Here is a 72,089-nt window from a genome sequence, read left to right as displayed (position 1 = left end):
AAGTTCCCGGATAAATATTTCCAAAACTTTTGTTGCTCGCCGCTTTACCACTTCAGCAAAACTATGATTATCGGTAAAGACAATTTAAAAATTCTTAGAGTGGTATAGGTTCAAGTGAATATACTCTTTATGGGGAAGTATGATTGTCGCTGAAGACGATGAAAATTAATGTATTATTTTTAATCAAGGTGGAGATTGTTGGGGTTGGTTGAAAATATAAGTCTTGAAGAAGTCTCACGTCGCTTAGTTTTGTGAAGGAAGAGGAAGTCCAAGGTTATATATAGGATTAAAGTTTTTCAAAGTCTCATGTCTCTTAGTTGAGTGATGGGAGAGAGAATCTAAGGCTATATATAGGATTCATTTTTTTCTTTACAAGGTGCACCAGTCAAAAAGCACTTTAAGCTTGTATTTGACTTTCTTTGCTCTCATATGCTCTTGTATTAGAGTGTTGTGAGATGTAGTTAAATATTTTTTTTGAAGGTTTGGGTGTACTGGGGGCCTAGGTTAATTGAGGGTATATTATGTGTTGTAATAATTTTTCACCTAGTATTATTCTCTGGTTGTCTATTCAAAACAGTCGTGGTTTTTTCTCCTATTTTTGGAGTTTCCACATTATGTTCTTGTGTTGTGATTGTGTTCCTCTTTTTTCTCTGTGCTATGTTTTTTTTTTCCCAACAAAAATATTGGTCCATAATTGATCTTTCAATTCACTGTTAATTTCGTGTCAATTATCTATCAAAATGTTGACTTTGCTTCTACCTTATACGGATACGTAACCCCTAAAACTATCAGTATGTTCACCATAACCCTGCCCAGTTATTGGACCAAAAATCAACTGGGAAGGGAACACCATTTTTTTGGGCTTTTTGTCACCTTGATCAACATTGTGGCTCCTCTAATTTTTCTTTTACTTTTAATATTAGCAGAGGTTGTAGCAAAGGTTGTATGAGAGGTGTTGGTCAAATCGCTCTTCTTTATGTAAACCAAGAACTTTATTATTCAAATCAACAAATCTATGATAATGCACCTAATGCATATGAATTATATTATACTAATGGTACAATCTCTAAGAACAAACATTTAACATATTCTCAAACTAAAACTATTCAAGAAAAACAACATTTTAAGAAAAGTAATATTCCTATGAACATTTCAGTGGTCAGTATGTCACACTATTTACTCAAACTAAGATTATTCAAGAAAAATAACATTTTTATCAATATTTCAGTGGTCAGTGACACCATGTTCTCAAACTAACACTATTCAAGAAAAACAACATTTATATCAATATCCGAGTGATCATGACAATATTTTCTCAAACTAACACTAGATAAAGTGAGTTACGTTCTAAAAACATGATGATGAAGCTTCTACGACTTAGGTTGGAAGATTTTATGTTCAAGTTTATTTTGAAAGAGATGGTGGAATCTGAGTTTTGATGAAGATGGAAATCGCCTAGTTTTTTTTAAGAAAATGACGATGAGACGAAAAGTATTGATAGGTAAATGAAAAGTTAGAGTTTAGTTCTATAAAATATTCGTGCAAAATAAATTTCACACCAGGGTTTGGAAAAAACAAGTGAATGGATTAATTAAAAAAAGTGCCATATTCTGAGAAATTCTTACAAATAATATTACCCCTCGGTTGGGCAAAGTAGCCAAGGGATAACACAAATTTAAAAGTAAAAATTAATAGAAAAATAAAGTCATTGGATACTGAATATGGTTCTCACATTTATACTAATGTGCATGGTCTAAAAGGGAGTATATAGTTGAAAAAAGGTGAAGTTGATCTACGAGTTAGAAATGGAGCAAAGGTTGTTCTTTATCCGTAGGAACTTACTTCCTCCGTCCTAAAATATAAGAGAGAAAAATACATTTTTCTTGTACCAAAATATAAGAGAAAAAACCATCTTTCATTTCTTTCAAGGTACTCTCTCATCATTTCTATAATCAACAACCAATTAGAATTTTTTTTTACATCTTCCAAAGCACTTTATTTCAAGAAAACCATAAGTCAAATAATTGTGTTTTTACTTTTCTTAATAAGCGTGATTTTGCTTTTTTCTCTTATAATTTGAGACGGAGGGAGTATTATTAACGTTACTTGGTTGTTTAATAATTTAATTAGAGAACTGCTATTAATGTATCTTCAATTAACATGAATATTATTTCTATTTCTTGTTTTGACAAGTTTCGATTTTAATTTATAGTAAAGAAAAATTGTTGCTCTGTTCATTTGTGTTGTGAAAAACGATGTCAGGAACAAAATATAATAGGAATTAGGGAAGATAAGAAGAACACAAGAATTGGTTATAACTGTTATTCTTTTACTTTCTCTTAAAACAAGATTACAAGTTTACAAGAATAACAAATAACCTCTCTCACCCTAAATTATGATTTGCAGTTTTGCAATGATGAGAGAGTAGTATGCTATTTATAATAAAACCTAACATACTAACTAATGGGCTTTTTCCACAAGACCCATTACACAAGCCAACTTAATAAACAAGCTAACTAACAAATTAGGGTTTAAACATTAAAACCTAATTTAACATGCTAACAACCCTTGCATCTTCGACACAAGCATGTGAACAACCTTCGATTCATGCTTAATCCTGTCGAACCAAGAAGCTACCCTTCGACCATACTAGAGTTCGATCCAATATCTCACAAATCTCCACATTGGACCTAACTCTACAACGTCAAGGGAACAAACTAGCTTTCTTCATGCAGCTTTATCAACTGCATACAGTGGAAAAACTTACAACTCGGCAATGTCTTGGTGATCATATCAGCAGCATTGTCTCCAGTCGAAATCTTCAGCACTTGGACTTCTCCACGCTCGATTACTCCTCTGACGAAATGCAGCCTCACATCAATGTGCTTAGTTCGCTCATGATAGGCTGAATTCTTCAACAGGTGTATTGCACTCAGACTATCACATTTAACAGTGATACCTCGACCTTGAAGTTTCAGCTCCTTCGCAAAACCTTCAAGCCACAATGCTTCTTTCACAGCTTCAGTTAGGGCAATATACTCCGCTTCAGTGGTTGATAGAGCAACAAACTTCTGAAGTGTTGCTTTCCAACTAATTGCAGTGCCAAACATAGTGAAAACATATCCGGAAATAGATTTTCTGGAATTCATACAACCTGCATAATCAGAGTCGACATATCCTTCAATTTCTGCTTTACTATCTTCACCCAAGGTTCCACCATAAATTAGGACTCTGTTTAGAGACCCATTTATGTACCTTAAAATCCACTTCAATGCTTTCCAGTGAGCATTTCCAGGATTCGCCATGTACCTTATTACAAGACTTACTGCATATGCTATGTCGGGTCTAGTACAGACCATAGCATACATCAAAGAACCAACTATATTAGCATATTGGATGCTATTCATATACGCTCTTTTGACATCAGTACTGGGACACTGATCAATACTCAACTTGAATTGAGGGTTTGTTGGAGTCACAACTAGCTTCGAATTCGACATACCAAACTTTTCGAGAATCTTCCGTAGATATGCCTCTTGAGATAAGCATAACTTCGACTTCTTTCTATCTCTTCGAATTGTGGTGTCGTTTTTTTTACCTCCCCGTTTCACTTGGGAGGACGGCACGCTAGACCCTTCACGCGAAATTTGGAAGGAGAATGCGCCCGTGGTGGGATGAATTTTATTTCAGTTCTTCCTACGATATCACACGAACTTTCTTATTTGTCCTACGAGTAGGAAAGGGGAAAAAAGATCTCAACTAAACCCTAGGAGTTTGCTAAGTGTGGGGATTCACCTAGACTAGAAATTCTGGAGTCCGGGAGGTCGGTTATACATAGGGAAGAGTTTAAGCACCCTACATATCTGTAGTACTCTACAGGAACCTTCTTTGTGTCTAAATGTGTTTGTGCTGCTAATGATTATTGGGAAAGTTTCTCCTTTGTATTAGGAGAAGGAATTGAATTGAATAAAAGAAAGACAGACAGACTGACTGACTGACTATTTTTGGTATTTTATTAGCTCGCTGAGATTCCTTGTGAACCTCATGCCTACATATCCCTAATGGAAGTCAGAGCTTAATGTAGTTCGGGGAACTAATTAATTATTAATTATTTTTGGGTGCCTTGCTTGAAGCTCAAGGTTGAAGCTTTGAATTAAATCTCTGTTTACAGTAAAGAGACATGAAGTCATCTTTATAGAGAGGTATTTCTACTATTCCACCACAAACATTTTAAAAGAGTGACATAATGATTGAATTCATTTCATTAAGAGAGTGACCTTACTTGTGTGTTTGCAAGTATGCTAGTATCTCTTAAATGAAAGAAAGATGCTCGTCCAAATTAGGGAAAGGGTACAAGTCTGGGTTTGTTTGCCTCAGAGCATGCCTTTCAGAGTCCTAAATGGGAGACTTTGATTGAAATTGAAATGTGTAATGTTTGTTTGTTTGTTTGAATGTGGTGAGATAGAAGAAAGATCTCTCTATAGAGATAAGCTATGTCTATCTATTGTATAAAATATTTGACTTTTTAGCTGGCTTGAATGAGGCCCAAGCTTAAGGCTTTTGATTGATGTATTATTTATTGACTCTAGGAGATAACTTTACTGGGGAGAATTTAAACTAAGGAGTTTTTGTGTTCTGTACAAAGCCCAGAATTGAGGCTGACTCTACTTAGGGAAACTCTATTTGTGTGCCTTGTATGAAGCCCAAGGTTGTGGCTAACTGCTGAGGATAACTGAGTTTTTTAAGACTATAGATGACTCTATTTTGTGTGCCTTGTACAAAGCCCAAGGTTGTGGCTGACTCTTACTGAGGATGGTTATTAATTTGTGCCTTGTATGAAGCCCAAGGTTGTGGCTACTCTAACTAGGGGGAATATTATTTTCTGCCTTGTACAAAGCCCAAGGTTGTGACGGACTTTCAAAGAAACTGAGTATGGAAGACTCTATGGGGAAAAGATACTAGAGATTAGGAATTTTTAACACAGGGGAATATGGTTTATCCGCCTTGTACAAAGCCCAAGGTTGTGGCTACAAAAAAGAAGGACTCAATGGGGGAGTTTTATTCTGCTAGAGGATAAACTAATTTATTATTTTTTATGTTCTTTGGAAGCTAACCCTTTCTAGGGATTTTGACTCAGCTGGAGAAGTAGTCTATTAAAAGACTGGATTTTTATCATGTTTTTTTTGGAGGCTTACCCTTTCCAGGGGTTTTGACTCTTTTGGGGAATTATCTCTTTAAGAGAATGAATCTTTGGAATTGAAGGAGTGATTTTGGAGGCTGACCCTTTCCAGGGGTTTTTGTTAAAATGAAAGAATGATTTGGAGGATAACCCTTTCCAGGGGTTTTGACTGATGGCAGAAAGATTATCTAATGAGACTTCTTGTTTAGACCCCAAGATGAAGGCTGACACTGACTGAGGATAAACAAAACATGGATCCTAGACTCTGCTAAGGAAGATTAATGAAGATAAGGGTGACAGAGACTGTCCATGCCTCTCATTCCAAAAAGTGTGCTCAATATGAAATTGAGACAATCTTAGCTTGTTTAAAGTCTGGTTTAAAGAATGGAAGAAACTCACCAGGGTATGTTAAAAGGTGACTAAAGACCTGTTCCTATGTTTATAAGAAACCTGATGGGTCCTTGTATACAAGCTCAAGAGGAAGCTGGAAATGCTTTTAAGAAGCCTCTGGGTCCTTGTACAAAGCCCAAGAGGAGGCTAATCGAGGGTCATCGAGGGTCCTTGTTATAGCACAAGAGAAAGCTATGTGGTTTTGAACTTATTTTGGCTTTAAGCAAATGGGTAAGAGGTTTCACCGGGAATAATTCCTCTTTGGGTGGATGTGTCCTATTTTTTGGATTCTAAGGTTTTTGCCAAGATGTTTCACTGGGAATAATTCATCTTGGGGGTTTGAACTACATATCTCTAATTAGGAAAGAGCCTTCACCGGGAAGACATTCTCAATCCTAGGTCATATTCCTATAATATATATATATATATATATAGTTTAACTGTCCTAGGGTTTACACTCAAACGTAATTCTAAACAATATAAACAGTTCTATATTTGACAGTAATTTAAATAAAGACTGTAAATTGAAAGCTTGTAAAGCCTAACCTGGATGGAGTGGAGGCCTTTGAAGAAGTATGTACAAAGCCTCAACAGCAATTTTTGTTGTTTTGTTGATAACAGTTGAATATTTATTATAAACAGTTAAGGGTTTTTGAAAACAGAAGAAGTGAAGATGGACAAAGGTCACATAGGTATCTGAAGAGTTTCACCGGGAATAATGCCCTTCAAATACCATAAGAATGTTTTGAAAACAGAAAGGAGATTTTGAAAATACAGTTTTTGAAAACAAACTATGAAAAGAAAGAAGGTGTTGGGACTTACACTCTATTAGAGGCCCACTTAAAAATGATTTACTGTTTATGAAAACAGTTGAAAAGATACGAGGTTCTGTTGTTTGAAAACCTCGATCGTCTGTTTACTTTGAAGTTTGAACATAATTTGAATTTTGACAAAAGTCAACTTAATTGAAGTACAGACAAAATCTATACCTAATTAAGACCTAAATGATTAGGGTTTTTAACACTAAAACACTTATGAAATATTAGGTTTTGAAATTTTAATGAAAACATATATTGAAATATATTTTAAAATACTTAAAACAACACCATTTTTAACCTAATAAAAATATATAAAATAAATAATATTTTTATGATTTTTTTGATTATTTATAAAATATATATATTAATCAATAAGTGCATAAAAAATGAATTAAAAAGGAGTTAATTTGATAGGTTAACTAATTGGTTAAAGTTGTGAAGAAATTAAGTGGAAAAGGTGATAAAAAAATGGTTTTGTCACCTAGAGGGCTTGAACTCGCGCCCTCCAAGTCATTGGCCAAAACTCCCACCATCTGGGCTACGCGCGTAGTTTGTTATTCACACGCATCCAACATAATATATTTTAAAACAAGCCAGAAGATTCAAATTTTGCGCGCGCCATGTTCATCTTCTTCCTCGAGCTCGAAGATTTTCAAATTTCTAACTCTCTGGTTTCTCAACCAAATGGCATGATGTAAACATCAATCTTGTGCCAAATTCCCTCACGAATTCAAATATGTAACTAACATTTATTTATATTAGCTATAACTATCTAATTTCTCAGAGAACACTAAGAACACATGAACCCTAAATTTGAAATTAAATGACAAGCAAGATGAATAAATGAATGATGATAGAGGGTTTTCAATCCTCTGATGATGCTGAACAAGATAGAATCGAGCTTTATCACAAAGAGTACTTAAATTAAAGAGATGGAGTTCAAAAACTTACCTCTGAAACTGAAGGTCGTACGAGTGATGGAGAACTTCTGGGCTTGTGTGAATGATCCTAAAAGCTTCCTTGGGACTCAGTGATGCTAACTGGATGTTTATTGTGGCCTGAATCCTTCTGAATTTCTCTACTCGACTCCTTCGATTTGAGCTTCAAGTGAACATGGAGGATGATGAATCTGCAGTTACAGATGAGCTGCGACCATCTGGATAGCTTCACTACCTCCTATGGAACGTGTCTGGATGACTGGATTTGCTTGAAACCTCCTGAATTACTATGTGGACCTCCAACTGCAAATGCTCCAAAGTGAAAGCAACAATGGCATTCCTCCACTTACAGAAGTGATCCAGGTGCTTGGATCACCTCAAATGAACCCCCTTGAGATGTTAGAATGCTTACTTTCCAAAGAAGAGCTTTGGTTTGAAGAAAACGATTCTTCTTGCCAAAGAACTTTGAAAAACCATAAGCATGAGAAGAGAAAGAGAAAGCAAGGATTATAGTTGCTTTGGTGTGTTTTCTGAATGAGAAAGAGGCCTCTATTTATAGGCAATTGATTCAGAGCAATTGTGTATAGTGAGCTTGCTTAGTGAAGTGAGTTTGGTTTCTTAGCCATGAAGAAAATTTGAAAATATCCCAAATGCAATGATGCATTTTCGGGCTAGCTTCCCCAACCATTGATCTTGCATGATCTTAGGGAACATTTCTGATTCAGAGGAGGGTTCTAATTGGCTTAGAGCAAGATTCCTTGATGATTCACCATTTGCCATAAATTCAAAAATGCAGTCATTACATAATCACATGCCTTTGTTTTTGGGAATCTTCTCTAATCCTTATGCAATGATGAATTTGGATGTATGGCATGTTTTGAGATGCATTAGAGGTCGGGTAGCATCATTTAGAGAAGTTACTTGCACAAAATTGCAAAGTTCAAAAATGATGCATGACCTATAATTTTACTTCATGAGGCCAACTTTGAACAAGCATAACTCTTATCTCAAAATGAATTTGGGGAAGGTTGAGCACAATTTGGAAAGCCCTAAACATCTACTTCAAATCATTAGTTTATGGTTTCTTCAGAATCATTTGGGAAAATTGTGAAAAATGAGCCCAAAGTTGGATGAAAACTAGGTTAAAACCCTTAGAAAAATTTCTAAGTTTTTATGACCTAAAGCTTCAAAATTCCAAATCTCTTAAATGGTTGATCTTTTGAAAAAAGTTCCTATGTAAGATGTTGTTTTATTTTGCAAGATCTACAACTTTCATGTTGGAAGTTTTTTGAGTTGTGTAGGTGAAATTTTGAGTTCCCACAATGCCCTCAAAAACCCTAATTCCCGACTTTTTGCTCCTTGATGATTTTTCTTGAATTTCTTTGGTCAAATGACTTTAATATCCATATATTGATGATATTGATCTTTGAAAGTCATGGTTTGACCAAAAATCTTAAAAGTCAAAGGTGATCCCATACAGTTGACTTTTTCCAAATAAGGTGAGATTTTGGACTTTTGTGTGGAATTAAGATCTTCTCCTCAAATGAGTGATGTAAATGGGTTATATTGAGGTAGTACAGGTTATTGAATCATTTCTTGAGTTTTGGATCCATGCCCTGATTAAAAGTCAACTATCCAGATGAATTAGGTTAAAAGCCCTAATTGTCGACCAGATGAAATTGGTGACTGTGGATCTTGAATTGAGGTGTCATGTCCAGTGGATCTTATTGTATGGATCATTTGAAGATGATTGAAGTCTTTAATAGATGTCCTGGAGCTTTTTAAGGTTTCCCAAAGGTGATCCCTGATTTCAGTCCTTGATAGGCTCAAAAACCCTAGTCTGGTGACCTGAGTAAACCTGTATTCAGATGACTGGGTGTCTAATCAATCATAGGTGAATATAAAAGTGAAGCTTTTGAGTCCTATGATTGTGTTAGAGACCAATCCTTCTATTGATTGATCTTTTGCCTGAGTTTTCTTGTCTTTGAACATCCTTGATTAAATGCCAGATGAAGAAGTGACTGCTCTGGGTACTTGCTTTGACCTGATGAAAATCCTGAAGATATGTCATCTCAGGAGGGTCAAAAATTAGGGTATGACACGAATGTCAATTCCAAGAATCCTAGAAGCAACTCCCAGATCCTTCATATCGAACTCCTTATTGAGTTCAGCCTTCACCCTCATCACATCTTCGACTTTGTTGCTTGCAATGAGAATATCATCCACATAAAGCAACAAAATAACAAATGAATTACCAGGTCGAAATCGAAAGTAAACACAGTGGTCAAACTGACTTCTAATGAAACTTATGCGTGCCATGAACTTGTCGAATCTCCTATTCCACTGTCGAGGAGATTGTTTTAGCCCGTATAAAGATCTCTTCAGTTTGCACACATATTCTTCCTTCCCCTTTTCAACATACCCTTCAGGTTGCCTCATCAGAATTATTTCATCTAGATCACCATACAAGAACGTAGTCTTCATATCCATCTGTTCCAGTTCAAGGTCGAACTGTGCCACCATGGCAAGCAACATTCGAATGGACCTATGCTTCGCAACAGGAGAAAACACATCATTGAAGTCGACACCTTCTTTCTGAGTGAAACCCCTTGCAACTAACCTTGCCTTGTATCTTTTCGACGTCACTCCTTCGATTCCTTCCTTAACTTTGAAAATCCATTTACAGCTGACTAACTTTGCCCCAGCAGGTTTCTTGATCAGTTCCCATGTATGATTATCATGAAGAGATTTCATCTCATCATTCATGGCCTTCAGCCATTCGGTCTTATTTCGACTCCTCATAACTTCCTTGTAGTCTCTAGCTTCTTCGTCTAGAACCTCACTTGCAGAGATTAAGGCATAAGCTATAAGATCTGCATATCCAAGTCTCTGAGGTGGCTTGATGACCTATCTCTTGACAATAGGTAGTCATCGATAGTTTCCTCAATTTCTTCTGCTTCTTCTTTGACTTCATCAAGGATATGCAATTCAGCATCAACATGCTCCACCTCAACAGGAATCTCTACTTGTTCCAGCTCTTCTACACTTCGACCATCATCATCAGTTTTCTTAAAATCCATTTCAGCTTCATTGAAAACTACATCTCGATTGGTGATACACCTCATGTGACCTGGCTCTAGGCACCATAGCCTATAAGCTTTGACTCCTTCAGGGTATCCCATGAACATGCATTTCAGAGTTCTAGGTTCGACCTTGTCTTGCCTAATGTGAGCATAGGCAACGCAGCCAAATACTCTCAGTTTGTCGAGATTTGGTAGATTCCCCGACCAAACTTCTTCAGGTGTCTTCATATCTAACGCTGTCGAAGGACATCTATTTATCAAATATGTTGTTGTCGAAACAGCCTCAACTCAGAACACCTTCTTTAAACTCGCACTAGTCAACATGCATCTGACTCTCTCCAAAATAGTTTGATTAAACCTTTCAGCCAAACCATTTTTCTGTGGAGTGCCTGCAGTAGTTTTGTGCCTTGCAATACCAGAGTCAGCACAAAAACTGTCGAACGCTTCATTGCAAAATTCAAGGCCATTATCGGTTCTCAACCTCTTGACCTTCCTGCCAGTCTGATTTTCGACCAGAGTCTTCCAACTTTTGAAATTCTCAAAAGTTTCATCCTTAGTCTTCTGGATGAATACCCATAATTTTCTAGAATAATCATCTACTATGGATAGGAAATACCTCGCCCCAAAATGTGATACACACCTTGCAGGTCCCCAAAGATCAGCATGGATGTAGTCAAGGGATCCATGTGTTCTTTGTTTGCCTTTGTTGAACTTCACTCTGCAAGATTTTCCAAGTACACAGGGTTCATAAAACTTTAGCTTTTCGACTTTGTCTCCATCAAGAAGATTTTGTTTCCCTAATTCGACTAGACCCCTTTCACTAACATGGCCCAATCTCATGTGCCAGATTTCTGTCTTCCACAATGGTTTCGTGGATGCAACATTTGTCGAACCACTTACAACTTCAGCCTCAAGGGTATACAAGCCTTTTTTCTTCATGCCTCTCAAGACTTCCTTCGACCCCTTCATGACTTTTAAGATACTTTTCTCTCCTTGGAAAACATATCCTTTCTTGCCGAATTCACCAAGAGAAAGCAGATTTCTCTTCAAATCAGGAACATACCTGACTTCAGTCAATAACCTTATTGACTCATCATGGAGCTTGAACCTCACAAATCCAACACCTGCAATCTTTCAAGCCTTGTTGTTTCCCAGCAATACTGATCCACCATCTTGATCACATAATTCCTCGAACAAGTCTTTGTTTGGAGTCATGTGCCAAGTGCAACCTGAATCCATAATCAACTTCTTCCTAGAGTCACTGCTTGAAACCACAAGAACATCGGATGTTTCGAAATCATCTTGAACAACGGCAGCGTTGCCGTTATCCTTACCTCCATGATCTTTCAGGCGTTCAGGGCACAACTTTCTTGTGTGACCTTCCTTCTTACAATGATAGCATCGAATTCCAGATGCTTCGCCACTGTAGGACTTCGAATGGCTTTTGCCCTTCTTCTTGTCAAACTTACCATCCTTTCGTAAGAGTTTTCCTTTAACAACAAAACCTTCACCAATAGTCGAAGGTTTATGCTCCTTTCGTTCGTTCAGGTCCTTTGAATATAGGGCTGATTGAACTTCTTCAAAGGTCAGGGACTCCCTTCCATACAAGAGAGTTTCTTTGAAGTGAGCATGTGATCGAGGCAAAGCGCACAATAGTAACAGCGCTTGATCTTCATCATCGATCTTCACATCAATATTTTCAAGATCAAGAATCAGCTTGTTGAACATATCCAACTGCTCAGCCAACACTTTGTCTTCAATCATCTTGAATGAATACAAAGCCTACTTTAGGTAGAGTCGATTTACCAGCGATTTTGTCATATACAAACTTTCAAGTTAAGCCCATAACCCTGATGTCGTCGTCTCCTTTGATACCTGTCGTAGAACCTTATCACCAAGACTCAACAGAATTGCGCTGTGTGCTTTCTCGATCATAGTTGTCTTCTCCGATGCCGTTAATGCAGCATTCATGACTGCCTCTCCCTTCAACGCTTCCAAACAACTCTGCTGAACCAGTAAGGCTTTCATCTTCAAGCGCCACAGACCGAAATCATTCACTCCGGTGAACTTTTCAATCCCATACTTTGTTGAATGCATCTTCTCCATGCTCACCGCACCAATTTGTTGTGAAAAACGATGTCAGGAACAAAATATAATAGGAATTAGGGAAGATAAGAAGAATACAAGAATTGGTTATAACTGCTATTCTTTTACTTTCTCTTAAAACAAGATTACAAGTTTACAAGAATAACAAATAACCTCTCTCACCCTAAATTATGATTTGCAGTTTTGCAATGATGAGAGACTAGTATGCTATTTATAATAAAACCTAACATACTAACTAATGGACTTTTTTCACAAGGCCCATTACACAAGTCAACTTAATAAACAAGCTAACTTAACAAATTAGGGTTTAAACACTAAAACCTAATTTAACATGCTAACAATCCTAGCATCTTCGACACAAGCATGTGAACAACCTTCAACTTCATGCTTAATCATGTCTAACCAAGAAGCTACCCTTCGACCATACTAGAATTCGATCCAATATCTCACAATTTGAATGATGTATTCTCTGTTACTAAACAAATGAATAATGGGCTATATATTAAAAGGATGAAACCTAATGAGTTAAATCTAGCATACCTTGGGTATTGTCTCTTAGGCCACATAAATGAGAAACACATTTTCAGACTCTATAAAGAAGGACTTTTTTACTCTTTGTGATTTTTTTATATAATATTATTAAGAACTTTTTATCAAGATCATGTTTTTCTTTTGCACTGAACAATTTAAATCAATTTTGAGATATAAATTTCAGTTTTCTTTTTCAAGTTGAGTTATGTTTTCTTTTTCGGAGAGTTTTTTCAAAGTATCTTCTAAATTATTTTTGAATTGTGTCTATTGTTTTAATAAGATTTTTAATTTGGGTTTACCTCTTTCAACTCTGGAATTATATTTTGTGTTGTTTAATTAATCCCTTGAGTCAGAGAAATATAATTAATGTATGTTTGGTTTGACTTTTGGAATGACCAAAAGCAATTCTAAAAGTGTAAAAATATAATTGATTCTGCCTCCATAATTGATTCTATTTTAAGCTAGAATTTGTAACTTCTGCCTCCAGAATTGATTATGGATGAGTTTTACATTGTAATTTATTATTAAACTCATTTTTACATAAATGTTTTCAAACATAAATCAATTATACTAAACTCAATTCTAATAAAATTAATTCTATCAAACTCAATTATGCTAGGAAGAGTGCTAACAAAATTCTCTTTTCAACACTCTCCCCGATACTCACTTTTTTATTGGTTAAAACATGTGTGGGTCTCTCACTTTGAAAATGGATCTCACATAAAGCGGTGGAACCCACACATGTTTCAACCAATAAAAAAGTAAATGTTAAATAGAGTGTTGAAAAGAGAGTGTTATTAACATTTCTCTTCTGCTAGAATCAATAATTCTGTCCACCATCAACTCAAACACACCCTTATTGTTCTTTAATCACTTTTGGACAAGAGAATTATGATTTCAATTTTGTTTTAAGAATTATTGTGGAATATGTTTTAACTTTTCAAAGATTTAGAGTGTGTTTGGTAAAGCCATAAAAAGAACTTTTAGCTTTTAGCTTTTTAGCTCATATAAATAAAAAATTATGTTTGGTAACTGTTTTTAGCTTTTAGCTTTTTTACTAACTTTTATCTTCTTTTTTTTAAAAAGCTATTTGAAGTAGCTTATGAGCTTGTGACTTTTTCTTTCATTTATATTATTTTAACACAAATCTATTTTTATCCTTCGATATATATTATGATTCAATGTTTAATGTTTTTTTAAATCTTTAATGGTTTTAGTAACATCTAAAGTATACATAAATTTTGAAATAGTGTTGATAATTCTCAAGTTAGTGAAACATAATCAAAGAATCGATGAGATTAACCGAGACGAAGAAAATTAAAATTTTTGTTATATTTTTATGGTATAATATTATATAATAAACTTATTTTTATCATTAATTTTGATTAATTTAACTGAATTCAAATTTCATGTATTTCGTTAAATTTATAAACAAATTTAAAATATTTTGATGTTTTTTAAATTTTTTAAATTTTTTACATATTAAAATTGCTTAAGTTTGTATTAATATATTTATTTTTATCAAATATAAATTAATTTAATAATATAATATGATAAGATCAATAAATCACAAATTTCTTAATAAGAATGCTTTTTTGTGTTATTTTGTATTTATTACCAAACACTCAAATTAACGCCTTATTGTATAACATATTTTGGAAAAAGCTTGTGTTATCCAAGGCTAACAATGAATGATTTGGCCAAAATTAATAATTACGTTATAAATTTCCATTTATTATGACATAGTATCTTAAATTTGAAAATGAAGTGTCCCTCTAAGAATAAATTTGTACCAAAATATTTTATCAAAAAAAATTTGTACCAAAATAAACTTGAGTCATGATCCTCTCCATTTCTCAAAAGAAATGGAGAAATTTCCATTTATTATGACATAGTATCTTAAATTTGAAAATGAAGTGTCCCTCTAAGAATAAATTTGTACCAAAATATCTTATCAAAAAAAATTTGTACCAAAATAAACTTGAGTCATGATCCTCTCCATTTCTCAAAAGAAATGGAGAACTCCATTACTAAAGTTTTCATGATACAAAAGTTAAATTATACAAATACATGTCACACTTTTCAAAAATATAAATGCATTGTGCACCAAAACTTAAGTAATGGAACTCTCTATTTCTCAAAAGAAATAGAGAGGATCTTAACTCAATAAACTTACTACCATTATTACATTATTTCAGCTCATTAATTAAGAATATCTATATATACAAAGATCTTCATTAATACAACTTTAATTAATAAATATCTAATTAATGTGACGAGTTATAGAAAAAACTCAAAAAAGTACTTTAATTATATTACTTCATTGAGTTCATTCCAAAATAATCTTGTCCTAGATTTTTCAGAGACTAAAAAACTATAAATATATCTAACAAAGTTGAAATTTTATAAAATCTTATTAATTATTGATTGTTAGTCATGGTTAGAAACATGGTAAAATATAATGATGCTCCTTGCGGTGCAACATAACACACAAAAAACACTACACATCATATAATATTGAATCCTAATTTAAATTGTTGCCCAATTTCCATCTGTGTTTTTTTTTTTTGTTGGTAATCACTTCTCAAAAGAGGAGAAAAAACATCATTTGGTGGAAAGAATATGTGAATGAAAACAAAAAATACATCAAAAACTGATAACTTACAACTATTTTTAAGGTTTGCATGAGGGAACTCTAAAACCAAGTCACTTGACATGAATACCTGAATAGCTATTTCTTAAAATACAAACTAATACAAATGAGAGATTATCTCCCGGAACAGAAACATCCCATATCCAAGCTGATCACCTGAGAATCTCAATCGCACAAAAGGATGGATGCTAACCTTTCTGCCTTAGGAAAAAAGGCAATATGTATCATTTCCCTTTCTTTTTCTTCGGCAATATGTATCATTTCCCTTTCTTTTTCTTCGTTTTCTTGCCTGTTTCAACTTTCGGTGGGGTTGGGTCGTTAGGGGTCAACACTGCTTCAGATGCGTGCGGCTCAGACAATTGCTTCCTTTTCCTAGACGCTGGGGTTCTTGATTTATCTCCAATAGTCTTCTGTGAAACTAATACAGGTTCCTTCTCTTCTTTATTTTCTGCTCCATTGTCAGTAACCTGCTGTGAAGCATTACCCATCTTTCCTTTCTTTTCAGCTCCGCTGTCAGTGGCCTGCTGCTTCCTTTTCTTAGAACGCAGGATTCTTGATTTTTCTCCAATAGTCTCCTGGGAAACTAATTCACGTTCCTTTTCTCCTTTATTTTCGGCTCCATTGTCAGTGACCTGCTGTGAAGCATTACCCATCTCTCCTTTCTTTTCAGCTCCACTGTCAGTGTCCTGCTGCTTCCTTTTCTTAGATCTCGGGGTTCTTGATTTTTCTCCAATAGTCTCCTGGGAAACTAATCCACGTTCCTTCTCTCCTTTATTTTCTGCTCCATTGTCAGTGACCTGCTGCGAAGCATTACCCATCTCTCCTTTCTTTTTAGCTTTGCTGTCAGTGGCCTGCTGCGAAGCATTACTACCTGGACTTGCTTTCATATGTGTTGAATGTCGGAAGCTCCATCGAGAATTTCCAAACCATTTGTCAACCTATAAGTGAAAAAAGAATGGTAAACTCGGAGTTGTTTGAGGAAGATTGGCTCGAAAGTATGGTAAAGGAAATTACTTGATGAAATGTGAGTCCAATTTCTTGCGCCAAGCTTTCTTTTGTGGCTCGATCTGGATATTGATTTTCTTTGAAAGATTTGTAAAGCCTCTGAAAAATAAATACAAGAATAGTAATTCTTAAGGTAAATCCGAAGCAGAATGAGGTGTGTTTTATGTCTTTCTTCTTTTGAATGGAAAGATAGAAAAATATACAAGAATTAACAGTAGATCATATGGCGTTATCCAATCTGTGGGTTGTGTTTTTGTGTGTGAATGTGTTTGTGAACATGCTTCATCGAGAAGATAAGGTTGATTATGAAGGGGTTTGAATAGTGTGCTAACCCCTTCATAAGTAACTCTAACCCAAGATATGTAAAGTGAGCACTAACCCAACTTAGATGCAACTTTATACAATCAGCACCATTAGTAATTCTCTAATCTCAAAGTAGTCAAATTTACTGTTTTTTTGAAAATAGGTATATTAAAAACTATATAGATTTAGATGAAACTTATATTCTCAAAACCTAACTTCTTTGTTCAGTGATTTAATGGTTTATAGTCTTACATGCTGTCCAAATATATATGAAACTACTAATCTGACAATTATATAATTCAAAGGACTCAATGAAGCTTTAATTCAAAAAACTTTAAGCAAAACAAATGTCATCACTGTTGTTTGAAACAAATTAACTTTATTTATTGAATGTATCATGATATATGTAGATAACATGTACAAATTTAATAGTTCATTAAATAATAGAAATGTAAAACAATAAATATAACCTATGCGGCAAACCAGGAAAGATATCTAAAATTCCCATAAAAGGACCAGTTATTAAGTGTAGTAGTAAAAGTAAAAAAACAAAGTATTTTGTTATTAACTAGTATAATTTCAATGTATTTTCTGTATTCCAGAAAATTCTTAACCTTCTACCTAATAAACTACAAGTAGTCCGATAAAAAGATAAACCCTCCCCCCCAAAATAAAAAGATCCTTTTTGCAATTCAATTTTGCATATAGGTCCTTGAGCATATCTAAAGGGCACAAATTGAGTGAAATACAGAGGATGAACAAGAATGCAAATTAGAATCTTGATTGAAAGATATCCTGAACAGAAAACAAACTTCAAAACCAAATTCAAACAATAATTGACAATCACCTGAACAGCAGCTTCTCCAAGTTTTTTGTGCGGAGATCCGCGCTTTTTACCCCTGGAACCAGATTCCGTGCATCCTTCAAGTGTTTTGGTGGGAGAATTATTTGTGTTATCAACTTTATGCCGATGGGTGTTCCTCTTAGCAGAACGTTTGGAATTATTTGAGGCACTTCCATTTGGTGACACTGGAGTAATTTGGCCAGTTAGTTTTTTTTTTCTACTTCGAGTAGCGGTAGCAGCCCAATCTTCATCCTCACTAGTGGCACTATGGTATGCCTCCTACAATAGGAATATAGCAGTCTAAAATATTTGGAGAGGAAAAATAACAAAAGGAACAATAAGTATATTTAACTCCGCACCCCTTCTAGAAGTCTTCGGTTTGTGCGGTTAGAAAAATAGCTGAATTTTGTTTTCTTTTACAGCTAACAAGATTATTAGAGTTCTTTCATACTTAGCAGAACTCAGCAGGAAAATAGTAATGAAACCAGTCAGTCTAAGGGTACTATTCTGATACTGCTAGAATATAATAAATTACCTTATAAGATATTGATGATATTTTATTATATTCCGACACATACAAGAACCGTATATCATGTGTCAAATTGTGTAATGCATACCCTTCTTCAAATAAGAAAAGAAGACCTTGCATGTAGAATCATAGTATAATATTTTAAACCTCATACTACAAAGAAGGACTTACTTCATACAGCTTTTGGTAGTCCAACCTTTCCACATTTCTTTTCCCAGAAACCGGAGTGAAATCTTCTTCACCGAGATCTGGCTCTACCAAAGATGACAGTTCTTCAGCTATAGATGGCTTCTTGCGATTTTGTTTATTAGAACCTTTGTTCTTAACACTATCCAAGGATGCAGATGTGACGCCACCATCTTGTTCAACAGACATGTTATCCTTAATTGTAGCAGCAAGATCCTCAGAGTCAGATGTGAAATCAGAGCTTGAACTTTCCTCGGTGGCTTTAACATCGAGATTTGGAGCATCAGGATCATAATCATCATCTTCTGAATCTTCAGAAGGAAGACCCATGTATTGATCCTCGTGATGCGTCTCCTCCAAATTCTCAGAAGCAGAAGCATACTCAGATTCGTCAGAACTAGATTCACCTCCTTTAACCTCCACATCCTCTGGACCATTAGGATTATAATCATCATCATCAGAATCGTCTGAAGGAAGTCCCAAGTTATTATCCAAGATACTTCCAGCAGCTGTAGCTGCTTCAGGAAAAACCCTCTGAACAAGGATCAGTCACATAATCAGGAGGGCAAAGATCCAATTATGTTGATTTATTTTTTAGTTTTTTAACTGTTATATAAAATAGTTATGAAAACCTGTTTTTAAAACAAGTATTATTTGTTTTGATTTTAGTTTCAAAAACAAGAAAATCAAAAATTTGTTTCATAAAACATTTTAACAAAACATGTTAACCAAACAAGGTTTTCAGTTTTTAAAATTTAAAAAAAAAAAACCTAAAAACCAGGTTTTAAGAAGGGATCAAATAGGCCCCGAATTTTACAACTGACCTCCCAAGTGTCAGTAAGAGAGAGACTTGTCCCTAACAAGTCATTAACAATATCGATGCAGTCATCTTTGCAATCACATCCTGGGCATAACCAACCCTCGTCGCCAGGTGGAACTGTAAGCCACATAAGAAAATACATAAATGATAAATAACTTCAAAGCATAAAGTGATCAATTAATCAGGTGGACCAGATATTACTGTCTTCAGTTAACAATGGAGGATCCAAACAGAGCTGGTGATATCCACGGTCACAAGCACCATCACAAAGAATTATATCATTATTAGTGCCCAACACTTTGGTCTGGCATTTTGCACAGAATATCTGCAACAACAAAATTGAAACTGTCACAACTCCAAAATCCTGGGAAACTGGAAGCTTCATTAAAGAATGAATATAAAGGAATAACCTACATCCTCACTATCAATCTCTCCCTCGGAATCAAACAATGATTCAGGAAGCTTTCCTTCAGCACACAATGAATCCAAATTTTGAAATAGATCCCTAATTTTTAATTTACGTCGAAGAATTTCAGACTTAGCCCGTTGAATCTCCTTCTCGGGCTTTAATTTTTCCAAACTGCAAAATTACCACAATCATCAATAGAAATAAATTATCCACCACAAAAACAAACAAAAATGAAACAAGCTTTGAAATTGGCTATCATAAAATAACTGGCAAAGAAAGAATGATCAAATATCATTGAATTCATCAGTTTTAAACAAAGAATATGCTCAAAAACGACAATAAAACAGAGGGAAATATTGGATCATTATATCAGTACTGAAATAGAAAACTTTCTAATGCTTAAATGCAGCATAGAAACTGCAGATGGATCAATGCATGTATATAGTTTCCAAAATTTTAGAGTAAAACAAATTAGTTGAATGACACAAATAAAATCCGCCACAAAAACTGCATGTGGATCAAAGGCTGATGTACATGATTTCTAAAATATCAGACTGAAAAGAATTAGTTGAAAAAGCGACACAAATAAGATGTGGAATACATGGGATAAGCTTGGAACAACTGATGTGCTAAGTCAATTGTTCAAATCCTGTAGTACAGCCAGGGTACTACTACTACAGAGCAAATTTCCCCTTAAGCCAATTAGGTAAAACGGGCCTTGCTCAAATCTAAACCAAACTGTCTCTGAATTTAGTAACAGAAAGGTAAGAGGGTAATATAGCAGGGGACCAAATTAAATGAACCCCAAGAAAATGGATCATTAAAGATAAATTGAATTGAATTCTATAAAGTTCCATTTGGTGATGTACATTTGTAATTTTACTTTTACACAACTAAGGTAAAATTCAAATGGTCAATAAAGGTAAATCCAAACATGGGTTGATGCATTCTTCAGCAGGATACTGAAGACAAGTAAAGGGAAAGTAAGGTATCTGTACTATAAGTTTCTTATGTTTATATTTGGAAAGGATTTAATGATCAAAATAACATAAAATAATCTGATACCATATCAAATCCAAATGCCTAAGATCACATTGAACCTTTTTTTTTATCTGGGGGCAATAAATAAAAGTTCCTGTACATGTTGAGAACATGGTAAGCATACTGTTCCAGAACTCAATATATTCCAAAACATACAGTTATGGACTTGAAATTATTCAACTTGTAAAAGGCAATATATAGGATAAGGATTCTTATGATGGCATCTTAAAACCAGAACACAAAAGCCCCGGGGGAGGGGGCAGAAAATTGCAGATGTAGTTCCATTTCAATTGCCCCGCAATTAATCAGTATAAATAATGTTGTCATTATCATATTGAAGCTAAGATCAAACATAAATTAGAATGCAAATCCAAATAAAGATTACAAGTAAATCAAATCACATGGTAATGATACAATTAACACACCTGCCTCCTTTCCAGCCCTCACCAGAATAAGCATCAATCAAGTTCTGTTCGTATCCCATTCGGTTTAAATAGTATCTCAATTGAGCTCTGATTCTAGAAAATTGATCATTAATTCCCTCTTTTCTTGGCTTTTTCTTTTTCTTCTTCTCTTTTTTTGTCTTTGTTTCATCACTGTTAACATCAGCAACATTATTAATTGGTTCAGGAGCTTTAGGTTTATTATCTCTTGGCCGCAGAGCCCTGTCATTGTTTCCCAACGACCTCAATATATACTTCTTCTTCGGTAATTTTGAGTTACTTTTACCCCCTTGTCTCGATCTTGAAAGAGCTAAGCTTTTAGACTTTCTTTCTGAACAATCAGAGCTAACATTTTTAGCAACATCTCCAGAAGGTGGATCCCATAGCTTGTTCAAAGAATCTGTATTCACTTGAGCAGGAATGGACTGTGTGTGGTCTTCAACAAGGCCGGCTACTGCGTTGCTTGTTTCACCAGGCTCATTTGGAAGACTAATATCTTTCACGCCATCTCCAGAAGGTGGATCCGATGGCTTATTCGCAGAACGTGTGTTTACTTGAGCAGGAACGGGTTGTGTTAGTTCTTCAATAACAAGGGAAGTTACTGTATCACTCATTTCACCAGGCTCATTTGGAAGACTAATATCTTTCACGCCATCTACAGAAGGTGGATCCGATGGCTTATTCACAGAATGTAGGTTCACTTGAGCAGGAACGGGTTGTGTTTGTTCTTCAATAACAAGGGAAGTTACCGTATCACTCATTTCACCAGGCTCATTTGGAAGACTAATATCTTTCACACCATCTCCAGAAGGTGGATCCGATGGCTTATTCGCAGAATGTGTGTTCACTTGAGCAGGAATGGGTTGTGTTTGTTCTTCAACAACGAGGGAAGTTACTGCATCACTCATTTCACCGGGCTCATTTGGAAGACTAATATCTTTCACATCATCTCCAGAAGGTGGATCTGATGGCTTATTCGCAGAATCCGATTTGACTTGAGCAGGAACGGGTTGCGTTTGTTCTTCAACAACAAGGGAAGTTACTGCATCACTCATTTCACCATGCTCGTTTGGAAGACTAATATCTTCCACACCATCTCCAGAAGGTGGATCTGATGGCTTATTCGCAGATTCCGAGTTCACTTGAGCAGGAACAGGTTGTGTTTGTTCTTCAACAACAAGGGAAGTTACTGCATCACTCATTTCACCATGCTCGTTTGGAAGGCTAGTATCATTCACGCCATCTCCAGAAGGTGGATCAGATGGCTTATTCGCAGAATCCGAGTTCACTTGTGCAAGAACGGATTGTGTTGGTTCTTCAACAACAACGGAAGCAACTGCATCACTCGTTTCCCCGTGTTTATTTTGAACATCTTGAAGACATTTGTTTTCCGATTTATCATCTGATAAGCAAATAGGGACATGTTCAGAGGGTACAGGCAGTTGACTAACAAAGTTCTCAGTCACATTCCCCAAAACTTGATTTGATTTTTCATCAATAACAGAATTGGTTGCCACAGTACCAAGTACTCTCTGTTCGTTGTTTAAACATTCAGAGCCGATCTTAGCTGTTTCTTCATCAGTAACAGAATTGGTTGCCACAGTACCAAGTACTCTGCTTTCGTCGTCTAAACCCTCAGAACCAACATGAGCTGTTTTTTCATCAATAACAGAATCAGTTACCTCATTACCAAGTACTCTTTGTTCGCTGTCTAAACATTCAGCGCCGATCTTGGCTGTTTTTTCAGACAAATCACATTGTTGAGTTCCCATCTTGTCAGTAGTTTGAACCACAGAAATCTTTTCAAATTTCACCTACAAATCACAATCATTATGCCTAGTCAAATTTCTAGTTCAACTAGTCATTGGTAAGAGGAAAAACACATCACCACAGCATCCACCACCACCATAGCCAAAAAAACAAGTCTAAAAACTATAAAGAAGACAAGCAACCTCTCTCAAGTCTCAACTTTTACAATTTCATACATACACATACATATGCATACATATACATAGACATACATACATATGTATACATATGCACATTAATACATACATATCTCTCTCTTAACTAAAAAACTTTACAAAAATTCTCCTTAACCCAATTAAATTAAACTAACTACAGTGAAGTGCTGAAGAAAGATGAGAATGTGAAGAATAAAGCTCACCAGGTGCAACTACCTTTAACCACTAAGGACTTGGCTCTCTCAAACTCCACTGCAGATTTACGCCAATGAAGCAAACTGTTACTTGGATTTACCTAAAAAATGAACAAAGAAACATCCAATAAATAAAGAACTTGACAGTTGAAACACCAAACTAACAAACAAGTTGCAGTTACAGATATCATTCGAAATTCCCATTCTTAAGACGCTAAGTTAATTCTCATACTTGCATAGCAACACCAAGTAACCAACAAGAGCAAAGAGATAAAACATTTAAGACAAACTAAATGAAACTAAGAAATTAGATACAGAAAAAGAGAAGCAGAAACGGTAGATTTGAACGAGAAGGAAAAGCTTACGGTGTGGTAGTGAGTGACATAGAAATTTCCGCGGGAAACGAGAAAGAGGGGGCGAGGAAGACGAAGATGGAGGAAAAGGGGGGAAAGTTCGATCTAATGTGAAACGGAGAGAGAGAGAGGGGATGAGTTGTGTTTACGTTTGTGAGAGTTCCCTTTTCGGAATCTCAGCGCCAATGTGAGAAAAAAGCGGTGCTTCTATACTGCTCCTGCAAATCTGGGCCACCGTTCTTGTACAATATAGGGCTTGCGTTGCATTCAGATTCTGTAATGGCTAATTAGGTTACAAACCTCTTATCCGCACCCCATATATTTTTGGGTCTAGACACTTCCTTTGTTATATATTTATATTTATTTATATTTATTTATAAGAGAATATTTTTTAATAAATTTTAATTTCATGTTCAAGGTTAACTAACTACCTCAACTGAGGGTTAAATTTTAACGATTTATTTTTAAACTAGTTTTCATAATATAACATATTTTTATTTAAAAAAATTAATATCTAAATATGAAAATTTGTTAAAGGTTTTCTTCTTAAAGAAGTCATGCACTTTTACATTGTCAACCTCACAACCTTACACCCCACTTTTATTTTAAGAAATTTTTAATGACATGACATTTTGTTGATTTTTTATTGGTTGATTGTATAAAATAACTTTAAACCGAATGTATGAATATTATTCTCTTTCAAAGAATTATAGTTTTACAAAAAATTTAGGAAAAAGGGGTATGCACCGGTGTAAAACCTTTTTATACTAATTTATTCAAAATGCTTAGAACTTATTTCAAATTTATTTGTTATGAGTTAAAAAAAATATTTTTGATATTGATTAACATAGATATTCTTTTCTTTTTAACAATAAAGGTAAATATTTATTGCTAGATATTTTAACATTATAAAATTACAGTTTTGTTAGAAGATATTTTTTTTCAAAGGAATTTTAAGGAAAACTTATTAAAAATACACTTTTATTATTTTTTGAAAATTTATACCCAAAATTAATCGTAACAAAAAAAATAAAATATTTAATACTTTTTTATGAAAAAAATATTTAAACCAGAGTCTTATTCAAGCCATTTTTTTATTAAAGACTCACTTTTAAATTTTTATAAAAAATATGTAACGATAAAAAAAATTATTTTTTTTAAATGTAACGACAAATATTATTTTTTGAAAATACCTTTTTATTTTTGAAAAAATTATTTCTATTTATTTTTAAATGTAACAAACAAAAAATTAAATGAATTCTCATAAAAAAATCATTTTCAATATTTCATCTTTTTATTATGACTTATATTATATGATATAATATTTATATAATCATTAAATTAATAGAATCTGATCGTACCTGATCAAAAGAATCGTCGCTGGCTGCTCAAAATTGGATCTTCGAGAAATGAGGAGGGGGGTGTACCTGCAAGGTACTCCGATGCCAAAGTGAGAAGACGAGCAAAGGAGCGCAAGTACAAGCTAAAGTGAGTAAGAAGTGAATCCCTGACCCTCTAGTAAAAGAGGGTATTTATAGCCCCCAGCGCTGGGTCATGATCTCGCTTTTGGGTTGGACTTTCAAGCCCAACTAGGAGACTGCCAGGTTTTCTGAGCGGAAATATCGGAGGAGCGTGAGTGCCCTCTGTCCTGGTTAACCGCTCCGAAGTTTAAGGGAGACGCGGTCTTTTAGGGACCACGTGGACTCCGCATTATTCGGGGGGTTGGATATGAAGGAGCCTTACGAGGAGAAAGGTCTTCGGCGAGGGTGATGCTCGCGTGGAGCAGAGTCCTCGACTCGGATAAGATGTTACCGGTGGACCTCCTTGCCGGGCGCTTGGTGGCCCGAGGAGCGTTACGCCGAGGATGGTGGAGATGAGCACTCCAAGTCCTGTTGGAGAGCGCAGGGTGGTTTGGACCTCTGAGGCTAAGTGGGCCGAAGCTGCCTTGGGCCTAATCTTGACCCAGTCCAGAACAGAATCTATTTCAAATTTATTTGTTATGAATTAAAAAAATAGTTTTCATATTCAATAACATAGATATTCTTTTTTATAATAAAATTTATCTTCTGTTGCTACATGTTTTAACATGACAAAATCATTATTTTTGAATGATAAATATTTATTGTTAGGAATTATATTGAATGATATATTTTTAAAAAAAATTAAATGAGAAACTATTTTAAATAAATTTATAAAATCATTTAAAAATAATTTTTCAATATATAACTTTTATTATCTTAAAATTTATAATAATAAATTATTTTAATTTATAACAAATAAATTTTGTACATCCCGAAAATCTTAGTGTGTGAGGTGATGAATTCGGAAGTGTGTGAAGGACTTTAACCGGAAAACCGACTTGGCATCTGTATACCATGGTCTGGTAGGATCCGTACATCTTCCTATGGTGGAGATCGGACGTGGAGGTCCCAGACACATATTCGTGTAGCCGCCAGGATATTCGGGTTGATAGCCGAAATGTAACGGTTCAGAGGTAGTCTCAGGGTTGTAAGGGGGTTATGAATTTCATGAAGGAATTATGGATCATTATTGTCGATAATTATAGCGACGACCTACGTTATTTTAAGTCTTTAAGTGTGGAAAACAAAAAGGCGGTTCATTATGGCCAGAGGGTTGAAGCTTAGAGTATATAAAAGACACTCAAACGAAACGAACATGAAGGTATCCAAGATACATAACACAACTACAGTAGTATAGAACATAATTCTTTAACAATTGCGACCTCTTCTTGTAACACCCCTTACTAACCCCGCGGCAATTTAATTAAATTCATTCAGAGTACATGAAAATAAGGGTGCCACAATTCATAAATAAAATAAACATCATTCAGTCATGTCATGCATTCACTGAGGCAATCATCATCGATTAAGACATTTCATGTTAACACAGCGGAAATTAAATCAAACGGACTAAGTTCAACATCTTTAAAACTTATCCTTCAAAACATCAAACATAACTAGAGTTATAAAACATAAACTCTAAGCATCGCGTCCCCAGTACTACAAATATCAGAGCATGACACTTGACGCTAACTAAATAACTGACTCATGAGCTAATCCTCACCGAGTCAAACAGCCGCTATCCTCAATCTCAAAATGACAACATGTAAGGGTGAGTCTCATCATAATTAACAAATGTTATAAGGTTATAAAGCAATAACACATCATAGTTGCATCGTTCACCCAATTGTTTCATAAACAAACATTCAGACAAGCTTCATCATCACAAACAATCCACCAACACATCATCAATATTTACAACACTGGAATATATCCAATCATGTTATAAAAATATGCATATGTATGAACTGACACTATCCATGTGGTACCAACATCGTCAAATGGGAATAACCCATGACCGATCCAACATCATCAAGATACGGCCCTGCCAGCACAGATTCCACACAATGGGAATCATGCCCTTCACTGATCCAACACATCATCATGGATACAACATCATCAATGAATATGAATGAATGCAACATACATGAACATACTTATACCATCGTCAAGTCTAATGAGTAACATCATCAAAATACTCATTTCATCATACCTACCATCATCATCAAGCATGTTTATATATATATATATATATATATATATATATATATATATATATATATATATATGTGCATCATTCAATCACAATCACATCATTAATCATCAAATAGATTATTTTATAAGGTTCGTTTAGCTCGAAACGACACATCAAACGGACCAACGGTTAAAAAGTTATGCATCTTTGAACTTTTTAAAATGTCTAAAAAATCCTTGGCTCTCTGCCAAGCAGCTCGCGGCGCAAACATATGCTCGCGGCGCGAAACGAGAAAAAGGTACGCTTTCGCGGCGCCAACACTGGGACGCGGCGCGAACTGAGCGTGTCAAAACTTCCTGGCTTTCTGCCCAGCCGTTCGCGGCGCCAACCCTGGGACGCGGCGCCAACCGGTAATTTCAGAACCCCAAATCGCAGAAAACAACAATCTACACATCCCAATTGCCCTCAAATCATACCAGCACGAATTTCAGGAAATGAATCATACATACAACACAAAATGCACATCAGAATACACTAATTAAGCATCAATTAAGACCATAACATCACACACATCATAGATTCAACAAAGGGATTAAACATCACACAATTGTCTCAATCCCTAAACCTATCATATGACTCAATTGATACGAATCCCACATCTATTCTATGCTATTAATCCCTAACCCGATAATAGATGCTAATCAGATAAGTCCCCCCTTACCTTAGCCAAATTCTTGAATTCTTCCTCTTTCTCTGCTTCTGCACTTTCAGGTTCTTGCTCTCTTCTCCTCTTTTGCTCTTTTCTCGTTCTATTTCCAATTTTCCTCTTTTCCTTCTTTTTATGAAAACAACATAATTTTAGTAAAAGTCCTCCTGACTAACACCCCTCCTTTTACTAAACACTACCTCGGCTCAATTCTATTATTTTCCATAATTTTCAGAGAAATGCCAAATAATTCCAATAAAATAATTTAAATTCTAATTAAATTAATTTAAGGAAAATTACGGATGTTACAACTTCTGACTAGCATCAAGAAGGTTAACCAGAAGGTGTTTTTAGCATGAACAAATTTGAAAATAGTTTAACGATTTGTTCATTATTGGAACTATAATCAACCACAAGGAGGGAATTCAGAGTCTATTAAGGTGGTTCGCGGTTTCCGAGACAGTGAAGAGGAGACTTACCTGCAAGGTTGTCACTCTAACTTTTAAATTAGTAAGAGAGTATTAAGTGAAGTTTGATTGGAAAGGATTTGAATACTCGTGAGGTGACACATTTTCCTTTTAAATACAGGGAAACGATTGATAACTCCAAGCGTGTGAGATGGAATACCATGGTATTCTCGTGAGGGATGCTTTGCGACACAGGGAAAAGGGTATACATATCCTTTGTGCTATAGTTTGCTGCTTTGTAATTAGGCCTTTGTCTACTAGGCCTTTGGACGATCCGAAATATTTGTCCCTCAAGCCATTGTAACTGCTTTGTAGGGCGAGGGTTTGTGATACACTTTATTATCCAGCTAAGGAATTCATGGATGTGGAAGTCCTGAATGGGACATTTTCGTTTCTTAAGAATAGGAGCATTAAATGCCTTTTTATGAAGTCGTAATGTGACAATCTCTTAAACGGTTTTGATTTAAAGTTTGTCTAAATTTACGTTCAAATTTGGGGCATACCTTCAAGTTTCAACTAAACAAATAAGAAGGAAAGATGGATCCAAGCTAATAGTGTTAAATGATTTTGAGATCTTTGAATACTTTAACAAAGTGTCTTTGTCGAGATTAAGGTGATCCTTAACATAACCAAAACCCTAAAGCATAACATGCACACGAGCAACCATAAATATACTTTTCTTTGAATTGATTTTATAGTTGAAATGATACATGTTATCGGTCTAGTGACAAGGCCCAAATAAGTGATGACTAACCCAATACAAGGTTCTCTGAAATCCCAAACCCTCTAAAAGGAGAACATACTATCAAATTAACTACTAAATAATGATGTTAGGTCGAGGACATCACATTTCCATACAAGGTCCATATGAATGACTTGGACCACATAACTAGTGAGGAACATACCATATAATTACACTTGATTAAGGCATGTGAATAAATCACATTGATCTGATCATAAAATGAATAAGCTTTTGACATATGTCCCTTCTGACACATATCCCACATATAATGTTTTAGGTTTGTGAAATCTAATGAATTTTCTATAAAAGTATATGTAAAATATCACGTAATGCAATCACATTCTAACCCTAAAAATACCTCTCACCATTGACGGACAATGGCTTGGGAGTCAAAGTGTTTGAAGGTACCCCATTTCTCCCGCGCCGAACCCAAACTTTGAGATATCAACGAACTCCTAGAAATCACCTCCAGATATAACTCAAGCCTCACTCGTGAGAGCTTCATTGGTCTTTCCCGATCATTTGCGTCATATGTGAATTCAACCTTGGGCCGAACAATTGAGAAAATATAGGGAATGAGTTACTCGTTTCTAAGTCGCAAGGGAGTTCTTTAATATTGTACTATGTATAAGAGAGCTCGTCATAAATTTTCTCATATAACGAGTGGCTTACTCGAATCATTGTGATATTTCATCTTCAAATGGACCATGGAGGCCGCGACATCTAATGTCGCCATTAATGACCTTCTTAGGATTTCGTTGTAGACTATTTTTGCAAGGGTTAACGGGGAATCTTATCTTCATGGATCTGCTGTTTCTGCCTTCTCCAAACTAGACCAATAGATCTATGGTTCCACATTAACGATTCAAGGAGCCAGTGAATGCTAGGAGGCTATAGACTTAGCACAATTTAAAATATTTCACGTGTAATCTTAATATTGTGAAGGCTAAGAAGAACATCAGGTCACACGAGCTTCAGTTATTGATGAAGATCTCTAATATTGAGAGGTTGCCTCACTACTACGAAAAAGTCATATATACCATAATGGTTTGAAAAAGGATACTACAATGACTGACCAACTGTTGTAAGGTAAGGGGTGGTTGTATGTCTGGTGCTTTCCACCACGATCGCGAGACCGTGATAATAAGGCATGACAGGCGCTACCAATCATAACTATTACGATTAATAACCGTTGTGATATATATTTAGGTAATGGGTTCGAAACGCAACCGTAACAATTTATTTGGAATATAATTAACATTTTAGCACGGTTATAATAGATAACTGTTGTGGAAAGTAACTTGAGTTTATGATATAATATGTAGATTGATTGTTTTCCATACACCTCACTAAACAAATTCAACCATTCAAATTGATGAAGAAGTATATAATCTGAAAATTAAACTATTCTTGAAAAACAACTTAAACAAGTAACTATTTTTCGAATTGCATGTATGTCATAACTCATATTCTGCTCTTTAACAAATAGGATATAGTTCAATGGTCCAAGTACTTCATGATATCAATTCCTTCGCTTCTAGTTTATTTTGAATAACATCAACTTATTGGTTAAGTCTGCCTCATCATTGTCACTATCATGATGATTGTGACGATGACTTATCATCATAACAATCACGATGGTAAGTGACAATAATGAGGTAGACTTATTCAATAAAGTGATGTTGGTAAAAATAAACTATAAGAGAAGGAATCAATGTCATTAAGAACTTAGGTCATTGAACCACGTTCTATATGTTAAAGAGCGTTAGATAAATTATGAGACGAATGCAATTCAAAAAACATTGATTGATCTAAATTGGTTTTCAAATACAACTTAATTTTCATATTATAGATTTTTGAATCAATTTAAAAGAATGCATTTTCAACGAAGGGTTAGTGAAACAAATAATCTACATACAATATAATAAATTCAACTTGATCTTCTGTCAATCTGCATAAGAAATTAAAGAACAGAACACTGCTAAGTCACACGAAGAAAACTTCATATGACTTAGCAATGTTTTGTTCTTGTTCTAAGAACATTAATCAACAACAAAAACATACAACAACATTTATCTATGACACAACAACGACATACCTTTTAGCAACAAAACACTGACAACATACAACAGTATACAACAACATACAATAACACAATATATTATAAAATATTTCACGAGCGTACCTTTTATAAAAAGAATCGTGAAATTAATGATGAAGTTCATCTACTTTATGTTACAAAAACAGTGATAATAAGTTACACATATTTACAAAGGTTTCAATAATTAAACGTGGTGATAAATAATTTTATTCTAATATATTCATAAGATTAAACTGACAGCTCATTTTTGTAACGAAAAGAAGAAAAATGTTGGTGCTGGGAATTGAAGCAAGTAAACTTCAATATACCACAAGGGTTAGGTTATAAGACCGTAATTAAATGAATTTTAATAAATAATTAAAAAATGCAGGAGCACGTAAATGAGATATTACCACGATTAACATGAAGGGCATTTTAATAACGTTACAAAATGTCTTTTTGTAGTAGTGGCTATGACAACAGTTACAACTAGTGGAAGTGTCACAATAGGAGTTTCACTCACCTTTATGTGGTCTCGAAACCTTAATATATGTTTGTCTTTCCATTGCATTTGGACTGGTGCTAACAATTTGAATGAGCTTCGTGGTGGAACATTTTTCTTGCCAGGAATTTTGATACCAACAGATCAATGACGAAGGTAATAGCGATCTGGATGCTAGAACATCTAAGTTTTTTTTTGCGGTTGGATCAAAAGTCATATTTTTCGTTCGAGCATAATCATTGTGGTTTGTAAATTTGGATCAAAAGAAATCTAATTGTGGAATTTTACTAGAATCAAAATTCGATTCCCAAAGCCTACGCCACTGTTTTGCTAAGGAACCAAAAATGCTTGGTAAAATGATGAAGAAAACCTAGTACGACGATACCCATGCTTGGTAAAATGCTTATTGGTTAAGTCAATAAGAGAATTACGAGTAAAATGAGTTACGAGTTAGAGAAAGAAAACCTAAAGTCTCGCATGAGATGTTATATATATATATATATATATATATATATATATATATATATATATATATATATATATATATATATATATATATATATATATATATATATATGATGGTAGTTACAAAATTTCCTTACCATTTCGGCATGTAATATAGGGAACCGTCCGATGACATCTAATAGTAGGCAACATTCTCTAACGTGGATTTAATGTGGAAGTCTAGAGCAAAGTTACATTATATCATCGGCACTTAGGCTATGTTTGAATTAATGGACTAGAACGGAGCGGAACGGAGTGGAACATGATGGAATGGAGTGGAGCGAAGCGGAATGATATTGAGATTCCATTATATTGTTTGTGTATATTTTATAGTTTGACGGAGCATAATAGAATATTTTAGTTCGTTCCATTGCATAGACTCCAAATTGGATGAAATGAAAATTGAAGGATACAATTGAATAAGATGCAATGGATTCCATCCTATTCCATTCTATCCATTATTTATAAATCCAAACAATGAAATCTAATTAAATACCACTCCACTCCATTCCATTCCATCACATTCCATCAATCCAAATATACCCTTAGTGAAGCGATTTAAACTAGTATTCAACATCCTCCGTTTGAATTCATAGCCGACCTTGAACAATTATATAAATGAATTAAAATATTCAGATTAAAACAAATTTTAACTTCGCTCACAAAATCCTTAGACATTGAAGTCATACTTTAACATGCCACATCACATAAAATTCATAATAAGCAAAAGAAATCCTATTTTTTAAATAATAATTCACGTAAGAGCTTAAATATCTTGATTTATTTATGCAAAAATTTAAACTAAATATTTTTTTTAATTTTAATTTAGATTTTGTTAGAATCTTGTTGGCTAACTTGGCTGTCATGTAGATTTGCAGATTACCAAACCGTCCAGCTTATACAATTTGGACTAATCCCGAACGACATATCCACCGTGCGTTTCACATTCATATCACCCACACGCTCACAATTCATTATTGTGGCCGCAACTACAAAACACACTGAAAACAGAAAAAAATTAAAAAAAGAGAGTGGTGTGGGTTTTGCGGTTGGTTCATCGTCGACTCTCACCTCGACATGGCAACCCTTCCCTCCACCATCCTCTCCATCTCCTCCTCTCTCCCTCTCCACCGCCTCCGTCGTTCCCTCCCACTCTCTTTCCCCTCTCTCCGTTTCTCCACAAAACCTCGTTCCCCCTTTCTCGTTCTCGCTTCTTCATCACACGACGACTTCACCTCCAAGGTAATTTCTAAATCTAATTGGTTTGTGTATTTCAATTGAAGTTCGATTTTGATAATTGAGTTGTTGTTGTTTGTAGAAATCAGCTCTTTCTGAATTGATACACGAAATTGAACCTCTTGATGTGAGTTATATTCAGAAAGATGTGCCGCTAACGACGGCTGATGCTATGAAAAGGACTATTTCTGGTATGCTGGGTTTGCTTCCGTCTGATCAGTTTAATGTAGTTGTTGAGGCCTTGTGGGAGCCGCTTTCCAAGTTGTTGATTTCTTCTATGATGACTGGGTTAGTACTTCAGTTTCTATCACTGTGGTTAACAGTTATATGTTCTTGTTCTCTTTATGGAGCTCATAGAATTGTTATTTAGCTTATACATAGGAGCAATGTTTTAAAATAACGGTGGCTGCTTTTGCCATTTCCATTTCGGTCGGTACAGCCTACAGGTGTTCCGACAGCAATCCAATATTGTTTTGTCGCGGCAGTTTTCCCCTATGAAGCACAGACACCAGATATACGACACCGGCACTTTGACATCAGTAATAATTTGAAAAAATAAATTAATTAAACTAAACGTAATCATAAGTGTCGGCTTCGGACACCGACATTGACACGCCTTTTTTAAGAGGTGTTGGTGCTACAGAGGTTTTCCCGGGAACAAATCGTTTTAAAACGTTGCTTTCGAGGAAGAGATATGCTCTTTTAACGATGGTAGTTAGTTTTTCGAATAAACCACCTAATTAGTTTGACTCAAGCTCTGGAATAGGTCCATGAGACTCTAGTAAATTGACAAGTTGGTCCTCATATTTAACCACTTATACCTATGAGTTTATGAATAAGGTCACTGACTCTAGTAAACTGTCAAGTTGGTCCTCATATTTAACCACTTTATATTCAGTAGGTCCCTATATTTAGTCACCTACTATCAATTTAGTTCCTGAAATTATTACTATTGGATTTGGTCCTTCTGACTCTCGGAAGGATTACTATGAGGAAAATTTGACAGACTCAGATTCTTTTTTGAAATATTCATAATCCCGGGGACCTGTTTTGGGAATTGGGAGAGCCCTACGAAGTACGGGATGGATTTGGTGGTTTACTCTCATTTTTTCCCTTTTCAGAGTTATGATAATCCATTTGGAGAAGGGAGAGAATGTTGCATATCTTAACTATATAGTTTGTGAGAATATATGTTGATACTTGATAAATGTCCCTGGATTTTGAAGTTTCTAAAGAATACTAATTTTATCATGCATTGCAATTAGAGATATTCTATAGGTTATCTAACTAATAACAGCTACTAGAGCTGGTTGTCTTGTAAGGAAGAAACACGCTATAGCAGGTCATTGTAGGTGAACTGTTTTGCACCTATGTGCGAAAGAGATACACCTTTGTAAGTAACTTTTCCATAATGAAATTCTAGTTATAACAGAAAATGCAAACTTTATCTACACTTCTTATAAATTGCCAAGTAATGTTTATCCAAATGGGGGGAATATGAGAAGCTTTCTTCATGTATTTACAGGTATACACTACGCAATGCTGAATATAGGCTTTGTCTGGAGAAAACTCTTGACACGTGCGAAAGAGATCTTGAGAAGCCAAAGACAGAAAGTACGAAGTTCGACTTACAAGACTTCCTACGTGACAGCGTAAATATTGACTTTGGTAGAAAGAATAATTTGTCTTCCAAAGTTGAAAAGTCTCACGAGGATGTCGATATTGAAGACCTTGGCAAATTATCCGCCGAAGCTCAAGAATTTATTTCCAGTTTGCAATCTCGTTTGTCCTCTATGAAAAAGGTATGCTGTAGAATTTAAGATCATTCCTTGACATTTGATGGGTTTTATGCATTGGATTCATGCTTCATTGAACTGTCTATGGATTTTATTTTGCATTGGAAATTGTTAGTTATTGATTGCCACTTATCTCAATTGCAATTAGGCTACCATTACAACAAACTTGTTTTTTCCTTTTTATTTATTTTCCTTGTTTTTCGGAAAATTTATCCAGGAGCTACGTGAAGTGAAGAGGAAAAGTGCTGCTCTTCAAATGCAACAGTTTGTTGGAGAAGAAAAGAATGATTTACTGGATTACTTGAGATCGCTTCAACCTGAACAGGTTTTGTCATTTGTGAAAATTCTTTATTTGTGTTTTCATTATTAGCCACGTCTTTTTGTGTATATGTTGTATAATTTCCATGCATTACCGCGATGCAATTATATCTTTCTTTTGAATGATATCTGGCCTTGGTTTTTTATCTTGTATTTGTTTTCATGCATTACTTAAAACCAATATCAAGAATGTCTATCTGTAATTGCTGTTGCATTTGTTTATTTTAAAATAACTCTTTCACATGAGAAAGACCATAAGGTTTTTTGTTTGGGAGTTTGGAGGGGAGGGTTTTGAAAAAAGGGAAGGATTGAGTGAAAAGAATAGAAGAATTTAGGTGGGGAGGGTTTTGGGAGATTTATTTTTATTCAAAAGCCAAAAACCCCTAATTTGGGGAACTAAAAAATTGTATTGGAAGAGGGGTTTGGAGGGCTTAGACAAATTGTTTCGATATAATTTATATTGTTATAATATTTCAAAAATTAAAAATATGTAAATGATAAACACTCTATTATCATTCCAAACAAAATATTTTTTTCAAAAAATGTTAAAGATTTCTCTATATTTTTTTAAAAAGTCGTTTTTCGAAGCCCTCCCTCTCCCTCCCCTTCAAACTCCCAAACAAGGCCTAAGAGAATTTAATAAAAAAGATATCGAGATTAACGATTTGGATAAAATCATGGTTGTGGATAGAACATTATGGCGAAAGTTGATCCATGTAGTCGACCTCACTTAGCGGGATAAGGCTTGGTTTGTTATTATTGATGTTCATATGATTTATTAAAGCCGTTTAATCCTTATAACCAACCTTTCTTGGTTGGAAAAAACTTCTGATTGTTTCCGCTTTGTGAAACTTGCATACTCTTCCAATTTCCATCATTAGGATGAAAACTCCAAAGATGTAAAAACTCCAAATATCCATTCAAACATTAAAATACACGTTCTTTTGTATTCCTAAATGTTAACTGTGAGTTTGTGACCTTACTAGCTTGTGAAGACCTATTTTATATCATTATATCTTATTTTCAATTTATGTCAGTGTTTTAGTTGGGTGTGTATTTCACTAATGAACAGGTAGCGCAGCTGTCAGAATTTACATCCCCTGAGCTTAGGGACATCATCCTCTCTGTTGTGCACGGTCTTTTGGCCACCCTTTCTCCTAAGATGCATTCCAAACCTTCAACTACGTCGGAGAATGCAACAGTTGGAACAGCAAATGAAGGGAGTGAGGATTGTGCCGAGGTTGTTGAGAATTCTTCACTTCAATTTCAGCCATTTATTTCATTAACTCGGGACTATCTTGCCCGCCTGCTCTTTTGGTTAGTATTTTTTTATTGCCATTGGCTTATATGTTTTTTTTTCTTCCATTTATGTATTTTATTTGTTTATGAAAGATGATTTGGAATGTTTAAGGCTATGTACCAGTGCGGAGCTCATTTCTGGACTAAACTAATTTTTCTCACTGTCCTCCCCCTGTAGGTGCATGCTGTTGGGACACTATCTTAGAGGTCTCGAGTACCGAATGGACTTGACAGAACTGTTATCCTTGACAAATGATGGTGAGAACGATGTTTCTGGGAATGAACAAATTGTTTGAACGCTGTTCAAATTTTGGGGTACAATCTGTTTATAGAGGTGTGGTCTCAACACAAACATATTATGATCCACATCAAGTGCTAGTCACTTCTGCTGAGGGTTATCATTGCTTACAGAAGAATAAATCTTGCTTTCTTGAAACGGTAACAATTCTCAGTCTCTTCTAATGTCCGACCATCAGAAGAATTGAAGGTGGTTGGCATTTTTGTTGATGGTTGATTGCTTATTTTATAGTCTACACAGAGAATATGAAAATGTGACGCACTATGCAGCTTGAGATGCAAAATGAAGTTGGTTATTTATCTGTTTATATTTGAATAAAACAGTTTACTTAGATGTATCATTGTGTCCATACTACTATGAGTGAGATGTTAAGTTTTCTGTAAATTATTATTATTTTGTTAAGTTAGATGACCTTATTGTGAAGAATGAATTTGCCAGACACATTTATTGTTTTTTTGTGTGTGTGTTGCTGGATTGGAGTTAGCATTGAGGTGATTCTTCACGCTGTCTGTGTCCTATAACACTGGCGTTCCCTCCCAAAAGATCAGGAAGTGTATACATTCAAAATGGCTGTCCTGTATATTCTTGAATCTTTTCCAGGTAGTAACGGTAGACCAACAAATCACTACCAAAGCACATTACAATTCTTTGATGATTGGTTCATGATCAAATGTTATAGTTGTAAATATTATCCGGGTTATAATTCTATCATTTAATTTACCAAACCAACCTTTTAAGTACTTGGTTTTTAGGGGTTAATTTTCACCTCCACATTTTTAAAAACATGTTCTTGAAAATGTACTTTAGATGATACGTACACAATAAGATGTGTCATACATTGTTATACTTTTATTGTTTGTGTGCAATAAATATACTTATTGTTTGTGTGCAATAAATGGATTTGTTCAAATTAAAGATTCTAAGAATAGATGCAATAAAGGAATCTGTTGAGTTAACTAACCGATGTGATATACCGATGTGATATCCATTGTAATGCAGTTGTCCCTAAGGAGACCAAAACCTCGTTTCTAATGCTAGTCCCAATGCTAGAGAATCCCTAAGAATCAAATGAATATAGACCAATCTGGGTAGTTCATCAAGATTGATTAGAGTGATGGGAAATTTAATAATCGGTGCCAATAAACATTTGTCCGAAGTAGCAAGATCGTTTGACTCTCTAATTTTTACATTATTATACCTATGTTTGATTTTTTTTGGCTACACCACAACTATATCTACTAATTAAATGAAAATATTACACGAAAAATTATAAAAGAGCTATGAATATTAATTCTTTATTAAAAATAGCAATGTTTGATTTTTTTAACTAACACTTGGTCACTTTAGACTATATTTAATTATTTATAAAAGATATTTTAATATTATTTAATTAAATACATGTGTAAAAATATTTTATGACATTATTATATATATATTATTTGAATCGAAACATATCTACCATTTATTGTTTGAGAAGTGAACAAAATACAATGAGTTATAACTTTATATTTTAATTCTGCCTTTAATTTAAAAAAAAACTATTAAATAAAATTCAATCAAAAATAAATTTATAATATGATAAAAGAAAAACAAATTTAATAATCAATTAGTTATAATAATTAATATATTTAATTATCACTCTATTTTAATTGATTTACAAGATACATACACATTTTATTAAAGGTATATATTTAAGAATTTAAATTCAAATAATTTTAGATTTTTTACACTTTTGCACTTAAAATTAATTATGTGTTTATTTTTAAATGATATTGTATGTCATTTATAAAATGTGACAAACTATGAAATAAAAATGTTTTGTAAAACTTTATAATAAAAAGTATAAATAAAAAAAAGAATTTTTAATATAAATTAATAAGAGAAGATCAAAATTATTTAAATTCAAAATAAATAATTAGTTTTGTGAATCAAATTAAATAAGACACAAAAATTAAAATTAAACCTAACTAATACTACTTCAGTGTCTATTTAGTTTAAGGAATAATAATATTATGTTTTATTTTTTTTTTTAATTTCTAATTTCCGTCATAAACTTTTTAATAATGTAGTTTTGACTAATTTATTAACCATCTATAGTGCGATGTAACTAGTAAATATGCATCTCCTACCTATCTAAATCTAATAAATATTATTATTAGAAGATTTTGATTTATTCACAATATAACTCAAAAGCTAAAGATTAGATAAATAAAAATAAAAATTATCTTTTCATTTAGTTTTGGATTGCAGTATAAATAGGGATTTGGTAAATTTTTTAGGAAGAGATATCTGTTAGTTTAAATTCAAATCGATATGAGAAAGAAATATATCAGATTCAATTTTTTTTGAGAATAATTATCATATTTAATTTGATATACCGTATCTTTATTTAGGTTATAAAATTATATTCCATCTTTTTACTCAACAAAAAAAGTAACAAATTGATGAGACCTTCTTTTTCTCAAATCCTAATAACCGCTGCAAATTTAATATATATAACAATATAAACAGTCGTAGTGCAAGTGATTAATTAAGTGCATCAAATCTTTAGAAATTATTATTCTCCATAAATATTTGTCATCTGAATCTTGTTTATCATTAGGGGACAACAGGAGCACTGTTTCTTCTTCTGCAGTCATGTTTAACTTTGGTCTTATGGAGGAACAATTTCGTGCTCTTCAACTTCAACAAGGTATTCTCTTATGCCCTATCTTGTTCAAGAACATATTCTTCAAGAAACTAATAACACTATCTTGTTCAAAGAATATATATATATAACGTCTTTTTAACTAATTTTATGCCCTAACGAATTTTTAACGTCTTTTTAGCTATGGAAGAACAAATTCATGTTGGGAGAAATATTCATTGGTATCATGGCACTAGTTATTTTATAAATAGGGCTCCTTCAATGGAAGAGATTAATCCAATAATGAGAGGATTTTATACTGGTAGAAATATATGGAATAATGGTTATGGATTTCTACCTTATAATAACAACTTCCTTCAACCATCATGGAGAGGATTGGTGGTTCCAATGGCGATGGATTGTCTCGACTGTCAATATTTGCAAGCGGTGATCGAAGAGGGTGACCCAAGATATATTGCTAGGATCCTTTTTGAAATAAAGGATGATTTACACGAGCTCATGAAGCACCAGTTTGGCAACTATTTGATTCAGAAGATTTTTGAAGCAAATACTGGTATCTCTAATATTCAAATAGATTCTATTGTTTACTTGATTATCTCTAGTACTCAATTCAGTGATGTCTGCAAGAACAATCATGGGTAAGTATCTATTATTGATAGATCTTTTATATTTTAGAGATCAATTTCATTTAAATGTAGTTACTATTCTGGAACCACTTAAGGTCAAAATTGACTTGACCTCCGAGTCAAGTGGACCAGATATTGGTAGTGACTAGTGAAAACAAAAAAAAAATTATTCTCTTGATTTTTTTTATTTGATAATTTTCGTGTAATTTTCGATTTTGTTTTCTGCAGAACTCGGGTTGTGCAGATAATGGTGGAGAATATTAAATGCCCAGTAACAAAATATGCGGTATTGTATAAGATGAAGCCTATCATTGTTGAATTGATGAAAAATATTAATGGTGGTTATGTTATTGTGCAATGTGTGAAGGTTTTCCCACCCGCACTCAAAAAGGTTGGGTTGTAAATAGAGAATAGAAATTCAAATTAGATATATTTATTTTTGAAATCTTGGTATCTGGTCTTGTAACCGATTATTTGTCAATACCTTTTATCGTCATCTATTAATGTCTTTCAAATTATATAACTTGTTCAGGTGATCTTGGACGAATTAGCAAAACATTGTGTTGATATTGCGACGCACAAGATTGGATGTTCAGTTCTTCAAATTTGTCTTAAAGACAGTGAGATACTAGCCATGGATTTGATAACTGCAATCATCTCAAATGCTATGTTTCTAGCAGAAGATCCTTACGGGTTCGAATCCACACTCTTGAACTCATATTTTTTATTTATGTTAAAGTTGTTGAATAGATTGTTTCATTTTAAATTTAGTATTTTGATAAATGTTATACTTTTTTGTATGTTTGAAGAAACTATGTGGTGCAATTTATAATTAAAATGGAGTTTCCGTTTGTAAATGAACGGATGATAGCACAACTTTATGGAAAATTTGCTAGACTCTCTATGAACAAACATGCTAGCAATGTGGTGGAAGATCTAATGAGATGTTCTAATCAAGATGATGTTGATGCTATAGTAGAAGAGCTAATAAGAAGCAACAATTTCTTGAATGTTATCCAAGATCCTTATGGGAATTATGTTGCACAAAGAGCACTAAAATGCACTCAGGTTTGACTTTCTTTTTCTCATTTTTTCAATGTTTCTTAAAAAAAAATCTCACATTCCTAAATTTTTTTGATCTTTTGATTCACATAGTATTTGTGTTAAAACAGTTATTCATATTTTCTTTAATCATTATTTTTTTGGTTTTGTTTATTGCAGGGCTACCTACGTAAAAGACTTTCTTTTAAAATTCGATCCTATCGCTACGACCTTCAAAATCATCCCCATGGAAAAATAGTGTTGGACAATGCCAAATATATAGCCAAAGATAATTTTTAAGCTTGATTCATGTGATGTGTTAGGATTGTTAGTTTATAGAGAGTAGTTGTTCTTTCGGTAAATTTATGATGTTGCATGTTTGTTTGGTTTATTGTTTAAGAAGAGAAAACAATAGGGCAATAACTCTCTTGTTATGTAGTAACTTTTTTTAAAATGTTGTTTATGTTGCCTCATTCAAATGTTAGTTATAACATCAATGTCTTTTTATAGAAAGAGGGATTGAGTCATTCGGCTGAAGCAGTTGATAATTCACTTCAATTAGTTTTGGATAAAGAGCCTAGGAATTCTGTGCATGTTATACCTTTGATGGGAGGAAAATATTTTGTGGAAAGTGACCCCTCATGGGGGGCTATGGAGGTTGACCAAATTTTGCTTGTGCCAATGGATGACATAATCATAGGAGGATGTAGTGAATTGATAGAAGAGGAATTTCTACATTGTCTCAATATGAAATTAATTGAGAATTTCTTTTCCACCCTTATAGAGTAGGATGCATTTATGAAAACTCCAAAATACTATTGGGTTTATTCAGAAATATATTTTCGAATGTACCAAAATTTAGTTTTTGCCAAAATTTAGTTCAAAGATGCAACCATAAAATTTTCTGAGGTTAATTCGCAAGTACATCTTCGAACATACTCCTAAAGTCAGTTCCCAACATTTTCATTTAGATAATTTATCATTTATCTACTCAATAATAATTTTGAAAATATATCTATAAAAATCTCCCGGGGAGAATTGAATATATGACCACCGTGCATGATCATCTCTCTCACACTTCAAACTTCCTCCATAACCAAAAATCCTTAAAACAATTTCATTTTCAACCAACTTTTCGATTCCAAACAAACATTATTGGATTTTATCACATCAAAGGGAGCAAAAGAAGCTGCAATTTAAGATAAAGTTTACTCATTTCATCTCTCATTATTTGCATTAATCTTGATTTTGAGCTGAAAAATGTGCGCTTTGTCCGGATATACAAAAGAAGTTACAAATTAAGGTAAAATTCACTCATAACAATATGTAATGTTGAATTTATTTTAATGACTATTTATGTAATGTTGAGTGTTTTATTTTAATGTCAAGTAAATGTTGGTGTTGGTTTGGTTTTTAATTTGGTCATACTGTCATGTTTTTGGTTTTCGTTTAATTTGTAGTATTAAGCATTTTCGGATATACATCTCCGAAATATACCTTTGTAAATGTATCTCTGAATTTAATTTAGGTAAAATGAATAAATTATGCGTTCGAGTTGTATCTCCGAAAATTGAGAGCATTTTTTACATTTCACCAGGGGCCTGGGAGAAGGTAATAGGGTGCAAAAAGAAATTCTCAATTAATTTGACTTTTCATATTGGGCCAAAATCATTGGGCTCTAATTCTGACGAAACTTTGGGTAAAGATCTTTTGGAGGATTTTTTTTTTATTCGGGAAAAATGGGTTTAAGAAAGGATGTTGGTTTGGTGGGCTAAGGATGAGGTTTGTGGAAGGAAAAATGTTCATAACCCCACTAATTCAGTTATTATTATTCTTTTGGAGAAGAATTGCATTTGGCTCAAAGAAGGATTTATCTTCTCACTCTATGTCGGTTGTTAGTAGCGGTCAACTGACTCAGGTGGTTATCTGGTTAGAGCAACCCCTATCAAGGTATCAACCTTTATGAGATGAGACTCTAGGGAAGGCACATGCAATATGAATTGGAAGTTTAGGCTTGGCACTCTAAAGTTGTTGAGGATATAGATTAGACTTCACAATTCTCTAATGATATAGTTGTTTGTGATTCAATTGTTTGCCATACAATGTATGACATTGAGATGGACTATGATCTCGTCGACTACAGTAATGACAAACTTAAGTGGGTATGATAAAAATGTTAGTATGTTGGTAATCATTTTTGGCATCTTGGTTTTTACTTTATGGATAGGAGAAATAAATATAGTCTTTGGGTTGGTTGTTTCGCCAATATATCCAATTCCCTTCATGTCCTTTGATGGTTTTCCCCTATAGTTAAAATGACATAAATATTCTCAGCTCCTAAATTTAGCATGCGAACAAATTTAATCATTCCATCAAGTTCAAAATTTAAATTTTCAACTTCTTTCTTCAACTCAGAAATAGTGAACATGAGACAAGTTTAGTCTTTGAGTACAGATTCAATCTTTCCTTATGATTTTCAACAACTTGTGATTCTTTAGTCCACCTAAGATACATAGTCTCATAAGTTTCAACAAGATCATCGTCCGATAGATTATCATTAATGACATTCCCGTTATCATATGGGACGACATTGTAGAATTTTCTTTATTTCCTTAGATAATTTAGACATTTAACTTGAATGTGTCCAAATTCTTTGCATTTTTGACACTGAATCCCTTTGACTATGTTAAGATGGTTGAAGTTTCGTCTTTTACCATCTTTTCATCGTCGTTGAAAATTACCACCTTTCGAATTATGATGTTTATTGTCTTTAACATTAGTAGATAAATTATTCACAGGTCTCCTATAAAGTCTTCTCGTGACCTTGCTAAAGTTCTTAGCAAGCATGAAAATATATTTAGTTTGATTTTCATTTGTGTCATGTTCTACTTGGTCTCCATAGTAGATAATATCCACTTTGAACATAAAACTCTTATTCTTTTTCTTGAATTTTTCATTAATATGGTGATATGGTGATTATTGTCTCTACTCCTCCACTAACATAACATGCTAATTATAAAAAATGGCCAAAGGATAAAATCAGAGGCATCTGAAACTAATTATATTAAAAAATTTCTTTACCCACCTCCCTATGGGGGTCATCCCCAGCGAAAACCCAAAACTGCCCCTGCTTCGGAGATGAATCTCCGAAGTTTTTTTTTTTTTTGATTTTTTTTTGACTTCGGAAATGCATCTCCGAAAACACCAAATTTTTGATGTTTTCGGAGATGCATTTCCGAAGTCAAAAAAATTCAAAATCCGTGAATATTTTCGGAAGTTCATTTCCGAAACTGTTGCTGCATATACAAATTTCCCTCCTTCACTATTTCATCATTTTTCTCCAAAACTTCTCAAAACTCTCTCTAAAACCCAATCAATCTCCATCAATTTTTCGCCCTAAAATCAAGTTTCAAACCGTTGATCACGTTAAAGGGAGCATAGAAAGCTACAATTTCAGGTAAACATCTCTCATTTCATCCCCTATTTCACTACATTGATTCAACAAATTTATGCTGAAAACTGATATGGTTCGGAAGTTCATTTCCGAAATATATGTTACCTAATATATTTCGGAAATGAACTTCCGAAATATGCCCTGGCAGTTAAAAAAAAACAGTTTTGGCCAATTTTGCTAATTTTTTCATTTGTTAGGTATGGTGCATCCGGACAACATTGTGCAAGGCGATGGAGTATTAAATCCGGAAATTGTCAACGTTAATAACGATCCGGTTATTGACGTTACTCCTATGATCAATGCGGTTGATGTTCGGCAAGAATTTACAAATGATCGGAGCTTCGGTAGTCGCGAACAATTGATTGATTGGGTTTGGAAGGAAGCTAGTAAACTTGGATTTGGAATTGTTATTTTAAGGTCGGACAACAGAAATAGTAGGCGGAAAGCTTTCGTTGTTTTGAATTGCGAACAGGGTGGTAGTTATGTACAATCAAACCGTGTGCTAAAACACGAGGACACGGGATCGAGAAAGTGCGGTTGTCCGTTTAAGTTGCGTGCCACTCGGAGGGTTGATGATATGTGGCGGTTAACCGTAATTTGTGGAATGCATAATCATGCCTTGGATGTCAAGTTACACGGGCATCCAATGGCGTGTCGTTTGTCCCGCGAAGAGAGGAATGTGATATCGGACCTAACGATAGTCAAAGTGGCGCCTCGCAACATACTTGCCGATTTGAAGCGTAAGAAACCGGATAGCGTTTCAAATATCAAGCAAGTTTACAATGAACGGCACAATCTCAAGGTTTTAAATATGGGCCCTCGGTCGGAAATGCAACAACTTTTGAAACTACTAGGCGATAACAATTATGTTTCAAGCTTCCGAACCTCCGAGGACAAAGTTACGGTGCGTGATATTTTTTGGACTCATCCCGAAAGTATCAAATTGTTCAACACATTTCCAACCGTTCTAGTCATGGATTCGACGTACAAGACAAACAAGTATAGGCTTCCTCTTCTAGAGATCGTCGGTGTGACCTCGACGGACAAGACTTATTCGGTGGGGTTTGCTTTTTTGGAGTGTGAAAAAGAAGACAACTTTACGTGGGCCTTGGGAATTTGCAAGTCTTTGTTAGCTGATCAAGAGGTTATGCCAAACGTCATTGTCACCGATCGAGACAATGCTTTGATGAATGCGGTCGATACCGTCTTCCCGACATCTACCGCTTTACTTTGCCGGTATCACATAACTTGCAACGTGAGAAGCAAGTTGAAACCCGCGGTTGGGACAAAAGATAGGCCGGATGAAAATGGTAAAGTTGTCAAAGCCGGTGTTGTGGTTGATAGGATAATGGCGGCATGGAGGGGAATTTTGGATGCATACTCCGAAGAGGATTATACCGAGAAATTGGTACACTTTAGGTCTTTGTGTGGTTCCATTAAGACTTTTTGTCATTACGTCGAATCCACCATTCTTGACAAGGTTAGGGAAAAAGTCGTGTGCGCTTGGACAAATCGGGTTAGACATCTTGGTTGCACCACGACTAACCGAGTTGAATCCGCACATGCGGTTTTCAAGAGGTGGTTGGGTGATAGCAAGGGAGATTTGTGTCGGGGATGGGACACCGTGAACCAAATGCTTGAAAATCAACACAATGAAATTCAAACATCGTTCGGTCGGAGCAAGACGGTTATGGAACACCGGTATAAGGGCCAAATTCTATTCTCCCAATTGATTTACAACATATCTCGAACGGGTTTGAATTTTTTGTTTCATGAAGCTAAGCGGTCAGAGACAACGAGGACTGATAGTTCATTATGTGGGTGCACCATTAGAACTACATACGGCCTTCCGTGTGCTTGTATACTTGCAAAAAAGAAAAAGTTAAGTTCACCCATACGCATGGATGAGGTAGCCGACCATTGGAAGAAACTTCGTTTTGATGATTTTGACCCGCCGAAAGAAAATGACTCCAAAATCACCATCTCCGACGAGTTGGAAGTGATAATGGAGAAGTTTGCTAAAGCGGACGACACAACAAAAATGCAAATAAAAGAACAATTGCGAAAGATCGCGTTTCCGGAGACCACCGATTTGATACCGCTATCTCAACCGATTAAAACGAAAGGTGCACCGAAAAAGTCCAAAATTACACAAGATGACACGTCAACAAAACGATCTCCTTCCTACTTTGAACATGTTGATGCATCATTTTCGGAAATTCATGAGACACCGAAGTCCACGTGTAGTGGTAACAAAGGAGCCCGTATTTCGAAGCCACCTCGCACACCGCCGATAAAAAAATCACCGATTGTCTACATTGGTGAGATGCCACTTTTTATGCACAAATATATCGATAACATCGTTGATGTTGGAGGCGACGACAATTGTGGAAATCGGGCCGTTGCGGGTTTGCTCGGTAAAGGGGAAAATAATCACACTTTAGTCCGACGGGAGCTCATTGCGGAGTTGACTTCGTATCGGGACATCTACGGCCGACTATATGAAAATCAAGAAAAGTTTGTAAAAATTCATGATGCACTTGTTCCATCACTTACCGGTATCGCTCCGGTTTCGAAGTGGATGTCATTCCCTAAGATGGGTCATCTAATAGCAAGTGCGTATGATATGGTGTGCGTCGATTTGACGAGGTTTGGACTAAGTGAGACTTTCTTTCCACTTCATAGTCGGCCGCCGTTGGACGCGTCGGGCCGCATCATATGCATCGGGTATCTACGATCGCGGCACTTCGTTCAAGTGTTTTTGAAACCGGGTTGTCCTATACCGGCTACTTCTTGTCAATGGACGGCACATCGTTCAAATGAGGCGGAGACTTGGCCGGATCCGTTCGTTTCGAGAATGGCGGAGTTTGAAGAAATGATGAGCAAAGAGCGCGAGCAAAATAGAGAGCGGTCGAAGAACGTGCCTATTTTGGACTTAGGATCCACCGATTGGTTCGGTGAATTTTAGTTCGTTCCGGATTGTTTTTTGTTTGTAACGATCATTTTTTGTATGTATTGTTATTTATCATGTAAAATCGGATCGATTCAATACATATATAATATAAGTGTGTTTTATGTTGTCATTGCCTATTTTATGCCTATTTTGTATGCTTTTGGTATTGTTTACACAAAACAGAATGCAATGCACAAAATGCAAAATTCACCTCTGTTTCTGCATAATTCGGAAATGAACTTCCGAAATATACATGTCAGGAGCCTATTTTCGGAAGTTCATTTCCGAAATGTCCCCTGAGGCAGGATAAGGTTTGTTGGGCCATCCATGCTCCAATAAGTCTATAAATACTACACACTCTTCTTCATCCTCTTCACACCACAAAACACAAATGACACAAACCTACCCCCACCTAGCATTCGTCTACTTTGAAACCGGCTACCCGATGCCGTTCCAATTTCGCTTCTCGCGCGACACGCTGTTTGCGGAATTGATACCGTCGCTCAACACGCTTTTGCGCTATCCCGAGAATCGAAAGGTTGTCAAGCTCGAGTACCGCCCGCCATCGCTTAACGACGAGGGAGGCATTAAGTTCACACATTTTGAGATCAAGAACGACGAAGATTTAGCGGTTATGTGGACAACGTTCGACCGATTTTCTTCGAAAGGCCCGATCGAGTTGGACGCCAAACTTCAAAGATCGGCGGACGATGTAACACCCCATTTCTACCCGACAAATATATATAAATCAGAGTTTTCAAAAATTTCTCAATAAACAAATGAGGTGTCACATAATAAAAACAAAACAAATCAACTCGTCGCATAAAGCGGATACATAGCACCTTTGAAATAGAATAACTTATTTTATTAAAACACAGCGGAATCACTTCAGAATGTATTCAATAAAATATCCTCAGTTAACTTATCATTTTGTTCAACCAAGATAACACAATTAAACAACAACATCATGAATGACATAAATCGTTCCCCCCAGAGTGCTACGTATCAGAGCGACAACCGATTCGAGTAACGACAACTAAATCTTCATACTTGAATACCTGCACGTTACCAATATAAAGGCAACGGCGAAACAAGAAAAAAGGGTGAGATATCAAATCATATAAGTGGGCATATGATAAATTGCATGCTAGGATTCAGACATATAAAATCATCACATCACAAGTATCAATAGCTAATATACACATCATACTTCTACAGTTCATTAATCTCACATACTTTTCATCACACAACAAGTCATAATCATGTAAATAGTATCATCTAATAAATCTCACATATTCAAGTAAGCACAAAATTCAATAGTATAATACTCAAAAGATTCAATACTATTATCCCAAATATAAACACAATCCATCATTATCACATATTCACACGTTTAACCAATTATATATCAAAACATCACCAAATCCAATTATCACATCTCATGTACACATGACAATCACATAAATGCATATATTCAAACATCACTTAACCTCAATGTGACTCAATGCAAGACATGTGACTCTATGCATGTGGTACCCAATGTGGACCCAAAGTTCCACCGCTTCCGATTCATATAGAATCTAGCCACGCTTCAGATCCGGACAAGATCAAAGCCACCAAATGTAAACATATAGTTTACCGCTTCCGATTCACTTTAGAATCTAAGCCTCGCTTATGTTTCAAATCAAACCACCTTTGTTTCAAGGCATCCATGATATGAATATATGTACAATGTTAATCAAACATATGCAATTAAGATCATCTCTACCATCTTAATATTTAGCATATCACAATAATTCAACTCGATGAATTATCCACCAATTGTACACAACATTCACAACACATACATATCATTCACATATAAAAGGTCAATTAATCAATTACGATTTACAAAATCCAATTAACACTAGTAACCATACTATCTCATGTTAATTCTCATTTTTCCAATTATATATGAACATACACATTTAAAATCAAGCAATTAATCATTAAAATTAATGCTATCCAACTAACCACAGAGAATCAATACTAGCACAACATCATGACATATACATATATTATTCTCAACATACATATTCAAGTCAAAACACAATTACGGACGAATCCTCAAAATACCGTAATTTACCGACAAACCGAATGATTGATCCAACTTCAAGTATATTCCAATCAATTAAACTCATTGCAATTAATTTAACTATTAATTTAACCAATTAATATCAAACTATATTAATTTAATTCACTTCAATTTCTACTCCATTTCCAATTTCTAGCATTCTATTGCTCAAAACCATTTTTATTGAAAAGAATATCACGCTAGCTTTCTAACGCCTCGAACGGAGACTCAAACGGAGTTACGGTTCAAAAGATATGAATTGTTAAAGTTCCAATAAAAAAACAAACACCGACGTTATACACTGACAACTCTAAACATGTCAGAATTACTCAAAACAAATAAAAATATGACTCTTAATAATTTTCAAACAACTCTGACAACTTATTGTCGACTCTAACAACTCTATTGACAACTCTAACAACTCTATTGACAATTTTATTAAATTATTATAATTTATTTATAAAGAATATTTAAACCAAATACAATTTCAGTCGATTCGTAAAATATCACAATTTCAACAAAATAACACCACCATGTTAATCTACTAATTAAATTTAGCTACCACGTAAATTTTATCAAATTCCAGACAACTAATTATACCGCTTAATTCGGCTATTTCGATCAAACGGGACTGTTTATATTATATAATTGCTACTGTCATTTAATAAAATCCAAAACGTGATCCTTTGATAAAATATTTTGTTTAACTTAATAGTACTAATTAATACTATTTCATGGATGCATGTCAAACAAATCAAGATTTATTTCTCTAGATTATAACTAAGCTTAAGACACTTTTGAAGTGGTTCTAGTGGGACATATATATGACTCTACCACTTGCAATGAGAAGTCATAAAGTATCTATTCCCTTCTTGTAATTAGTTAGATGGTGTTTGTTTTTAGATATTAATCATAATTTAAAAATTATTATTTCAAAGAATACTATTGTCCATCAAAGATTAATATTGACCATGAAGGTCGTTTTCAGGGGTGTGTCGCTCCCCCACACACAAATACACTGTTGTGCTGACCGTCCCTCAAAGAGCCCCTTTGTTCCGTTCGCTTCATATTCTATTATGCACAGAGTTGCATATTGTTTCTAAGTCAATTTTGAATTTCTAACGAGCACAGCAGCAACAACATTACTTTCTAATTTCAATTTCTATGAACAACAATCAACACAAGATAATGCAATAAATCTACATACCCAATTCCCCACATACAATTGTTCATAAACCCCATTATAGGAAGAGAACCCCACCCTTACCTTATCAATGGAAGCAATTCAATGGGTCTCTAATTGCATCTTTACTTGACACCATGGATGCAAAATCTTCAAGCTTTTTCTTCTTCTCCATAGTCTTGCCTCTTTCTCCTCCATTATTGTTTCTTCATTATGACAACTCCCCCTTTCCAAAATCTCTAAAACCCTAATATAAAACCATTTGGGCTTAGTGTTTAAATCCTCTCTTTATTTAATATCCTCCAAAATAAATTTAGGCCCAATAAAAGATATAACTCAAATAATCAATTATATCACTTATAATAATAATTCCTTCAATATAATAATTCCGACTTATAAATAATATTATTCTTAATATTATTTTCCGACTATCCGACTTCGATTTATATAATTCCAAATACGCCCTTAAATAACACCGACAATCCAATTTCGACTAAATCAAATATTTAAATCCTTCAATAATTTAATTAACCAATTTAATTAAATTCGGGGTGTTACAACTCTCCCCCACTTAGAATATTTTCGTCCTCGAAAATTGGCTCAACACCATCCAAACACAAACCTCGTATCCAAATATCAATCTCTAAATCGCGCTTGGTAACACTTCGATCACTACCTCTTCGTCACAACAATGATTCTCATGAACATAAACACATTACAGTTCTTACCAGTTTTGCAATAATCAACGACTCAATGCAGTATTTTGGCGCATCACACTTATTCCAACAGTCCATCAATCCAAATATCAAGATAACTCATCTTTACCGACTTCTGGCATATAGTTTCTTACTCCCTCAAGCCTTACAACAACAGTGTCACCTAAGGCTTCCGCTGATCAACTCTGATAATTCTCTTTTAAGTCACCATTCTCGATAAAATTCCGTCCACTTATATGGTTCACAAATTCTCGATCCAATACAAACTTTCTTCAATACTCATCCTCACATCGTTGTTTACTTGATAATTCCAATCTTTCACTTTGTGACACTCGCTTGCATAAAACGTACTACACCGATTGTTAATCTCATCTAATTCTAACTCAACCATCCCTCTTACCAAGCTACACAAGCTAATGGGCGACTATCTTCACGATAAAATATATATATTCTTTCTACACTATTAAGACAACAAGACAAATCTATAACGTCCAACACGAGTTTCGTCTATCATTAACAATAGATTGAGGGTGATCAGTTCCCCAATTTGCCAATTAGTATCCGACAACCTTAGTGGAGTATAAATCGTTGTTACATCAAAATAAGGTCCTTTCCGAATTTCCACTTAAATCCATTAACACGACGTAATCCAATGATTCACTTTATGTTTTTTACAATTCCTACAACATCTTACCTTATCAATCGATCTTGTCGATGAGACATCGACGTCCAAACATAATACAAAAGTCTAATTCATAATCACTTAGCATCACACAATTTTTTTTTCTTCTCAACCGAAGTCATCCTCATGACAAACTGGCGATAGAAATTCCATACAGTCCTTTTCTACACACCGCCACTTTTGGCATCCCAAATACGACTTCTATCATCCCTAAGTCTGAATTTTTTCTTCACTACTACTTCACTCTTTCTTAAAAGTCATCAGTACTCAAATCATTTGTAATACCGAACATCTCGTTCTCTCATCTTAATCATCAACAACAAGTTCTGCTTAACTTCGCTTCAGACATTTGCGGTTATAACCATTCTTATTCAACAGGATTACACATTTCCATAAGGTAGAATACAACTTCACCTCTTCGTAGGCTCAAACGGTACGTCCAACTGATACTCGAAACCCAAGATACAAATCTCTAACGTTATTCGAATTGTAAACATCAACGTCAAGCATCGACAATTTTTATGTTATCTCCCAAACTCCTCAAATAACTTCGACGACAAACTACACCCCATCCCAACATCATCACGTCAAAATCAACTCTATTACGGTTGCGGAAATCATTCTTATAATACACTTCATCTCGTTATCTTTCTGATGCTTCAAACGGAGTTCAAATCAGATATCCGAAACTCAAGCTATGCGCATTCTCGAGTTCCAACTCGGATTTGCGATTCACAACACTTCACACATCGACTACGTCCATTAATCACTTATGCGAGTCTAACATAAAGTCTACCGCAACTTTATCACTTTAACACTTGTCAAACACCGGCATCAGACGCAAAGGTTAAACACACCGACAAGTTCTCAGTCCTCAACCGTGCTGAACATCACCACTCAACATACTTGACCATCCCTTACAACAGAAACATCTTCAAGAAGTAAAACTTCTCCCCCACTTGTAATCAAACCAATCCCTACAACAAAGCAAACAAGTACTGACAGTGTTTCACACACATGTCGCGTACTAAGGAATAAAACACTGACATCATTCAACTGTCACACAACTCAACTGACTCGACAACATGGCCGGACGGACCGACCTGCTCTGATACCACTAATGTAACACCCCATTTCTACCCGACAAATATATATAAATCAGAGTTTTCAAAAATTTCTCAATAAACAAATGAGGTGTCACATAATAAAAACAAAACAAATCAACTCGTCGCATAAAGCGGATACATAGCACCTTTGAAATAGAATAACTTATTTTATTAAAACACAGCGGAATCACTTCAGAATGTATTCAATAAAATATCCTCAGTTAACTTATCATTTTGTTCAACCAAGATAACACAATTAAACAACAACATCATGAATGACATAAATCGTTCCCCCCAGAGTGCTACGTATCAGAGCGACAACCGATTCGAGTAACGACAACTAAATCTTCATACTTGAATACCTGCACGTTACCAATATAAAGGCAACGGCGAAACAAGAAAAAAGGGTGAGATATCAAATCATATAAGTGGGCATATGATAAATTGCATGCTAGGATTCAGACATATAAAATCATCACATCACAAGTATCAATAGCTAATATACACATCATACTTCTACAGTTCATTAATCTCACATACTTTTCATCACACAACAAGTCATAATCATGTAAATAGTATCATCTAATAAATCTCACATATTCAAGTAAGCACAAAATTCAATAGTATAATACTCAAAAGATTCAATACTATTATCCCAAATATAAACACAATCCATCATTATCACATATTCACACGTTTAACCAATTATATATCAAAACATCACCAAATCCAATTATCACATCTCATGTACACATGACAATCACATAAATGCATATATTCAAACATCACTTAACCTCAATGTGACTCAATGCAAGACATGTGACTCTATGCATGTGGTACCCAATGTGGACCCAAAGTTCCACCGCTTCCGATTCATATAGAATCTAGCCACGCTTCAGATCCGGACAAGATCAAAGCCACCAAATGTAAACATATAGTTTACCGCTTCCGATTCACTTTAGAATCTAAGCCTCGCTTATGTTTCAAATCAAACCACCTTTGTTTCAAGGCATCCATGATATGAATATATGTACAATGTTAATCAAACATATGCAATTAAGATCATCTCTACCATCTTAATATTTAGCATATCACAATAATTCAACTCGATGAATTATCCACCAATTGTACACAACATTCACAACACATACATATCATTCACATATAAAAGGTCAATTAATCAATTACGATTTACAAAATCCAATTAACACTAGTAACCATACTATCTCATGTTAATTCTCATTTTTCCAATTATATATGAACATACACATTTAAAATCAAGCAATTAATCATTAAAATTAATGCTATCCAACTAACCACAGAGAATCAATACTAGCACAACATCATGACATATACATATATTATTCTCAACATACATATTCAAGTCAAAACACAATTACGGACGAATCCTCAAAATACCGTAATTTACCGACAAACCGAATGATTGATCCAACTTCAAGTATATTCCAATCAATTAAACTCATTGCAATTAATTTAACTATTAATTTAACCAATTAATATCAAACTATATTAATTTAATTCACTTCAATTTCTACTCCATTTCCAATTTCTAGCATTCTATTGCTCAAAACCATTTTTATTGAAAAGAATATCACGCTAGCTTTCTAACGCCTCGAACGGAGACTCAAACGGAGTTACGGTTCAAAAGATATGAATTGTTAAAGTTCCAATAAAAAAACAAACACCGACGTTATACACTGACAACTCTAAACATGTCAGAATTACTCAAAACAAATAAAAATATGACTCTTAATAATTTTCAAACAACTCTGACAACTTATTGTCGACTCTAACAACTCTATTGACAACTCTAACAACTCTATTGACAATTTTATTAAATTATTATAATTTATTTATAAAGAATATTTAAACCAAATACAATTTCAGTCGATTCGTAAAATATCACAATTTCAACAAAATAACACCACCATGTTAATCTACTAATTAAATTTAGCTACCACGTAAATTTTATCAAATTCCAGACAACTAATTATACCGCTTAATTCGGCTATTTCGATCAAACGGGACTGTTTATATTATATAATTGCTACTGTCATTTAATAAAATCCAAAACGTGATCCTTTGATAAAATATTTTGTTTAACTTAATAGTACTAATTAATACTATTTCATGGATGCATGTCAAACAAATCAAGATTTATTTCTCTAGATTATAACTAAGCTTAAGACACTTTTGAAGTGGTTCTAGTTAGGGGTGGCAAAACGGGCCGCCCGCCCCGCCCGCCGCCCGCCCCGCCTTATGCCCGCCAAAAAACGAGCGGGGCGGGCATGCCCGCCAAGTAAAATGGGCATCAAAATCATGCCCGCCCCGCCAAGATGGCGGGTTGGCGGGCGGCGGGCTTACCCGCCTATTTTTATTTATATTTTTTTAATAGATTAATATGTTTTTTTTACCTTTTAATTAAACTTTTCACTTATTTTTTAAAACAATTTTTTATAAAAGTAATTTTTTAACAAATTTACTCTAAAAAATATTACATATATTTATAAATAAATGTATCAAATAAACCATCAAGAATTGCAATTACTAGAATTAACTAAAAAAAGAGTGAGTTTTGGAGGAGGAGCGGGTTTTGGCGAGCGGCGGGCTTTGGCGGGGCGGGTATGGCGGGCGGCGGGTTTTGGCGGGGCGGGCTTTGGCGAGCGGCGAGCCTAAAATCCCAACCCAACCCGCCAATTTTTGGCGGGTGCGCGGGCGGCCCGGCGGGCCCCGGCCCGTTTTGCCACCCCTAGTTCTAGTGGGACATATATATGACTCTACCACTTGCAATGAGAAGTCATAAAGTATCTATTCCCTTCTTGTAATTAGTTAGATGGTGTTTGTTTTTAGATATTAATCATAATTTAAAAATTATTATTTCAAAGAATACTATTGTCCATCAAAGATTAATATTGACCATGAAGGTCGTTTTCAGGGGTGTGTCGCTCCCCCACACACAAATACACTGTTGTGCTGACCGTCCCTCAAAGAGCCCCTTTGTTCCGTTCGCTTCATATTCTATTATGCACAGAGTTGCATATTGTTTCTAAGTCAATTTTGAATTTCTAACGAGCACAGCAGCAACAACATTACTTTCTAATTTCAATTTCTATGAACAACAATCAACACAAGATAATGCAATAAATCTACATACCCAATTCCCCACATACAATTGTTCATAAACCCCATTATAGGAAGAGAACCCCACCCTTACCTTATCAATGGAAGCAATTCAATGGGTCTCTAATTGCATCTTTACTTGACACCATGGATGCAAAATCTTCAAGCTTTTTCTTCTTCTCCATAGTCTTGCCTCTTTCTCCTCCATTATTGTTTCTTCATTATGACAACTCCCCCTTTCCAAAATCTCTAAAACCCTAATATAAAACCATTTGGGCTTAGTGTTTAAATCCTCTCTTTATTTAATATCCTCCAAAATAAATTTAGGCCCAATAAAAGATATAACTCAAATAATCAATTATATCACTTATAATAATAATTCCTTCAATATAATAATTCCGACTTATAAATAATATTATTCTTAATATTATTTTCCGACTATCCGACTTCGATTTATATAATTCCAAATACGCCCTTAAATAACACCGACAATCCAATTTCGACTAAATCAAATATTTAAATCCTTCAATAATTTAATTAACCAATTTAATTAAATTCGGGGTGTTACAGACGACATTATCAAAGTGTTGACTCATCCCCACCTACCCGTGTTCAACAATATGTAACTTTAATTTTCAGTAATATTATCGTTGTAATCTTCACCCGATTAAATAAAGCGAATCATTGTTGTTTTTCATTTTTCTTCTGTCCAGACATAAATTCGGAGGTTCATTTCCGAATTCCATCATGGGGGTGAGTTCGGAGATGAACTTCCGAAACACCACATTTTCTGAAAATGTAACTTTATTTCGGAGATGCATCTCCGAAATCAATATTTTATATTAAAAAAAACACGTTTTCGGAAGTTCATTTCCGAAAACACCTTTTTTCCAAAAAAAAGTACCTTTTCGGAAATGAACTTCCGAAACAAGGGGTAGTGTGGTAAATTCACCAGGAGTGGGCAAGAAGGTTAGGAGGTGGGTGAAGAAATTCTCTTATATTATATATGAGAAGCAATTCACCATGCCCTTAGACCATAGAATCAATTAAGCAATTAGTTAATTGCAAACTACATCTAAAAAGTTCTTCTAAATCACAAAGAGTGTGTCCTCTTTCGTGAAAGGGGTGTATAAGCCAAGGATTTAGAGAAAACTTGGTACCTGACCCAGGATAATCGGAGGATTTAGAGGAAACTTCAATGTGAATAATTTTTTTTTCCAATTTGTGCCCTCCAATGTCCATATGTAATGGTGATAGGATTTAAAGGAAACTTCAATGTGAATAAATTTTTTTCCCAATTTTTTTCCCAATTCGATTTATGATTAGTTCTAGAGGAACCGTCAATGAAAAAATTATTAAAACATATCATGCTTTCCGAAGTTGCTATTGCTTGTATGTATAAGTCAGATAGAATTTTTTGGTACCCTTGGGCTAAGAATCTTGTTAGGAAGTTTATTATTATAAAAATATTAGTTGTACTTTTATTTGTTTAGCAATTCCTAGTTTTTAGGAGGAGTAATATTATTTTGACACCAAATGTTACACCTACACCGTAGTTACTGTTCACAATAAAGTGAACAATAATTTTTTTTTTATTTTGACTTTTTATAATTTTTACATTAAAACAAGTTTGGTTAATAGTATATAAAAATTTGGTTAATACGGTTTAGAGTTTGGTTATCGAGTGTTCTGACATCAAATATAAAATTTTACACAGTAAATCAACTTTGGTTAATATTATGTATAAAATTGGTTAATATAATCCATACTTTGGTTAATGAATTCTCAAAAAAAAAATTAAATAGTAAAATAAAGTTGGTTAATGAAGTGTAAAAGTGGGTTAATACATTTATAATTTAGTGTCAGAACATGGTTAATAATATGTATTTAATGAGTTAATTAAGTATTGAAAGTGGTTAATGAATCTATAATATAAGAAAATTTACTGTTCTGATATTCACTAAAATACCCTTTGATTAACTTAGTCTAAAATAATATATTTGGGGCAAATAATGTCTTTTGGTGGTTTATTAAACCCATAATCAAAATGTTTGGTGGCCCACAACAACCACTCACACGTTTCAATATTTCAATATTTGCTATTATTACCTTTTCCTCTTTCCAAAACTTCTTTTAGTCTCTACACGACAATTCAAACAACTCTTTCTCTTCTCTTGCTCAAGTTGTTCTTTGAACCCTAATTTTTGCTGACAAAAGCCTGCTTTCTTGATTCAAACATGTCACATTTCACATGCTACCGTTTCTCTTCTTTTCCTTCAGACACAAACCTACCATCTGTCTCACCAACAAATACCTCCATCTTTTCTTTTTGGTTGTTAAAAAATTGAAAATGTCTCTGTTCTTTAGGGTTTCTTCTAATATGAGAGGGTTTTGTTTTTTGGTTGTTAAAAAACTGAAAAATGTCTCTGTTCTTTAGGGTTTTTTCTAATATGATGTATGTGTCTCTACTTTCTTTCGCATAAGCATTTGATTTGGTCACAACTTTCGTTAATTTATTTTCAGCTTATATTTTATGGTTTCCATAAATGTTAATTTGTTCTCTATTTTTATCATAGTTAATCTACTGAAGATGGTTCATATTAGATGGTTCATATTGGTATGTTATTATAGTTCATGACGCTACGATAGCTCATGTCAATTTGGGTTTATTTCAGGGCACTGATATACACTGCAGAGTATCAACTGCACTTAAACCAGCATCAAAAAATTGTTTTATCAACTTATAACTTCAATGCCAGAATATCATTGATGTTTTATCAAGTAAGTTAATTTCTGCTGTTCTTTTAGCTTTATGAGAGCTCGAAATGATGGCAAAAGATTTTAATCGGGCCATATGTGATGTTTATTAATTTGTTTACTTTTAAAAACCTTATCAGTATTCCGGTTGTTGTTCTATTGGCTCTCTGTGGCAGAGTTTCAGGTACTTGAAATCGGTAAATAGGTTTAATGAACTCGTGGCGTCAGTGTACGTCACAGCTGGTCATATCCTTTATCGTAGAGAACTAATTTACATCAGAAATAAATATTATATGATTTTCAATTTTTTGTATCTGAATACCAACTTTAAGAATCATTTAATTTAATTTTCTTTAATGGGATGATTATGCCACTGTCCCCTGACCCTTACATCCCTTTCCTTCGCGTGAATGGGAAAAAAATAAAAGGGCCATGAGTGGGCAATGATCAAACCTTAAATCCACATACTTCTTTATGAATTTTAGTTTTTTTGTGATAATTTCCTTGGCCTGTCAAACATTCCCGGTTAATGTTGCTTCATGATTCGCGTAATGACGATGGCATTAAGAGCTTTTTCCAAGAGGTGCACGGGCTTTACATAAAGGTAATTTTGCCTTTTCTTGCACTCTATAACATGTTTGGTATGCATGGTTTCCTTAATTATTTGTTAATTTCCAGTGTATCTTTTTCTTATTTTACAATAGAATGCTTCTCTTGAAATGGGATCATGACTCATGATAAAGTTCATGCTTACCAATTCTTTAAATATGCTTTACAAATCTTATAATAGCTGCCAGAATATTATTTTATGGTTTTGTAAATGTAAATGAACATGTACATGTTCCCTTCTAATTAGTAGGAGTAAATTTCAGTGTTTCACGATAGCAGGCCTGCCTATTTTCCTAGCTTATTCCAGGTACATTTTGAGTTGAATGACAGTCTTTTTTCAACTTTTTATTATAGTTAGTTGAATTCCATTTTAAGTGTTTTATGATGTTGAATTAGTTCCCTTTGGGAATAGGCAGAGCATAAATAATTTCTCACAGATTACTGTCTCTTTACGTTACTTCCATTTTCAACTACTTTTTTTATTACCGTCTCTTTACGTACTTCCGTTTTCAACTACTTTTTTCTCTTTTCCTATGAGGATATGGATGGAAACGCTAGGTTCAGTAAATAAGTTGAAGTTTCTGATTGTTCTCTTGATTTGTGATGATAAACATATTAGTAGATAGATAAATATTTGTAAACTTACTCTGTTTGTACTTCAAATCTACGAATCAAAATATATGTATGCAGGACTGCTACTGCCCTTATATAACTACTGCTTTTAAACAAGATTTTATTTTGCAATTAGATTGAAAACAATAACATTATTTTTCAACTGGCTACTAACTTCTTCAATGAAGGCAACCTCTTGGTCCTGTTTACAAAGCTAAATATCTTAATGGAAGAGTACAATCTCAAACTATTTTTCAAACACTGAAATTTTCTTTTCATTGTGTTTAGGTTTCAAATTAACATTTTGTTATTGATGATGATTTTGGCCGTGAAGATCATAAACATGTCTGCTTACTGTAATGAAGGCAGAACAGGAGCGCCGTGCTGCAATTATCCGTGCTGAAGGAGAAAGTGATGCTGCCAAGCTGATTTCTGATGCTACTGCGTCTGCTGGTATGGGGTTGATTGAGCTTAGGAGGATCGAGGCTTCCAGGGAAGTGGCCTCTACTTTGGCTAAGTCTTCTAATGTCTCTTACCTTCCTGGTGGAAAGAACATTCTCATGGCTCCCAATCCTTCACGTTAAAGTGGGTAATCTCCTTATATTGGTCCTTGCATTTTTGTGGTTTTGATTTAATTTGGTTCAATTAGATTTCGAATATGTACTGCATGTCATACCTGTTTCAATTTGATTTATTCCATTCAAAGTTACATTGCATCAGCTTGTATGTTCAAATGTGTTTAAATAAGATACCAAAGGGCATTCCTCTTGTTTGATTAAGATGCAAAGAAACCTTTTGTGTAGAAGTGCTGATAGGCTTACCAATAGAACTAATTGAGGGGAAAATCCCATCAACGAACAGTGAAGGAATCCAATTATAGTTTAGGGTTTAGTCTGATTGTGGCCTTTTCGTTAGTTTTGTTTGGATTGACTTATTTAAGCTTTATCTACACTACCGTTGTTAGTTTTGCGACACTATTTGGGATAGATTTTTAAAACAGCTTAGGACATTTTGTATACTTTTTCCAGTTAATTTTCATAAGTTTTTAAATATAGTTTATAAAAACGCTTATAGCCTACCCGAAAACACTATTTTATGCAGCCCACACGAAAACACTTTGTTTTATCCTTTGTTATAAAATTAGCTTATGTAAACTTATACATATACACTTATTGGTATTAATTATCGTCTTCATCCTTTCTAGATTTTGATTTTGATCTACATGTTCCTGGAGCACATCATCGTGATGTTATTTAACAATTCCTTCATTTCAGGGCTCAACGATATGGTGTCATAACATGCTTGGATTGGATCATTGTCACGAGGCTCTCCTTTGTTAAACGTCTATTTTTTTCTACTTTGTAGATACTATCTCATCTGAGCTTTGTTTCATAATGTTTTCGAAAAGAGAAGTTAGAAGGATTTGGATCTTAATGTTTGATAATTGCAGAATAACTAAATGCAAATCATAGAAGGTTAGACTGAGAGATGAAGTTGAATGCTTCCTTGTATGGTTAAAGTTAGAAATTAATTTGGATCATAATGTTTGATAATTGGAGAATAACTAAATGCAAATTATATCTGTTTTGCCCGTGGATGTAGGTTTGAGGTTGTTGTAGCTTGAACATGCACTAAAACTTTGTTGGTTCCTTCTCCTTTTCCACTCCATGCCTGGGTATCACAACACATGTAGAATACATGTAACCTTTTTCTTAAATTTTGTCAAAGGATAGAACCAATCAGTGTTTCGGTATTGCTTTACATATGATGGGTGATTCAACAAATGTACAATCACCTGGAAGGACAATGAGCGAGTCTGTCGTAGCTGATGCATTATTGAGGCTTATTTCAGCTGCCAAAGGAAGGGTTATAACAACCCAGTTTTCATCTACTGAGATGCAGCTGCCAAAGTTGGTATGTTTATTTTATTTCTTAGCTTGTATATTTTAATTGATTAAGCTCGTGTTTAAAGTTTTATGACTATTCTATCAGGTGTTTGCTGGCATGTTTTTAATGACATGTTTGGATGTAGCTTCAAAGAATGGAAAGTCTCCAATTGATCTATCCACTTTGGTAATAAACATGTGTATATATTTTTTTGTCATCCTGCTTTCTCAAATAATGTTAAAAACTGAGAGTTTGGAAAATGGGACCGGGAGGTTGAAGAAGACTTAATAGATTAGAAGTCTTAATATCAGTGACTGATTTGTTTATAATTAGGAAACAAATTAGTATGTTTAGAACTGTCTAGAAAGTAGTTACAACAAACTCTATCCTATGGAACAAACATTAAATGCTTATGTCTAGAGCGATATTTGTAGGCTGTCATAGTTTTCCAAATAAGCATCTGAATTACGCTGCTGATTTGGTGTGCTATGTTATGTAGCTTTATGAGTTTGTTGTTTAGTTTATCATACAAATATTACCCTATTTATTGGGGGTGGTTTAGTCAAACACTTCAATCTCCCGAAAAAAAGTGATAATTGTTACTCAAATTATGCTATTTTTCTTTGTTTGTGTTTGCAAATTATGTTGATATTTTGTCTGAATCAAATTTTTATCAATATTATTTTTATATACGGGAAAAAATGTACTATTGATTCAAATATTTATTTTGTTCTTATTAATGTATTTTTTATAAACAACAATTACTATTTTTAGAAACAATGCGCGTGTCCGACCAGAACCCGTGCGTATGCACGAGTTTGTTACTAGTTATAAGTAAAATAAGTGGTTAATGATGTACTTTTTTGTGGTTAATATAATTGTGAAGTTGGTTAATGACATATCCTTATATTTGTGTTATCTACTTACTATAAATCTAAAGAAGTCATGATGGCAACCCTAGTCACATATCATCTTTAAAACAATCCAAACCACAATCTTACCCACATGTCATCTTTACAATAATCCAAGCCACGTGTCATCTTGGTAACAAAACCTTAATTATACAAACCTAATAATAATAATAATAATAATAATAATAATAATAATAATAATAATAATAGTAATAATAATAATATTAAATTTTTTAATTTTAATACTACTCTTTTTTCTAATTCTCCACACCAACTCCAATTCAATACTATTAATTAATTAATTTTATAAAAAGACTAAATCTAATATTATTAAATTTTAATGTTGTAACCAAAAATTAAAAATATTATTTATTTATTTCATTAATTAATTAATTAATATTATAATTTTGAATTAATCATAATAAATTTAATGACAACCAATCACTACATATTATTAAAAAGAAAAAAAATCAAATAATTGTTATTAATTTTATATATAATAGTTGAGCTAGGAATAATAATATTAAAAGTCCTTAAAAAACTTACTTATTTTATTCATTTTTTCAATCATTAATTAATATTATAATTTTTGAATTAATCATAATAAATTTAATAACAGTCAATCACTACATATTATTAAAAGAAAAAATCAAATAATTGTTATTTATTTTATATATGATAGTTGATCTAGGAGTAATAATATTAAAAATCCTTATTATTTAATTTATTTTAGATTTTAAAATAAAAATAAATTTATTAAGAGTTTATTTTTTATTAATTTGTTAAAAAAGTTCAAACTGTCATTATAAATGATTAATAATATTTTATTTAAATTAAAAGATAAAATTATTGTAAGCAATTTAGTTAATAATTGGTAAACAAATGAAATAAAAGAAATTAGGAGTATTAAAAATCATTTTTTTTAAATATCCATCCTTACTTATTTCATTCACTTTTTCAATCATTAATTAATTAATTAATTTAATAAAAATATCTAATACTAATATTATTATATTTATAATATTGTAAACAGAAATTAAATATCTTACTTATTTCATTCATATTTTGAATCATCAATTAATTAATATTATACTTTTGGATTAATTATAATAAATATAATGCCAACCAATCACTACATATTATTAAAAATAAAATAAAATAATTGTTATTAATTTTATGTATAATAGTTGAACTAGGAATAATAATATTAAAAGTCCTTATTATTTTATTTATTTTAGTTTTAAAAATAAAAATATAGTTATTATGAGTTTATATTTTATTAAATTGTTAAAAAAATTCAAACTATTGTTATAAATGATTAATAATATTTTATTTTAAATGAAAAATAAAATGATTGTAAGTAATTTATTTAATAATTGGTAAATAAAGGAAATTAAAAATTATGAGTTTTAAAAACCAATTTTTTATATCTTTTTTTTTTAAACTCTCCACAATAACTTCAAGTTAATTTTTTAATTATTAAATATATATATTTTTTAAACTGTGGAGTAGAATCTCAAAAAAAAAATGATCATTTATACCAAATGCTACCATTATCAATTTTATTAATTAAAACAGAATTCAACCATCGTTAATTGATACCCCTCATATTAAAAATCTACCTATCATCAATTTTACAGTTACTCTATTTTCAACTATTCCACACTAATTCCAAATCAATTTTATTTATTACTAAATTAATTTTGTTAAAACGATAGATTATTATTTCAACAAAAAAACGGCGGAGTATCCTTCATTAATTGTATTTATGTTAATTAATATATTTTGTAACTCCCAAATATATATTAATTCATATTTATATTAATATTTTTATTATTGTTTAAAGTATATTTAAACTTTTATAACTCTTATTACCCTTATATATATATATATATATATATATATATATATATATATATATATATATATATATATATATATATATATATATATATATATATATATATATATATATATATATATATATATATATATTTTATTTTTTTTTGAATCAATAAAATATATTGGATTAATTCAAAAAAGCGAAACAAAGCACGGTGATCACAAGGGATCCAACCAAGCAACTAAAACTTACAACAATCATTGGGCCACACTATCTCTATACTTCTTACTTTGCCAACCTCTATGTATGACTATATTTTTGATGTTATCTACAACTATATTTCTATCATATGTCTCCCCAAAACAAGAGTCATTTCTATACTTCCCGCAAAAATAAATGGTTTCTGCTGCAGCCATCTTCATGATCCCACATTTTTTGCCCTTGCCATTACAATATCTCACAATCCAATCAATTTCGACCTGTCAGTGCATAGGGGTACGGGTCACTCCCAGCCAAAGAAGAATATCCTGCCAAATAGCAAACATAGGTTCACAACAGAACAAGAGGTGCTCTTGAGTCTCCTCTTCGTGACAGAAGCAACAAATAGGATCTAGCTCTATTCCAATCTTCTTAAGTCTCGACTTTGTAGCCAATTTTTGGTGGCAGGCAAGCCAAAGGAAGAACACAGCTCGAGGCCTAGCTAAATTCCTCCTCAGAATAGAGTGCCACGCAACATTAGGCTCATGTTGATACAACCCATGATACATCTTGCTCATTTGAAATTTGTTTACCACCATGGTTTTATCCCAATGCTCCTGCATACCTGCAATGTGCTCTCTAGCACTAAGAATATTCTTGAAAATCCAGGAAGCAGTATTAGGCACATCCATGTGGCTCAGCTCTTGATTTTTTATATAATAAGCATGTATCAACGGACCCAAAGACAATCTGATTTCATACTAAGATCCCAAAGCAGTTTCATCATAGTTATTTTATTCCACCCTTCCATGTCAATCACATTGTATCCACCCTTTGCTCGAGGCTTGCAAACTTTCTTCCAGGCAACAAGACTCTTCCTGTTTGGAGCTGTACCCCCAGTCCACACAAAGATTCTGCAGGCAGTTTGAATTTTTTGAATAACAAACTTGGGGAGAGGCAAACATTGGAGCCAATAGTTAGCTATAGCAAAGCTGACACTCTGCACAAGCTGTATACGGCCAGCAATGCTTAAGAACCTAGTACTCCAATGTTGAAATCTTTGGGTAATCTTCTCTATAAGAGGCAGGTAGTGCGCTTCAGATAACCTTTTGCAGGTGAGAGGGATGCCAAGGTATCTGAACGGCAGCTCTCCTTCTCTGAAACCAGTTACATTTAAAATTTGCTGTTTGATTGGGTCCTCAACAGCACCCATATAAACAAAACACTTCATGGGATTAACACTTAATCCCGCTGAGTCAGAGAATATTTGTAAAGTATGCTGCAACTTCTGGACAGAGGTGGCATCCCCTCGAGCAAACAAAAGCACATCATCAGCAAAGGTGAGGTGTGTCAACCCCAACGCTTTGCATTTAGAATGGTGATGAAAATCAGGTTCAAGCTGCATTTGATGGAGAAGTCTACTCAAATACTCCATGACAATCACAAATAGGTAGGGAGAGATAGGGTCTCCCTGCCTAATGCCTCTGGCTGCTCTGAGCATTTGAGAATGCTCTCCATTGATGTTGTAACGATAGGTGACTGTAGATACCCCATTCATGATCCATTTCACAAACAAGTCAGGTATACCTACCTCATGAAGAATGGTGTCCAGGGCCTTCCAACTGAGCATATCATATGCTTTTTGCAAATCTAACTGTATCATGTACCTAGGAGGCCCCTGTTTCCTCGTGTAGCCCCTTATCAACTCATAAGCCAACAGAATATGTTTGTGAATCTGTTGCCCTGGGATGAACGCAACTTGATTATCCCCCACAATGGAGCCAATGACCTTTGCTAGTCTATTAGTCAAAACCTTGGAATAAAGTTTGTATACAGTAGAACAACATGCAATAGGTCTATACTCCTTCATGCTTTTAGCCTCAGCAGTCTTGGGAAGGAGAGTTACAAGAGTACTATTAAACCCTTTGAACATTGTGCTACTTCTGAACCAGTATGTAATAGCTGAAATAACATCCTGCTTAACTATGCTCCAACAGCTTTTGAAAATTTTTGCATTATATCCATCAAGGCCAGGAGCTTTTGAGTCACCCATACTCTGCAGGGCATCCCAGGAGCTGAAATAACCCTTATTACCCTTATATATTATTAACTCTTAAACTACTTTTTTTTTATTTTATAAATTTGTAGTCATTTTAATTAATTAATTAATTAAAACTAAATGTTTTACTAAATAATTTTAATTAGTAATTTAATAATACATTAAAATAAAAAATTTGTCATAAATATTTTCTTATATATGTTTTAACCACTCATTTAATTACAATTAATCAGTTAAAGTTGAATAATCTTCGCACAATAGAGTAACTTTCAATCAATTATAAATGATTTTAAATTTTATTTCAAAATTAAAAAAATATCAAAATAAAATTTAAATATAATTAAGGTCATCAATTTTTATAATTAAAAAGCAATCTTAAATAAAAAAAAATTTCCCTTCTACATATTAGATTTAAATTTTGTAACAATATATAATTTTAGAAAAATATATTTTATACAAATTAAAATTTCATAGAATTTTTCATTTATTATAATTTAATATATTTATCATTATTTAATAACAAGTAATTGTGACTATTAACAACAATATGTAGGTTACCTTTTACCATTATTATAATAAATTTTAATTTTAATTGATGCATTTATTGCTTAATTTAGAAATATAAAATTTATATTAAAACTTATTTAATTTATAATTATAAAATATTGATATTACTTACTAATAATATATCACCTTTAATATAGATATGATATTATATTTTAATAACAGATTAATAAATTTTTATCAATTCTATAGCATTATATCAATTTAATATATTTAATAAAGACAATATATTAACATATAAAATACTTAACTCATAATATTTTTATATTTTAACTTTATTTTTTAAAACATAGTGACATTTATTTAATTAGAATCATAAACACTATATAAATTAATTAAATAGTATATTTTTATAAATAATTTACATATCCTTATAAGAAAATCAACATATTAAAATAAAAAATACATAACTTTAGGAAAAATATTAACGTTCCTATCTTTTAATTTATTTTTAAATATAACATTATTGTATTTCTAATAATAATAATCATATATTCTGGTGTAAATTATTATAAATATATAATAATTTATTTTTTTATTCCATCTCTTTAACTCCATTAAAGGTCTCATTAAAATATTATTTTAATACAATACTTAATTTATATTTATCCGTTACTACTTTTTTTAATTGGTAGAATAATGGACTTTTAGAAATAATGTTAATACTATCATAAAATATTGTCTTTTGTATTCTTACAAATCTTTATAAACCACGCTTAATCCTACATTTATTACTTATATACAGGGTTTTTGCTATCCATTTCACCTATATATATTTCTAGGATTCTTCTCAATGTCTGCTATTGATATCAACTTCAATCAGCGAGAGGTTTTTTCTTCTATTAACTATTTGTATATTTGTTTATCTTACTATTAAGTTTCATACTCAATTATTCTATTTTCATGTCAAAGTACATTATATATTTTTGCAGACTTAACGAAGACAATATATTGCAAGCATAAATTATATCTACTTCGGAACAAGCACATGCAATAGATTTGAGGGATATCTAGGTCAAAGTGTTTCAATAGGGAAGCAATTATCCTAAAATATTTAGATAAATTTCTTTGAATCTCAAGATTAGTGGTCAATTGTAAGTCACTTAACTTAAATATTTAGAACTTAAGAATAATAGTCTAATTGTAACTCACTTAACTTAAATATGAATTACTCCCACATATACGTGTATGAAATAGATGATGTGACAAATTTGACCTCCCAAATTTATATTTCTATTGTTAATTTATCTTTTCAATTTTGAATTGTTTTGTTTTTTTTATTTATTATATTTATTCTTTCATTGTTTAATTTCGTCGATTAAGTCTTGCCATCTCACTATTGTAATTCTCTTTTTTCCCGTTATTTTATACAGAATTTATATTATACATTAATTTAAAGGTTTTAATTCATATTTTAAGTCAATATTAATATTGAAGAGAATTTTTTATATTGGTCTTTTTTTTAATATTATGGATTAAATAGATATTATGGGCTATTTAGATGTCTTTCAAGCAAAAATAAATGGTATAAGAATAAGAATAGTTTCTTTTTAATGTCCAATATCACTTTAATAAATTCTCATACTGAATATATTTATATTATATGATATTAAATATTTTTATTCACTTATTAAGTCTATTAAATTATTGTTAATTTTTTATATAAAAAAATAAACTCAATATAAAATATCAATATAGATATATTTTATATTTATCTAACTAACTATTTATCGACAATAATTTAATATATTATATCCGCGCACCGCGCGGGTAGACGTCTAGTAAAATAAAATTTAAAAATATTTTTTTTATTTTAAAAATAATATTATTTTAATGAAAAACACTGTTTATTGTTTACGGTGTAGTATTTAGTGTCATATTTTGGTGTCAAGGTAGCATTCCTATTTTAGGAAAGATCTATTGTTTAGGAAGAATAAGGTTTGTTTCTTTTCAGATTATTACAACGATTCTAGTTTGTTAGTAGTGGATTCTATTTTACTTGTAAGACTATTTATAATCCCTATTTCCTAAATGAATAATTACTCCAATATATTTTCTGTAATTCAGACAATTCTTAATCTAATGAACAACCAGTAGTCCAATAAAAAGATAAACCCTCCCCAAATTAAAAAAACTTCTTTTTGCAATTCCATTTAACATATAGGTCTATTAGTATATCTAAAGGACACAAATTGAATGCAAATTTTAAAATAGGCCTTTAAAATGTATTTAAAAATAATAATTTGTAGTTGATACGAATTGAACTCAAGACAAAAAAAAAAAAATTTAGATTTTAACAACTCAACTATGATAATACTACCTCCTCCTAAAATAAGTGTCATATTTAGAAGAAAAAAACTGTCCAAAAATAATTGTCACTTTAGATTACCAAAGCAATTTTATATTTAATTTTTCAATTGTATCCTCTAATAAATACTCTTAATTTGTTGTTTTTTAATTAAAATTAATGTTAATTTGAATACACTAATAATTAATTAGAATAATTTAGTAAAATCAATATTCTCCATTTTATTTATTAATGTTTCTTAATCTATGTGAAATGTTCAATTGCGATCAATAATACAAGACGAAGAGAGTATATGTAACTAATACTATCATTATATTTAAGAGGTTGCTTGGCCCTTAAACCCACTTGTTAAAATATATCCTGAACAAAAAACAAACTTCAAAACCAAATTCAAAGAATAATTAACAATCACCTGAATAACAACTTCTCCAAGGTTTCTGTATGAGATCCACGCTTTTTATCCCTGGAACCAGATTCCATGCATCCTTCAAGAGTTTTTCAACTTTATACTGATAGGTGGCAGCCCAATCTTCATCATCACTGGTGTTACTGTGGAATGTCTCCAACAATAGAAATATAACCGACTAAGATATTTGAAGAAAAAAATAAGCGGAAAAATAAATATATTTAACTCCGCAGCCGTTCTAGAAGACTTTGGTTCACCTGTTAGAAAAATAAAGCTGAATTTTGTTTTCTCTTACATCTATCTAGAAAAATCTAGGCAAATGACAACCAAATGTCCGAAACTACATATTACCTAGCGCATCTTGGTAACAAACTAATCGATCATATTGGAATATAAGCCATAAGAATAAAACATTATCAAAGATGTCTTAGAACCAAGTCCACTAAAGAGATTCATAAGATAAGACATAAATTAATATCAATATTGCATTCAGTACATTATATCTTTCCATATTAATGTTATCACAACTTTAATCTCTATCACATCTTCATTCCTATTAGTGGCTAACACCATATGTAAGTTTGAAAGAAAATCATTACCACTATTTAGATTAAAATCTCAAATGGATTTTATTGAAGTCAAAATTCCACATAGACAATCTATTAAAAAATTGGATCTACTAAGTGGCATATTTGGTTTAGCTTTTTGAAAGGCTAAAAACCATTCTAAAATAGTAGAATTGATTGTAGGTGATTTTAAGATTTTAGTTAGGCAAAAGTAAAATTGATACTATCTTTATCATTATTTTACTTGAAGTTAGTATTAGTAGCTTCTGTCTCCAGAATTGATTATGGATAATTTTTATATTATAATTTATTGTTTAATTCACTTTTTACATAAATGTATCCAAATATAAATCAATTCTGCTAAACTCAATTTTGATAAAATCAATTATACCAAACTCAATTCTATTAAAATCAA

General features: G+C 33.3%; 3 protein-coding genes and 1 long non-coding RNA gene across 10 annotated transcripts; 3 read left to right on the top strand and 1 right to left on the bottom strand.

Moving 5' to 3' along the window:
• Positions 1 to 15,670: 15,670 nt before the first annotated feature.
• Positions 15,671 to 24,082, bottom strand: LOC131643326 (pathogenesis-related homeodomain protein-like). Of its 3 annotated transcripts, XM_058913519.1 has the most exons (11): positions 23,802 to 24,082; positions 23,446 to 23,537; positions 22,658 to 23,092; positions 21,261 to 22,501; positions 19,800 to 19,965; positions 19,587 to 19,710; positions 19,390 to 19,502; positions 18,551 to 19,099; positions 17,854 to 18,129; positions 16,713 to 16,802; positions 15,671 to 16,636 (listed from the first exon to the last, which is right to left on the bottom strand). In XM_058913519.1, the coding sequence occupies exons 3-11, from the start codon at positions 23,048 to 23,050 to the stop codon at positions 15,956 to 15,958; spliced, it is 3,633 nt and encodes a 1,210-aa protein (XP_058769502.1). In that variant the 5' UTR covers positions 23,051 to 23,092; positions 23,446 to 23,537; positions 23,802 to 24,082; the 3' UTR covers positions 15,671 to 15,955. The 3 variants fall into 3 exon arrangements, with proteins under 3 accessions (XP_058769502.1, XP_058769500.1, XP_058769501.1); XM_058913517.1 differs by having other exon boundaries at positions 21,261 to 23,092; XM_058913518.1 differs by having other exon boundaries at positions 21,261 to 23,092; positions 23,459 to 23,537.
• A 9,183-nt stretch (positions 24,083 to 33,265) lies between these two features.
• Positions 33,266 to 37,733, top strand: LOC131643325 (uncharacterized). Its single transcript, XM_058913516.1, has 6 exons — positions 33,266 to 33,587; positions 33,664 to 33,869; positions 35,107 to 35,383; positions 35,595 to 35,702; positions 36,768 to 37,012; positions 37,173 to 37,733. The coding sequence occupies exons 1-6, from the start codon at positions 33,423 to 33,425 to the stop codon at positions 37,288 to 37,290; spliced, it is 1,119 nt and encodes a 372-aa protein (XP_058769499.1). The 5' UTR covers positions 33,266 to 33,422; the 3' UTR covers positions 37,291 to 37,733.
• A 2,389-nt stretch (positions 37,734 to 40,122) lies between these two features.
• LOC131647375 (pumilio homolog 12-like) lies at positions 40,123 to 42,395 on the top strand. Its single transcript, XM_058917277.1, has 5 exons — positions 40,123 to 40,577; positions 40,794 to 40,956; positions 41,098 to 41,258; positions 41,375 to 41,633; positions 42,117 to 42,395. Exons 1-5 carry the CDS (start codon positions 40,123 to 40,125, stop codon positions 42,393 to 42,395), a joined length of 1,317 nt encoding a protein of 438 aa, XP_058773260.1.
• Positions 42,396 to 59,061: 16,666 nt separating this feature from the next.
• Positions 59,062 to 64,015, top strand: LOC131643324 (uncharacterized). 5 transcript variants are annotated; one of them, XR_009296205.1, is made up of 7 exons: positions 59,063 to 59,409; positions 59,630 to 59,735; positions 59,888 to 60,315; positions 61,221 to 61,517; positions 62,207 to 62,407; positions 62,535 to 62,846; positions 62,925 to 64,014. It is a non-coding gene; the product is annotated as an uncharacterized LOC131643324 (long non-coding RNA). The 5 variants fall into 5 exon arrangements; XR_009296204.1 differs by having other exon boundaries at positions 59,062 to 59,409; positions 59,630 to 60,315; positions 62,925 to 64,015; XR_009296203.1 differs by having other exon boundaries at positions 59,064 to 59,735; positions 62,925 to 64,012.
• Positions 64,016 to 72,089: the final 8,074 nt, after the last annotated feature.

Source organism: Vicia villosa, linkage group LG1 (assembly GCF_029867415.1).
Source record: "Vicia villosa cultivar HV-30 ecotype Madison, WI linkage group LG1, Vvil1.0, whole genome shotgun sequence".
NCBI lineage: Eukaryota > Viridiplantae > Streptophyta > Magnoliopsida > Fabales > Fabaceae > Vicia > Vicia villosa.
Note: the sequence above shows the minus strand (reverse complement) of the source record. Positions and strands in the feature narration are given on the sequence as shown.

Excerpts from the sequence above, each read along its gene's own strand:
- LOC131643325 (XM_058913516.1), top strand. The coding sequence starts at position 33,423 with ATGGCAACCCTTCCCTCCACCATCCTCTCCATCTCCTCCTCTCTCCCT. Across the intron at positions 33,588-33,663 it reads ACGACGACTTCACCTCCAAG|AAATCAGCTCTTTCTGAATT; the intron begins GTAATTTCTAAA and ends TGTTGTTTGTAG. Across the intron at positions 37,013-37,172 it reads CTTGCCCGCCTGCTCTTTTG|GTGCATGCTGTTGGGACACT; the intron begins GTTAGTATTTTT and ends CTCCCCCTGTAG.
- LOC131643326 (XM_058913517.1), bottom strand. The coding sequence starts at position 23,050 with ATGGGAACTCAACAATGTGATTTGTCTGAAAAAACAGCCAAGATCGGC. Across the intron at positions 19,711-19,799 it reads GAGAGATTGATAGTGAGGAT|ATATTCTGTGCAAAATGCCA; the intron begins GTAGGTTATTCC and ends TTGTTGTTGCAG. Across the intron at positions 18,130-18,550 it reads ACTACCAAAAGCTGTATGAA|GAGGCATACCATAGTGCCAC; the intron begins GTAAGTCCTTCT and ends TTCCTATTGTAG.
- LOC131647375 (XM_058917277.1), top strand. The coding sequence starts at position 40,123 with ATGGAAGAACAAATTCATGTTGGGAGAAATATTCATTGGTATCATGGC. Across the intron at positions 40,957-41,097 it reads TCCCACCCGCACTCAAAAAG|GTGATCTTGGACGAATTAGC; the intron begins GTTGGGTTGTAA and ends TAACTTGTTCAG. Across the intron at positions 41,634-42,116 it reads GAGCACTAAAATGCACTCAG|AAAGAGGGATTGAGTCATTC; the intron begins GTTTGACTTTCT and ends GTCTTTTTATAG.